This window comes from Manis javanica, chromosome 8 (genome assembly GCF_040802235.1).
Source record: "Manis javanica isolate MJ-LG chromosome 8, MJ_LKY, whole genome shotgun sequence".
NCBI lineage: Eukaryota > Metazoa > Chordata > Mammalia > Pholidota > Manidae > Manis > Manis javanica.
Window position 1 is genome coordinate 117,487,252 of NC_133163.1, and position 53,134 is coordinate 117,540,385.

The following is a 53,134-nucleotide window of genomic DNA, read 5'->3' on the forward strand; positions in this document are numbered from 1 at the left end:
AGGAAACATATTTTTGAGTTGGTGTTTCCGTGGCAACTGGGGCTTGATAGCTGGAGATCATCTCACCAATCATGAGGTATGTGCCTCAGAACTGTCCTCCACATCAGGAGAAGAGTGGTAGAGCCTTTTAAGGCCCATTCCTGCCCCACGCATGGAGGGTAGCTTCTTTGCAATTCCTCTACATTTCCTGCCAGCTGAGCCCATCCCCCTGGCTTACGACAAAGCCCCAAGGCAGAAAAGTGGTGAGAATAAGAGAGGTATTCAAAAAGGGAGGCTGAAATCATAGATGCGCTGAGAGAATGCAGCATGAGAGCACCTTCTGTTCTGCACTGCATCACACCGGCGATAATCTGAGTACTCACGATGTCACCATATGCCATAGATTACCTGACTTGCCATCTTTCCCAGCAAGGAGCATATCCTTGTGCTCCTCAAATATGTGAGCAGACCCATTTTGGAATCCCATTTTGAGGGGCTGTTTCTTGTCACCATATTACATACCCCTCGGGGAAACAGATGGCACTCTCAAACTAGGTAATTTGAGGAGTTAATAAGGAAACTTTTTACAATGGTATGGGCAGGGATACCTCAAAGAAGAGGCAGTGTCCCAGGGCAAGTAACAGCAAGGAAGCCATTATTCCCTTAAGCCTAGGAGGAGAGAGGACGCTTATCAGAACACTGAGGCAGGGAGTGCTGTGTGGAAAGGGCACCTAATAGGAGCAGTGAGATCAGATAATAATAAAACCAAGCAAAAGGTGGTGAGCCTTCCTTATCACTACACATATGGGATTCTAAACCATGTCAGTGATAAAATGCACTGTGCTCTGTCTCAACAGCAATGGTATCCTGGCATGTATCCACATGCACTGTGTAGGCAAAGGCTTGAATAGTTTTGTGATCCTCCAGGAACATAGGAGAATGAGAAGCATGGTGGAGCTTCCTGGAAGCATCTCCTAGTCTCTGTCTCCCCTGGAAGGCTGCATGAGACAGTTTCTTATCACCTTTGGGATTCTGATGTGGTGAGGGGCTTTCTACCCTGCTCCCAACAGAAGAGACCTGCAGAATATAAAACCTCTTACTGGCAGTCTAGAACTGGCTCCTCAATTCATGGTCCAGTCTTCTGTCCCCTTTCGTTTAGAGCCGTCCTTTTTGACGTGTAGGACAAGGATCATGGGGCAGCTGGCACATTTAGTTACCTTTTCTTTCACTGTCTGTGAAAGTGATCAACTCTCTGAATCTAAAAGTGGCTCTGTATTTTGACTTGTCGAATCACTTGAGCCTTGTCCTTGTCCTGGCCTTGTCCTGTGTTTGCGTGACATGAATTACTCCTCCGCCCTGAGGTAGGGCAAGGACATGGGACAAGCATCATGATTAATTTTCCTAAAAATGCTTCAATATAAATAGTATAGTAAGAACAGGAGGGACTCCATCTTAAGGTTAAGATTCTGCTTTAAAAAGTAGGAAGTTAGGAGGTAAGATTCCTAACACATTTTATGGTAATCAGACAATAACCACCCAATCTTAAGGCAGGGCAAGTAGTCCTAAATGATAAGTTCCCCCTACTTGAAAGTAACCAGTATCTTAGAGAAGAACAAGATCAAGAAATTCCTTGTGTTAAGTTTATCTTACAGAATATCTAGAGGACAGACTACAGATAATGACATAATATCTTTCACCAGAGAGAAACATCATGAACCCACATGTCAAGCCTATGCAGCCCCCACCCTTTGCCCCATTCTTGAAAGCCTTAAAAGACAGAATCCTAAGCCCTGAAGTGCTGCTTCTCGCTGAGGCTGCCCGCACTCCCCTTTCTTCAAGTGTGTACTTTGCCTTAAATAAAGGTTTCTCTCTGCTCAACCTTTTGTATTTGTCTCTGAGCTCTTCCCACGGTAAGCATCTTTGTTACTTTGCTATTTCGTTCAATTTTTTAGACAGAAGCACAAGTCTTACTCTCTCTCTGTTCAACTTCAGACAAGTAGGGAAGGGCTACTGAAGGCTCTGATTTCAGCTTGCAAGTTCCCGTCGCCTGGGTGACCCAGACAAAACTGCAGCTGTATGATCACGCTCTTTTTTTTAGCTTGCCTGAAAATCTCCTTTCGTTGACTTTGGTAAGTTCTCAGAACATAATCTACTCCATCTAGTGCTCTGTGGCTTCCCCAAATCCTGGGGTGGTAGGGACTTAGTTCCCACATTGTGCATATCCAAGTTGACACTGGATGGCAGGTGACCCTGGCTTTAGGAGGTGGCAAGGGATTTGCCTTACGCTGAGCAGGAGTTCAGTGAGTTTCCCATTCCTCCCTCTGCTCTTCCTTGCTCTCTGCTTCCTGCAAGGCAGCTGCCATTCCTTGCTACTCTTGCTTATAGAATTCCTTCTTTACCTACACTCAACCGATCTGCTTGAGAATTCTTTCTTGTTCAGAGTCAAGAACCTTCCCCCCATCAAGTTGAGTTTTCACCTACTGTACAGGGAGAGACCTCCCCAGATGCAGCTGCCCGACAACACCCCCACTGGCAACATCTTCTCCAAGTCCAAGTTCTAAGCTATCGCTGTAGTTCTTTTGAGTTTTAATGTTATCTATGTAAGTTCCAATTCATCACTTCTGTATTGCTTATCTTTTAATATATAGTATATGCTACATGGAATTTAATTTGGAAAGGTTCCAGTAATACGTGGACTCTGATAAAAGTATACTCAGCTACACACATTTGTATTGAGAGTAAGTTCTTAACAGTAAATAATTCTTAATAGTTCTTAACAAATTAACAAATTCCAAGATGACACAGTCCTGAAATTCACTTGCCATTCCTCACCAAGAGGAGTTGCTTGCTCACCATTCTCCTCTTTGGACCCAGCTTGCCACCAATTTCTTGGCCTCCACATTTTTTCCACAACTCTTCCTTCTCTAGCTGCCTGACTTCAATCCAAAGTTCCAGCACCGTCTGCATCAAGCTCTGGGTCCATCTTCACAGCTCAAAATCCATAAAGAGACTCCTAAATAGTCTCCACATTTAGCAGCACAAAGAACTGGGAATAGTTTTGACTAATAGATTTCACTGTGCTTTTTTAATATACAGTTTTTTAGGCAGCTCTTTTTGGATTCCCAGGCCAGTTCCAACGTGTGTGTGTGCAGTAGGGGATTCTTCCCATGTATGACACAAAGCAATTCTCAAACACCATCAGGGTGTCTGAAAATTCAACTCAGTTATAACACTATCTGCCCAGAGAAAGCACCGGATTCCCTAGGTTAAGGGCTCATTCCTACAAGACAGCCCTCCCACCACAACTCCAGATGCCAGTCACAAGCCCCAGGCTGTGACCTGTGCATCTGACCTATTGTCTACTGATTGGAGGTTCCAATGACCTTAGGTTGGATTAATTTGCTAGAGCATCTCACAGAACTCAGGAAAACACTTATATTTACCACTTAATAAAGGATACTGTAAAGGATATAAGTTAGTAACCTGATGAAGAGAGACACAGGGCAAGGTCCCAAATAAAGGAGCTTCTGTCCTTGTGGAGCTTGGGGCCTGGCTCAGTGGGACATGGAAGTGTTCTGGTTCCCTAAGCTGAGAAGGTCTCCCAGATAAGGAAGTAGGGTGCAAGGAGAGAGGGGGGGGGAGAGGGGAAAGGGGAAAGGGGGTTGAGGGAGGGAGGGGGAGAGAGAGAGGGAGGGGTGGAGGGGCGTGGAGGGAGGGAGGGAGAGGGAGAGAGCTACCAAGAGAGCAAAAGGCTCTTCTCACGGGTTTCAGGAGGGCTTCTGTGCCCAGTTACAAGTGACTGAGTCATTGGTCCTTGGCTGGTTCCACCTCCAGCTCCTCCTCCCCTCCTCTAGGGGTTGGGGGTTGGGCCCTGAGAGTTCCCACCCCTCTACTCTGGTTAGTCCCCCCTGGCAACTAGCCCCTACACCCGAGTGCATCAGACTCTCCATTTACATAATAAGATACCTATTTGACCTTTTTAGACGAAGCGTTTCAGGAATTGTGGATGAAGATGGAATATATCTGAGAAACATATATTTGATTATCTGAATGACCAAATATACATTTCTTATAACTCATTATATCACAGCAGGGGACCTTTCCCACTAAGGAAAGAGAATTGTCCTTTTCTGTGGAGTCTGTCCCGGGAGTCATGGGGCTGCTTTCCTGGCTGCATCACTAGCTGTGGCAGAGGTGAGAGACTTCACTGTGTCAACGTTGGCTGGAAAACGAATACTAAATTAGCCCGCTCAGGAGCTAGAGCAGAGTTTATTGCCAAGTCGCCCGCCTGCTGTGGACATCCCTGTGTTCTTGGGGCTCCTTCAATCCTTACCCAGCTCTGCAGGAGTCAGCTAAGCAGGCAACCAAGCCTGGGTGGCCATTCCCACTGACTGGGATCCCTCAGTCCTGAATATTTGGTCCCTGTGTAGGTGGCAGGAGGTGGGGAGAGGGTCAGACTTCTTGCATTAATTTTTCTTTCACCTCTCAGAGGCTATGCTGACATTTCTTGAAGGGGGTGAGGAAGGCCATCAGATGAGCTTTCTGATCGGGGTCACCAAGGTAGGCTCAGGAGGAGGTGTCCACCTTTGGGCTTCACTTTCAATCCCCAAATGCCCTCCCCCGCCCAGGCTCCATACATCTCTGCCCGTGTGATGTTGAAAACCAACATGTTCTTCAGAAAGCCTCACATGTGACAACTTGGGAACATGGGAGGATGCCCCAACCCACAGCACACGAGGGAATTAGAAGGAACACCAGTGAGAAATCTCATAGAATCTCGGTGCACTAAAACTGGGGGAGATCTGTGAGCGGGGCTGATCTGCACCCCTCATTTTACTGATAACAGGACTGAGGTCCAGACAGGAGGGGCCCTTGCTCTGAGTCACCCTGCATGCTACAGTCCCAACCAGTACAAGCCCCAAGTGCACCCTCTGCCCTCAACACCACTTTTGGGATGAAGGTCGACACATCCTCCTTTTCTTGTTCGTGCTGCCCCTAAGAGATCTTCTGAATTTTGTGCCTGTGTTTCTCACCTTGTCCTACTACCACTGCCTTACTAGAGCCCCTTCTTCTCTTCACGTTGCTGATGTCAGTATTAATAAGAGCAGCAGCCCGCACCGAGTGAGCCCTTCTTGTTCATCAGGCCCTATTCTGAACTTTACAGATATGAACACTTCAGAATCTAACAGCACTTTGAAGGGGGTACCAGTTTTATGGATGAAGAAACTGAGGCACAGAGAAGTTAAGCACAAGGTCATAGCGCTGGTAAGTAGTGGAGCCAGATTTGACTTTGGAGTTCATGCTCCCAACCATTTTATTAAATGCCTATAGTGTATATTAGCAGAATGGATAACATTATTATTCCCTTTTACAGATCAAGAAACTGAGTCTTGGTAAGATTAAGCAAGACAACAAGGCTAGTAAGGAGCAGAGCTGGTTCTCAAACCAAAGCCCATGCTCTGAAACCTAGCTACACCTCTATTTTGTCGTAATAACCTCCCCACATCAAACTGACTGAATCTAAATCTCCAACAGGAGATTCTGAATCCCTTTCAGACGCACCTTTCTTAATCCTTGTCCCCTTTCTTGCAAATTATTAGCTAAGTTTTTAGCTTTTCTGTAGAAACTGGAGTCTTGCTGGTATTCCAATCTCATTCTAGCAATGCTCCTTATCTGCGGGTAAGTCTTATCTGGCCATCCTGGGACAGGCTGTCTGATAATCTCACTAGCTATCTGGGGGTGAGGTGCTATTTCTGTCTTCTTTGTAAAAAATATGCAAGCCTTCCTGCCTCCTGGGGCATCCTGTCACATTTCTTGTCTCGAGCCAAGATCTCGCCCTTCAGAAGAACTTCATTCAATTTGATTTCCTCTCTGACCTCATGTCACCCCGTCAGCGGGATCTTCTGGTCCCTTGGCGGCCCTCTAAGTCTCTGTAGCTGGTGGCATCTAACTCAAACTGCGGAGGAATTGAACCTGTTGTCAGTGCCAAGACTTAATACTCAGGGATTCGTGAGTGGGGTTTGTGCCTGGGACACATCAGCAAAGTCCCTGGCAGGTCCCACAGGAGGGCTCTGCTCACTGTCTGTCACCCTCAGGAGCCCTGGGAAAGGCTTGAGGATCAGGGACCGCTGAGTAGGGGGACCATCTGGCATAGTTTGCCTGCGACCAGAGTTTTGCAGGACGTAGGACTTTCAGTGCTCAACTGAGAAAGTCCTGGTCACCCTGCGTCTGAAACAGCTCAGCCTCGAGGCCAGTGAGAGTCCTTTGCCTTCCTACTTGGCATCAAGGCCCCTCCATTGGTTTCGCTCAGCGTGTGAGGGTGTAAGCAGCAGTTTCGTCTGAGCCCGGGCGCTCTGTCCCTGTCCAGGTGAAGGCGACGAGACATGCGCCCAGGCAAGCCGACACTGGCCCTCAGCAGCCTGCCTGATGGCGTGGGGAAGGGAGACTCACACACAGCGAGGACAGAGAAATGGCCATGGCTGGTTTAGCTAAGGTGACGAGGTGCCATTAAAGTCAGAGAGACCCCAGGAAATGATTATACAGCCCGTTATTAGGTGATACTGACTATTGACTGTTCACCAATGACACCCATGCGTGGGGTCCTAAAGAATGTACAAAACTCCAGGTAGGGGAAGAATTTGGAAATACGTCCTAGACAATTAAGTGCATCTGGCCACTCACCCGCCAGCATTCAGACCACGTGGCCTCTGGCCTCCGCTCCTGCAAGCCAGGACCCTTCCTGTTCCCTTGTCCCCGACCACGGCCCCCACTGGGCTTCCAGATCCGCGAAGGGGAGCTGAGAGTCTTGGGCTCCGGCTTCAGTCCTAACAGGGTCCCTGGTCTCAGAGATGGCCTGGTGCTGCCCTCTGGGGACTGCAGGATCGCCGCGTCTCCCCCTGAGGGGAGGGGCCTGGGGCGGAGGTGTGGTCAGCAGGGTGCAGGCTGAGGACCGGCTCAGACAGGGCTTAAAGCCACTTGAAATAGTGAGGCCGACAGGCAACTGAGGACAAAGCCACTCTGCTGTGTTGGTGGAAAGGGGCCCAGCGAGTGCCCACCCAGGCCATGGGCCCACGCGAGGACCTATGTGCCGTACAGCACACAGCTCGGGGATCAAACAGGTTCCAGTCCTGGCTCTGCTTCTTAGCGATCTGTAGCCCTGGGTAAGTTGCTTGATCTCTCTGACCCTCAGTTTCTTCATCTGGGTAAAGGGGTGATCAAAACAAGTTCTCAGAGCTGTTGTAGGAAGATAATGCTAAGGCCTTACAGCACATGGTCTAGCCAGTGGGATAAAGATGTATTGGGCATGCGTCAGTGTCCTAACCATGTCTTATTTTCTGTATTTTGCACTTTCACACAAGGGTCCTTGCTAGCCCTGAAGGAACTGCTCTTCCCAGGGGACCTGATCCCTAGAGCTAGCCAGTAACTCGTGAGTGCATTTTCATATGCAAACCACCCAGTCCTGGGCCCATATCCCCAACCACCTCCTTTATAGGGCTTTTACACTCTGGGATACTGTCCCCTTGCCCTCGTCACCCCAGGGCCAGGTACCAGGATGAATGAGGGACAGCCTCTGTGCCCCAGAGACTGCTGGAATCATTCAGACTAGCCATTCCTAAGCCTGCTTACCCTGCTCACTCATCCTCCCCATGGAAACCACGACAAAGGCCCTTGCCCATGGCTTCCTGTGCCCCCTCTGCCTCCTGACTAACCCTCGTGCTTTCTCATGTGGCCCTGCAAGGCCTGGTGTGCCCCTGTTTCTAGGGATCTGTGAATATGACAAACTTCTTCCTTCTCAACAGTTATTTCCAGGTCTGCATGTCTTGGCCTATCTCATAAAAACAAACCCCAGGTACTTTCACAACAGCCAGGTGCAGACCTATGTACTCACTCTCCGTGGATCATCCCATTGAATCTCAACACAATCTGTGAGGCAGGTGCTATTATATTTGGGGGATGAAGAAATGGAGGCCCGAGTACATGCAATCAAAAGTGACAGGGCCAGGATTCAGAATTCAAGCATGCCCGTCTGAGAGCCTGTGCTCCCAACCTCCAGTCTGACCTGCCTCAATTATAATTGAGTAGTCATCTCATTATTATTATTACACTAGCAGGCAGGGTGGGGCAGTATGGGGTCCCATGTGAAGGCAGACATCAGGTGGGAGAGCTGGGCCATGTTTCTGGTCCTGGTCCTGAGCAGCCTGTGTTGAGAGTTATGAAAGACCCATTGAATTGCTGAATGCTAGGAGGGGGGCAACTGACTAGAGCACACTGTCTTGATGGATTTGGAGGTCCCTGGGGCAGCCCCTCCTAGAACTCTCTCTCCAGGGACCTATTTCCAATCATCCCCTGCCTCCACCCTCTATCAGTGGAGGTTTTAGGTTATGAGCAACAGACACCAGATCTGGGTAACTTCAGCAACACTGCTTAGAAGATTACTAGGGTGTTCACAGAATTGGTGGAGAACTTGGCAAGCCAGGGTCAGAGTCTTCACATAACCAAGGGAAACTGTTAGCTAGAAACACAGCAAAGTTGCCTTCAGGAATGGTGTGATCAGGGCAACACCTAGCACTCTTATCCCTGGGTTCTCACTATTGCTACCCTTGCATTACTGTTTTTTTTTCCTGACACTGACTCAAGATTCTAAGTCAGTGAGCACTTTTGGGGGTGATGGGCATGTTCACTGTCTGCATTGTGGTTATGGTTTCATGGACATATACATATGTCACAACATAGCAAATTTCACATTTGAAATATTTGTAGTTACTGTGTATAATCTTACCTCAGTAGTGCTGGTTACATAATACCGTCTGGAGAGAGCTCCTGCACCTAGAGCTGGGGCCAGTAGGGAGGGAAGTGGAGGATAAAACAAGAGAATTAGGGGCAGAGGTAGACAGGCCAGCTTCATGGTTGGTAAAGGCTGCACTGGGCAGGGGAGGCAAACCACAGTTCCTCTTCCTGGCTCCCCCTGAAGGTTCTAGATCCCTGCTGGCTTGTGGTTTGTCAACAGCAAGTTCAATATGTAGCTGATATTAGGGTTTGACAGAGTCACTGTTTTCTCTTCGTCTCCAGCTGGTCCCTGCTCTCAGCTCCTTTATAACCACCTTCCCCAAGTGACCCCTGAGGGGGACCCCACCAAGTCTCAGTCTGGGAGGGGGGACCTTCCGTGATGACATCCACCCTAACTTTAGGAGTGGCATGGAGAGAAATCACAATGGCTAGAACTTGTTTGGAAATAGCATTGTTCAAAGGGATTCTCCAGAAGCAGATGCTGAGATTTAACTTGTTTGAACTTTCTATCTTGAAATAATTATAGAGTCACAGGAAGGTGCCAATACAGTATAGAAAGGTCCCCTATATCCTTTCCCCTTTGCTCTCACTGGTAACATCTTAAATAAAACCAGGAATAGTGTAATAGTAAAACCAGGAAATTGACATGGGTGCACCACCACAGACCCTGTTTGGATCTCACCTATGTTTATGTTATTCATTTGTGTGTGTACGTGTGTATATGGGTATGTGTGTGAGCCTGTATGTTATCACATGTGTAGGTCTGTATGTCTATCACCACGATCCAGATACAGAGCTTTTCTGGCACCGCAAAAGAGCTCCCTATGTGTCCTCTTTACATATAGTTGTCCCCTTGCCCCACTCTTAACCCTTGGCCACTGCTAAACCGCTTTCCATCTCCGGCATTGTTTCCAGGGGCTCTCATCCTAGGAAGGAGGGAAATGCAGACACAGATCTTGGTGTACATGGAATATTACATATAAATTATGTAAATACAAATGGCTACATAAATACAGGAATGAGATTACACCATGACACTTGGGGTGCAGTGGCTGTGACACTCCTGAGGAGGTCTAAATCAAATTAAAACAATCGGAAGGGACCAGAAATGGGATGCTTTCAGCCATTAAAAAAAATGAGGTGGTGCTGTGTGAGCTGACATAAAATGATCTCCAAGGCAGATGGTGAAAGTCAAAAGACAGGACATGTGCTCCAGCACATGCCTGTGAGTGTACAGGCAGCTCTGTAACCACACATCATGTGTAAGTGCACAAACACCACTAAGGGTATCACCCCCGGAAAGCGAGACCAAGGCTGAGGAGGGAGGGAGACTCTCTTTGCTTGTCTGCTCCTTTGTATTGTTTATTTTCACTACGTGCATGGATTGCTTTTATTGAAAGGGAAAATTAAATCCTGTTTGGACCCTCCTTAAGCGAGGTTGAATAAAAATTTTGTCTTGTCATCTGTGCTTTCTCCTCTCCCCTGGGTTTGCAAAATGTCCCCTTGGGACTTAGCAGTCTGGAAAGCGGGATGTGCATACTCTAATTTCCATGGCAGCCGTTGATCCTGGTGACCCAGATGCAGGCCTGACCTTCCCAGCCCTGTGTGCAGGGTGCTTGGACTCCCCTCCCCAGGACAAGGGCATCCCCACACCAGCCTGGGTCCCGAATGTGCAAAAGATACCTCTAACAGCACCGGTGTGAGTGAGCGAGACAGCAGTGTTAGGCAGACACTGTGTCCAGTACTCTGTGCAGCACTCTCTAAACACAAGTGTCCCTTACCTCAAGGCATCTTTACCCTCTGCCTGGGACTACCAAGTTCCCATTCTCCTGTGTTCGGGGGTTGTCTGCTTAGCTGCCTCCACCGATTTCTAAACACACAGTCCTGTGTGGAGGCTGTCTTCAGGGCAGCCCGTTCTCACATCAGGCCCCCTCCTGGCCCCCTCAGCTTCCTCTCTCAGACCCACCAACAGGAAGAATTGTTGAGCTCCTGATGGGGCTGGAGAACCCTTATTGACTGCAGAAGAAAATCAGGTTACCTTCCAAAAGTGGGCTCCAAAGAGGTTTATGTTCTTTCCTGGGGAGTCAATGAGAGCAATAAATGACATAAATTAATTTCTCAGTAAATTATTGTGATACACAAAATTCTTGGTAAGTTCTTCTCCTTCAATTCATGTATGTCTTGACCTACAGACCTTGTCTTGCCTTGGGACTGGCCCACATGAGAACCAGTTGAGCCTGTGGGCAGAGGAATATGTGGGTGGCAGCAAAGGGTTTTGGGTGATCCCCTGCTGCCTCAGTGGTCCCGACATGACTACCACCCAAAGAGCTCTTGAAAGGCCACATGATTGGAGATGCTTCTACCAACGTGCTTTAAAACAAAGCAAGACGAAATAATGATTTTCCTCACTTAGCAAATGAGGTGAGATAACCCAGTTCACCAGCAGGAGGCCCGAACCTGCAGCAGCTGTCCAGGGCTGTTAGCCTGAGCAGACTCATCTTTGGTCAGGCTAGACAAAAGGTAAACAACATTTCAAATTTTTGTTGCAGGATGGCCTTATCTAAGCAACTATATAATTTCTCTCAGATTTTTAACAAGCAGAACCTACAGATCTCCATTCTTCCTCAGGTCCCTGAAACTGGAACCTGTAGGTAGGACCATTCCAATATATTTTTACACATTATGTTGGGACTCAGTTTAGCTCCCTGTGTAGTTAAAGGCACAATTTCTAGAGTCAGCCCGACATGGGTTGTATTCTGCCAAGCCACCTGGACATGTTGCATCCCATGTTACTCTGAGCCTCACTTTCCTCATATTTAGAAGGATGGTAATGCCCACAAGAGAGGGTTGTGCTCCTGTTTAAACTGAGCAATAAGTGTAAATCCTTACAACAGTAAGGGCTTCAAGATTTTTTTGGTCATTAGTATTACTGGGATTGATAAAGTCTCATTAGGCACTAAGCAGAACCTGCCTCAACTTGTTGGTGATTTATTGTATATTGCATTTCTAGGTTTCTTATCTGCCATATTTTCCTCAGGGGAAGGAAAGTGGAAAATACTGGGCTAGATGGAAGATAGCCAGCACTTTTCCCAGAAGACTGGCCCTGCCCCTGCACCAGGCTTCCTCGCTGGAATTCATCTGGACCCAATGGGCCACCAGCCAGCTCATGGCTCACTGAGGGGCTGTGGGTGTGAGCAGCTCTTCGGTAAAGCCGGGAGGAGGAGGTGGTGAGGGGAGGTGAATTGCGGGCTTCACAGCTCAGGCCGCTAGACCAATGGCAGCCTCTGCGGGACCTGTGGCCCAGGAGAGAGGATGGGCGCCAGAAGACCCAGCCCAGCCAGACCCTGAAAGTGGCAGAAGGTGAGTGACCGTGCCAGCAACAAGGGAAAGGCAGGGGTTCTTGGCCTTTGGGGCCTCCACAAAGGGTGACTATGTCTGCCTGGACAGCAGTCGGGAGACCTGAGCTCTGCTCTTGCCTGGTTACTAGCAAGCTGTGCAAACCTGGGCAAGTCCACAGCTTCTCTGGGCCTGTTTCCTCATCTGTAAAATAAGGAATTGTCCAAGTCAGACTGATGACAATACCAAGCATTTGTGCAGTGCCTGCCTGTTGCACGTTCCCAAATGGCATCTCGTTTGGTCCTTGTAGCCGCCCTTTGTTGGAGGGATGCTGCCACATTTTACAGCTGAAGAGACTTGCACAGCAGGGCCAGTTATTCAGTTGGTGTAAAGCAAGGCTGGACCTATAATCCTGGTGTCCTGAGGAAAATTCTGGCCTCTGGTGAACATACCCTTCCCCTGGTGCTCTGACATCTGAAGATTCCCAGTTCCTTGTGCGGACTTGTGTCTCTTGCGGGGGCCCCCCTTTTCTCACCTGTGCCCTCACCCCCGCCCTCCGCCTGGCGGTTCTCATGTTTTCTCCACCCCCTTCCCAGAGTTACCTTACTTATTCGGCAGGCTGGACACACTGATATTTCTGAGAAGAGGGAGATGAACACCAGACATGCCCTCTCCACTCTCCCTGGGTTAGCGCTTGCATTCAGCCTATTTCGTAATTCTCTGTGCCTTGTGGAATGCCTCCCTGTGGGGTCCTAAGAGGTGAAGTTAAGTGAGGTTTGTTGAACCACAGGCCAGCATATCTCCAGATGTGAGCCTGGACCATCCACCATCACGGGTACTGAGGGTGCTGGGTAAATGGGCAGATTCCCCTGCCCCACCACAAAATTGGTGACAGAGAACATGTGTTTCAACAAGCTCCCCCTGTTTCGTATGGGCCTGTACCCCAGTTTGGGAAACACCACCCTTTAGGAGACTGCGCTTTGGGCTACAGAGGCTGCTGATGTATTTCTTAATGTGAAACTGTCCTTGCATTACTGGACTGAGTTCTTCCTAATAAAGGCAGTTTATTATTTGTTAAAGTAAATCCAGGATTTAACTTGGTTATATTTCACTTAGAGTTTTATGTCTTTATAAGTTACATTTGCTAGAATTTTCCTTTCTTGTGGGCTATCTTCACTGGAATTGGGTAATGCTACTTTGTAAAATAAATTGTAGTCTTACCATTATTTTCTATAATCTGAGCTAGTTTGACATCAGACTTGTTCTTGAAGATTAGATAAATTTAGCTATAAAAACAGCCTGACCTGGGCCTGACATTACTTCAAATGGTTAACATTTTATCACCGTTCTAATTTCTTAACTGATTATTGGTCTGCTCATATTGTTACTTGTTGAAACTAATTCATTTCTCTAGTTCACCAGACATCTGCACGTGCCACTCATATTTCTATAGCCCCTCCCTTTCCAGAGTTGTGTTAACTTTCTCATATTAATGTTGCATTTTTTTCCACTTTTCTTTTTATCATGCTTTTCTGCTTAGTCATTTCAGTGACCCAACTTGCTTTTTCACAATATTGAGGCATAATGGACATACAATAAATGGCAAATTTAAAATGACCAATGTGATGAGTTTCAACATTTGGATACATTTATGTAACCATCATTATCATCAAAATACATTTATCATTTTGACCTTTTCTGGTTTTCTAGTTGCTTAACTTTGGATTTTATATTGAGTAGTCTATCCTTCTATTTGTGTACATTTTATTCTTTTTCTAGTTCGTTAAGTAGACATTACCTCATCTCTTTTTACTCTCTCTTTATGAATACATGTGATGCTCATTATTTATGGCAGGTATGTTCTGTAAAGACACTGCACACACTGACTTAACAAATTCTGAGCCATTACTCCAAGGGAATATGCGTAGTTTCCTGCTAACACCTGCGCACACATTTTTCATCAATCAATCAATACATAACCTTGTTCTATGTGTGTTTCTGTTTAAATACTCCTCTAAAAATACAGCTCGTCGATGCATTAACAAAGAACTCATGGTCAATAGCATTGAACTCACATCTGAACAATGCTCACCTAACAGGTGTGTTTTCTCAAGAAGGGGCGTTACAGCCTTGGGCTTAGGAGCGCAGCCAGCACTTCAGCACCACTCTTGAGGGCCACTTTAAACAGTGAAATCACCAACAAAAAACAATAAAAATGTGAAACACAGAGCATTACATAGACCATGGAAAACACACTTGTTCACAGTGTAACAGCTGAAACAAGAGTGTGGAGTCTGCCTTGGTTGACCTCAGCTGCGAATGTGTGCCTCGGGGACTCTAATTTATCACTGCTTTGCTCATTCCACAATGACTGCAAAAATACTTTGAGTATTGATTTTTGGGTTACAGATAAATTTTAGCAAGTAGGTGAATTCACAGATACAGAGTCTGCGATAATGAGTATCGGTTAAAGTTGTATTAAACTCATGAGACACAAACAAAGCCATTCTCTCAGAGGAAAACTTACAGCAATGAGATGTGATAAATCCTCACTTGCTGTCTCAGTTTTGGTTTGCTGGGCCCTGATGCCACATCACTTCGTCACTAACCTCTGGTCAAATCACTGTGTAACTAGGTCATCTGTGAGGGTTTTCGATGGCTGATACCCCTGAGACATCATAGAATGTCCCGTTTCCCTGGACCAGCTGAGGTCAAAGTCCTGGCATGGCTTCTACTAGAGGTGTTCAAGCAAAGGGTGGAGGCTGTGGGGCATGGTGGAAAAACCACCTTGGATTTGAGCTCTGTCTCTCTGTCTCTAACATACTGAATAAATTTCACTAAATTATGTACTCAACTTCTCTGAGTCTATTCCCTTCCTATAAAATGCTATGGCCCACAGATTATGACAGAGACCAAATGACCTAGGGGGTGGGAAGTATTTGGGAAACAGTAAAGAGCTGTGTAAATGTGAGGGGGGAAGTCACTGTCATCCTGTCAATAGCACTCCTAGTGGTGTGTGCCACTCTCTGACGTTATGGCCACATTTTGGATCCGTCTCACTGGGACTCTGTCATTCCAGAACCTAAAGAGGCACAAGCCTGGGCTAGATGATGCTAGATGGATGGGGGAGCTGGGACGAATCCTCTCTGGGAGTCATAGGCCCTCTGCCCACCCCCTTAACAGCCTGCGTGCCTGACAAACAGTGGAGACTTTGGCAGGGAGGCAGGCGGTATGAGCCTGCAAAGGCCAACCTCTCCCCAGTTGTCCTGCGGGCTGGCATCTGGTGGTGGCCTGTATCCTGGACAGGGCACAGGCAATGAGCATTGGAGTGTTCCTCCCTGAATGGGAAGGCCCACACTTGCGGGTGGCAGGGACACTGCTAAGAACTCCAAATGCCATGCCTTGTTCCACAGTAAACATGAGGAAGGACACCAGACCTTCTGCCTAATACTACATTCCTATCATAGCCAGAGGCTGTGGAATATCCTGAAATAAAGACCATTTAGGATGGTAAACAGTGGTAGGAGCATTACCCAAAGGAACCCAGGCAAAAAGAAGAAAGCTAAGGCGGCGTTGACAGTCCACAGCAGGCTACTGCCCTGACTTCGTGCTTGTGAATGCCTTAGAGTTTCTTCAGGTCAAACACAAAAACCCCGTAGGTCCCTCTCCCTGTCATGACGGGAGCATCCAGGGCACCGCATATCTGAGACACCGGCTAATCTGTCTTCTGAATTTCTGTGTTTCCAGTGCCTGACACCAGGCAAGCAGGGGCTGTGCCAGACACAGTTGTTGAATGAATGGATGCATGGAGGGAGCGAGCCAGCACTTATTAGAAGCCTTAAGTGCAGGTGTAGGCTAACAACAGGTTAAGGAAGACACATAGGTATTCAAGTGGCATCTATTCCATAAGCCCTTTCCGGGTTCCCTTAGCAGATGGACTCACTCCAGGGGGGATGAGGAATGACCTGGGAGGAGGCTTCAGGGGACCCTCTGTCAGACCTTTGTCTCATGTTGAGTAGGGGGCCACCAGAGGTCTGGTCTGCAAGGCTGATGAGGGCAATGGCATGTAGAGGACAAGACGGCCTGTACAAATTACCAGTCCCAGGGTCCAGAAGCGGGTGTGTGGCTCAGACACAAGTCCGTCCTTTCTGCAGGGATCTGAGCAGTTCTTCCACTGGGGCACAGACTTGCTCTCAGCAGGCCACATGGGCCATGGACACTGTCCCCTGGCCCAATGGCCTTGAGGGCAGATCATGCCCTGTGTTCAGGCACCAGGCTCCTGCTCGAATCCCACTGCTCCAAAGTACAAATACTCACACGCATGCACGCGTGCACAGAATAAACTCAAAGAACAGGCCCTGCAGCTACACCAGAGCCTGTTTTCCGTCCTTATTTGGCCGCAGCCCTTCTTTGCTGAGAGATCTTCACCGTGTTTGACTCTGATGGAAACAGCACTGTCACCCGCCAGGAGCCACAGGAGGCGCTGACCCTGCTCACCGATAGCATCCCTGGACAAACTCAAATTCCTCTTCCGGGTGTACAGTGTCGGTTACTGTAAGGAGGAAGGGCCCTCGGGGGCCGGGGCGGACTCGGTGGGAGGGGCAAAGGGACACGGCCCGTCTGGGTGACATGGGTGACGTGCCCAGCATAGGATCGTTTTCTCCAGGTGAGGCTGACGGCTCTCTCCCTCTGTGTGTCCCCCAATTCTCTGCCTGAGCCCTGAATCCTTTATGTGGGATTGGAGCAGGGGTGGCATGTATACAGCTCAGGAGCTAAATACCCTAGATTCAATTCATCAGAAGCAAGAACTTACATTCTTTGCAATGTTTGAAAAAAGAAATCACTTTGTTGCCTTTTCCTTATTACAATAAAAGCCCACTGTGAACATTTTAGACAATACAGCATGGTTTAAAGAAGAAAGCAAAAATCACCTACACCGTTTATCTATTCTGCCTTCTAACTGATCACACACACATGCACTTACATACACAGACACATTTTTTAAAAAACAAAATGGGATGATACTGCCTTTTTTCACTAAGCAATATAAACATTTTTTTCATGTAAGACTATGAAGCTTTCTAACATCATTTTTATTGTAGTAAAATATACGTAACATCCAATTTACCACTTTAACCATTTTAAGTGTACAACTCAGCAGCATAAGTACATTCACATTGTGAGGTGACCATCACCAAGCTCTCTCTCCAGAACTCTTTCATCTTCTAAACGGGCACTCTGTACACAGTAAATAGCAACTCTCATTACTCCCTCCACTAGTCCCTGGAAACTACCTTTCTACTTTCTGTCACCATGAACGTGACTACTCTAGGTACCTCTTATAAGTGAAATCATGTAATACTTGTATCCTTCTGTGACTGGCTTATTCACTTAGCGTAATGTCCTCAAGGTTCATCTGTGTTGCAGCATGTGACAGAACTTAATTATTTTTTAAGACTGAGCCATACATTCTAAGTGTATGCCACATTTTGTTTATTCATCCATCAGTGGACACTTGGATTGCTTCCACCTCTTGCTACTGTGAATAGTGCTGCTAAGAACATGGTTTTGAGACCCTGTTTTCAATTCTTTTGGACAAATACCCAGAAAAGGAATTCCTGGATTGTATGGTAATTCTAGTTTGAATTTGTTGTGGAAATGCCATACTTTTTTCCACAGTGGTTGCACTATTTTACATTCCCACCAGCAATGCACAAGGGTCCCAATTTCTCCACTCCTTGCCAACTCTTATTTTCTGTTGTTTTGATAATAGCCATCCTGGTAGGTGTGAAGTGGTAACTCGATATAGTTACAGCATCACTTTTAGTGAGTGTATCATATTCCACCATATGTACGTGATCCTGCGTTCCACGCAACACAGCCTACTAGTTAGGATCTGACTCTGAGGCCACGTTGCCTAAATTCAAATCTCAGCTGCAGCACTTATTAATCATACAACCTTGGCAATTAATTTCTCTGTGCTTCGATTTCTTCACCTCTCACATGAGAATAATGATCATAATAATAGTACATATCATGAGGTGGTTATGAGGACTAAATCAGTTAACTTATGGAAACTCAGAACTATGCCTAGCACAGGATACACTCTGTATATGTGTCTGCTGTTATTTATTACTATTTGCTCAAATCCCATTTCCAAGATGGGAAAATTCCACCCCTCCCCACTTCTGCATAAATGACACTGCAGTGAATGTCTTGGTTTTTACATCCTTGACAACTTTGTGGCTTAAAGGGTCTCTGAAGGCCTGGAATCATGATGGAAAGGGTGGCTAAAGAGGGAAAGAGGCACCTGATGAGACTGGAATGGTGGGTGAGGGCCGACAATAGGGAGCCATTGAAGAGCATAGAGCAGGGGAGTCATCAGGCTGGAACTGCATACTGAAATGCTCAACCTAGCTGTAGACACTCTGGCCTGTGGGGATTTGCTCACTGCCATTCCCACCTGACTCAATCTAGGCAGGATTCCTGGAACCCACTTCCCAAGTAGACCCCCTTTCCCACTACATGGGCAGCCGACCATACCTTCTTCCTGACTCCAACCCAGACTCCAAGGGACCCTCTTCACTGGCTGCATTCTGACCACCAAGCTTTGCTCACACCTGGGATTTATGAACAACCTCAGATGGAGAGCTTGGCTTGGGACAGGAGAAAGCAGCACATTCACCCCCTCCTCGTGGACAGAAGTGGGGAGGAAGACAGAGCAGGGCAGGTGGGAGGAGCTGTGTGGTTTTATGGCAGGGATTAGAGGGCATCCCTTCCCGTGGCTTCAGTTTTCTCCGAGAGCCGGGCAGGGAGTGGATGCACTTGGAGGTGAGAGTGGTCCTTGCAGAGGCAGGATAGGGACCTTACTAGAGAAGCATGAGAGGGTTGCCTGGCAAGTTGAAGGCCTTGCTGTGGCTGGGGAGGCAACGCTTTCGCTTTCTTAGGTGTTGTTCTTCAGCAATGGGTCAATTCACTGCCCTGGTGCAGGAAGGAAGAAAACAGGCGGTTGGCTTTACCCAGGGACGGGATGTTTTTAGGGTCAGGGGAATAGAAGGACAGAGGGACAAGGAAGAAGAATACACATGAGAATAATTATGAAGGAGGACGCTGGGTTTGATACGGTGTAAGGAGAGAATAAAGCTGGGTGTGAAGGGGGCCAGGGAGGGACTGGTGCCCCGGATGTGGTCAGAAACCTGTTATGTTGTGGCTCTTGACTAGGGAAGCTGAAGGACAGGTGTGCCTGAAGAGTGGCATGTTAGACTCTGCTTTGTAATGTGACTATGGACTTTGGCTTGGGCCTGAATGATGATCACGATGCCAATAAGACTGTCCATTTATATGCAACTACCTTCTTCCAGATACTGCATTGAGGGCTTTGTAATGAATTGTCTAGTATCCTTGAGCCAATTCTGAAAGGGAGGGATTATTATCCCCATTTTATAGATGAGCAAAGTAAGGCTCACTACTCTAAAGGACTTACAGCCCACCATCACACAATTAGTAAGACGCAGAAAAATGATGCTGCCTCAAATGTGTCTATGTCCAAAGCAGGCCAAGAAGTCATTAATTATGGCTCCTGCTGCTTGTGAAGAACGAAGATATACAGAAAAATAAAAAGCCCAAATCTCATCTCGGTTGGTATTTTGGCTTCCTTTTCCTGTCACAAGGTTAGCCATCCATGTTCACATAGGCCACATGGCTTGACGTGAGTGGCCCACTGTGGTCTCTCAGGACAACAGAGTCGTTACAAGTTAGGAGACACCAGGGAACCCCCCCTTCACCACCACCCACATACAATTTGCCTCTGGATAATGAGAGTCCAGGCTCATAGCTCCTTATGGATTCAGCAAGCAGGTGTATCTTCTGGGCAGATGGGCTTGGAAGTTCAGGTTCTTAGAGAGGAGACTGCAGGCTCTGGGGAAAGGCAGGCACTGAGCCAAGATCCTCCCTGCCTAGGGGCAGTGTTCTCTCTGTTGGGCTACAGCAGGTAGCCATGGAAGGCTTCTGAACTGAGGGTGACATATGTCCTTGACTGCCTGGTCCATACCCCGGAAAGGGAGTTGGTTGGCAGAAGCTGGAGGTGGGTGGAGAGGAAAAAGTTCAGCCCTGGATGGTACAGTTGGGCAGGGCATGGGGCGTTAGTAGGTGCGGAGTGAGGCAGGCCCCTGCTCCGCCTCCTGCCCACCTGGGACACGCAGCGGCACGAATGACGGGGATGAGCTGCTCCCCGTGGGTGGTGGTGCCTGTGTGCCAGCGCCATCCCGCTGCCCTGCGACAAGCTGGACCGGCTCACGCTGGCGCGCTTTCAGTCGGCCAGCGAGGATGCGCCTTCGCCTTCGACGGGCTCCGGGACGAGCTGCAGCACTTCCACGGGGTCACGGAGAACCTAACCAGCAGGTACGGCCCTGCGCCTGGCCTGGACACTGCCTGTGCCAGGGTTAGACTCTGGGGGCGAAGAGCAGCCTGACCGCCCCGGGGTCCTCGGCCCCACCCGGCCCACACACCAGCTTTCTCCTGGGGACAAAGGGCTGCCACGCAGAGCAGCTATTGTTGTGCCTCAGTTTTCCACAAGGACTCTTCAGAACCAGGTCACGGTGTTAAGCACCCACTGTGTGCTAGGCATTTTTACAAATGCCAGGTCATTTAATAGCAATGCCTATTTTACAAAGGGAAATTAAAGTTGCTTCACCTTAAGAAACTCACCAAAGACCACACAAATAATCAGCCAAGGTGGTCGTTTATTCAGCTTGGTTGAGCAGCTACCATGTACCGGGCGCTGTGCTGAATCGTGGCCGTGTCCTGGTGGTGAATGAGGTCCCTGCTCTGGGGGCTTCATTCCAGACGGAGAGAAGTGTAATTTATACTAACAAACAAACATATACACTAGAGAAGTACAAAATTGATAAGAACTGTGGGGAAGAGAAAATAAATAGGGTGTAACAACAGATCCAAGTCTGACTTCAGGCTCTGAATAGTGAAGGTTTTGTCGTTCATTCTTTTTATGCATTCACTTTCTTGTGGGTTATTTACCACAACACGTCTCAGATTCTGTGGTCCTTTCCGATTGCTTTCTCTTTTTTCAAACGGGAGGGGAGGCAATAAAATCAGCTGTGGATGTGGCATCAGACAGACCAGTTCCATCTCTGCTCCACCTACTGTGTGACTGAGCAAGTGCCTTGACCTCTCTGCTTCCTCCTGTAAAAGGAGGCCGGCCTGCTTGCCACGAGGCTGCAGAGAGTTGGAGGGTGACAGCGGGGGTTCCAACTCCGGTGGTCCGGGCCCCGCGGACTCCTGCCCTCCCGCGAGCCCGGCCGCGGGTGCTCTGAGCGGAGCCCCTCTCTCGCAGCGCTGGGTACCGGCTGGCGCCCCCTGCCGCCCGACCGCGCTCGCGCCGTGCTCGCCCTCTGACCGCAGCCTATCCGCACAACCACCGCAGGCAGCTGCTCTGCCGGGCCACCTACGCCGGCCTCCACGTGCTGCTCTTGGCGCTTGACAGCCAGCGCGCACCAGAGACCGCGGCCCCAGCGTCATGGTGGCCAGGGGCTGCGGCCAATGCCTCAGTTTTGGCCGCAGCTTCATCGCAAGTGCATGCAGGGAAGCGGGCAGGGGGGGCTACTCGAAGAGAAGAGACACCACGTGGACACCTGGAGTGCCAGGGCAGGACGGCACCTTAGAAATCAGCTGGGCCAAGACTCAGTGGGGGAAACTGAGGCCCAGAGAGGGACAACGATTTGTCCATATTCACACAGCACATATGTAACATAGCAGGCCTTTTTTGTGCGCTTATTGTGTAGCAGTGTCAGTGTTAACTAAGCACTTTCCATGTGATCATCACAACCCTATGGTGGAGGAGAAGGTGGCGCTGGCTCCTGTGCAGGGCTCCCACCACAGAAAAAACACTTCTAGAGGCCCTGAATGCCAGACTAAGGACTCAGACTGTGGTCTTCTGAACCAGAGAGTAAGGTCTCCAACTGTTTTTGACCACACACTCCCACCGTTAAAACACAATAAAGCAAAGCAACATGAACAGAAAACAAAAAACCCTTCTGTGGATAAAGTTAAGGTTCCTGTGGTCAGGATTCTCACATGGCTCTGGTTAGCTCACTACACATGTGTGAGCAATGATGCCTCGCTATTGACGCTATATAAAGATCTCCGCCCAGTACTCTGGGCGACACAGTGGCACACGGCTGCACAGCTGCAGGGCTGCAGAGACTGGAATGGTGGCAGTGCCTAGGACAGAGACTGAGATGGCTGCAGGGGGGCAGAGAGGCCCAGAGGCAGAGACCAGCATGCTGCATGCAGAATTGCTCTGAGTGGATGGGATTCTAGTGATTGACCTGCCACCGTGGGAATAAAGTTGGGTATAAACCCTTTCACCCCAAGAATGTTTCGTTGTCATTCCTTGGTTTCATTGAATCTATAGTGAACTTGCCTGGGGCTGAAACCCATTGGCAGGGCACCTTCTGATAACCCAATGTGTGCTCCTTTACTTATATTCATGTCCTATTATCATTAGCCATTAAGCATGGCACGATACAGCTTTGAGGCAAGATTCATCCTTAGCAATCAGGAGCATACACCTCTAGTTCAAATACTTGTCTTGGTAGTATCAGCTTCTTATTACAGTTGGTTTTTATTTATTTTTAATTTATTTTTATTTTTATTTTTTTATTCATTTTATTATCATTAATCTATAATTACATGAAGAACAGGTTTTATTTTTAACCTCGTAACTGGCTAAGAAGAGTTCATACCAGGAGTGGGAGACACATAACTCATTTTCTCTGTCACTGCCTCTTTCATTATTAATACTACTTGTGCTCGGCACTTTCTTTGTGAGGAATCTGAAGCTACTTGTCCTTTCTGTGAGAGCTAGTTAGCTTCGTTAAGTTAAAACCAGGTAATGTATTCTGCAAGTCCGCATGCATGGGTGCACATAAATGCATTGAAAGCAAATGGGTAAGAAGGGAGTCTTTGTCGAACGTTCCTTGGAAAGCCCCATCGTCCCCTAGGACATGTGGGGAACATGCCACAGATTCCCATCTTACATACAGACTAAATGAGGGCACCAGGTCAACACAAACACTAAATATTATTAAAAGCTTATGTATTTAGGTAAAAGTGATACCTAAAAAGTAGACATTTTCTCATCATCCCCAATTCTTGTTTTGGGTACCCCAGTTCCATGTCCTAGGGGTGTGGCAAAAGCTCGGGGGCAGGGCTGATGGTGATGGGCCCATTCAGGAAGCACAGCCAGCTCCGGGGTGGGGGGCAGGGACACAATTGCTGGGGAAGGAGGATGGGGCAGAGAGAGCCAGGAAGGGCCCTCTGCTGCTTTGTGGCACCAGGTGCGGATGCTCAGGTCCTGCCTCATGTGGCTGTGGGCCATGTGGCTGGCTCAGGTGCTGCTGCTCCACCAGAACATCCAGTTCCACCAGTTCATGGGCTGCACGGTGGTCAGGCCCTCCCTTGCACAGGGTGGCCCATGTTGTGAACTTTGGTGAGTGGCCTAGGGCTGGAGGGGTGGAGGGTGGAGGTGTGACCTGGGTGGGCCTTTCACAAACCAGTCAGTTATCCAGCCCACGGCACAGGACATGGGGTATAGTCCCTCTGAGCCTGCCTGCCCAGCGTGTGAAGAGGTGTCCTGTAGGCTGGTCGTCTGGACCCAAGTCCCTGCCTGCACAGGTGTCTGATGGGTAGAGGTGGGGTCCCCAAGGGAGGGTGGAGAGGGAAGAGCTTGTCTTGCACTTGTTTCCAGCATTCCCGGCTCAGTCCGAGGCCAGCCCCTCCATGTCTGGGATCTGCTGCTCACCACCAGGCCTGGCACTGGCTAGGCCCACGGCTCTGCCTCCCCAACCTGTGTGGCGCTGCTACTCCTCACGTCTGTCTGCTCCAGCTCCTGCATCCACAGGAGAGGCCACTTTGAGGTGCCTGGCCATCGCCCCTTTGCCTCTCCCAGGCTGGGCTCCCACTTTCATCTCATGTGGGGCACCCTCTAGTTTACTCCAGAGCCCAGGAAGGTCCCAGGCTGGTCTGCATACTTTATGCATGAGGTTTGGGTTGTGCTTTTGGGTTTGTCTGCCAAGTCAAAATGCTTTGCTCTGAAAGATTCTGCCATTTTGCTGGCTTATCCCCTTGCCTTCATTGGATTAAATTGGGCTCAAGATGGCATAGGGAGGGGTAGGAACAAGGCTCACCAGGGTTCAAATCCCTACTCCGCTACTTACAGGTCCCTCAGCTTTCTCATCTGTGAAACGACACTACAATTCTCTACCTAGGAAGTTGTTTTAGGAATTAAGTGAGATGATGTATGTGAAGCCACCAACCAGATACCTGGCTTGTAGGTGCTGCAAAAATATTAGTCCCATTGTCAACCTTTTGGTGAACAGCCTTCCAGAGCTCTCTCTCCCTATTTACATGGATATATAGATGAGAGATGATTTTGCATACATAGAATCACACTGTTCACACTGTTTTTCAGCCCACTTTTTCCTGGTGAACAGTATGTCATGAAAATCTTGGCATGTTAGTTCTTTAAAAAAAGAACTTTTCTTTCTCCTGGCTGCATAGTATTCCATTGTATCAATAATAATATGATCATAATGACTATGTATGTTATATGGATGTGTCATTTGAGCAATTATTGAAGGGGTTTCTTCAGGGTCTCAGCTTGGAATCTGCCTATCTTTTGGGCCCCAAGTCTCCAGCAGTGAGTTGAGTGAATCTACATGGAGACTGGAAAACAACTTTGTTTGCAGCTCTGGTTTACAGAAATCAGGAGGGAGACACAGGTTGGCAGTGGTGGCTGATTGAATTCTACCTACAGTTGGGGAGGCCTCCTACGTGACTGACTGACTGAGGCACTTTAGAGGTCACATGTATAGACAAGGCATAGCCCAACCCTCCTGGCACTTGAACCCTGATGGGGGAGGAAGCCTCAGAGAGACACACAGGATCAGGAAGGAGGAGTCTAAGGACCTGAACTCTGGTCCCGACTTCAATTTACTCTTTAATTCACAAATCTGGACCTCTGTAAGTACAGGGTTGAACCAATTCATTCATGAACTTGGATGGGAGAAAAAATGCCATCTCTATTTTGCTAACCTCTAACTGAAACTGAGCATTATTTTTCAATTGTGAATGTAGACAACAAACACCATAGCATGAACAATACTGTGACTATTTCAAAATAAAACCCAGGGAATCTGTTACATTATAGCGCCGTTTTGATGCTTTGGAATATCACTTATATTCATCACTACAGATTCCCTGTGGCCATAAGCTCCTGCTGGATCCTACTGTTCCATGTGTTAACAAAGAAGCAGATGTATTCTTAAGTCACAAATTTGTTTTTTTAATATTTTGACAACTGTCTCATTATAATTGGCTTCATGTATGATTTTTTGTGTATGTTACTTTGTTTTTAAAAACCTTTCTCTGAGGAGTCTATCCAGTGCCTTCACATGACTGCCAAGAGTTCATGCTTTAAAACCAAAATAAATTAATTTAATTTAATTTAATTTAAAAATAAAAAAAGAAAGGTAAGAATGCCAGGCTAGGAGCTCTCTCAGGGGCTTCCTTGCTGTAATGCTGTGGATTGCTTCTGGTACCCTTCAGCAGAGGGTAGCCACCCCACACCACCTTTTCACGTCATCATCCATTCAGCAAAGAAGCTTAATAAGCACCCACTACATCCCAGGTGCCAGGCACAATGAAAGCTCTTGGTCCCACTGCAGAACCAGCACCTCCAGCCACTGGCAGGAGGGAGATGGTCCCTACCTTGGTGAGATCTGGCCCGATGGAGGGGGCAGGACCCCCCAACCAGGGAGCTCCTAGTGTGCTCAGGGCCACTCTGACCCCTGTCTTGGCAGAGGGACTGAATCCTTACTGTGTAGGGTTAGGTTGACTTCATCAAGGAAGAGTTCAAGGCCCGTACTGGAGAGATTGGCTCTCTAAGTCTTGACGCTGTGGCTGGGGTCGGGGGTCTGAGGAAGGACAGCCAGACAGGAAGTTGAGTGGCTGACACCCAGTCCCTGTCCCTGAGGTGAGACAGGCCTGCTCACTGCTGATGGCCAGCATGGACCCCATTTCTCCCCCACCCTGTCTTTTGCTGAGATACCATCTGGCTGCACATTTGGTCCCAAGGCCAGTGGACAACAGGCTGTATGAGTCCTTGAAGGCATCAGACCCTGTGGTTCTGGCTCCAAGAGGCGGTTGAGGAGCTTGAAGATGGGAAGAAGCCAGAGGAGGACCCAGGTAGGTGGCTCCAGGGATGGAAGGGTTCACTATGGGGGTGAATCCATAGGTACCGAGTCGCCTTCCTGTCCCGTGGGCACCTGTCCTGGAGCAGCTCTTGTGCACACTGGCTGGACGGCAGCATGGGGTTGAGGCAGCTTCAGACTGTGTGGTCCAAGAGTCTCCTCGAAGCCTGACTTCCCCAGGTCCTCCGCAGTCCCAGGTCCTCCATTAGAAGGAAGGGGGGCAATAGAGAGGGGAAATTGAGATCAGACAAATCCACCTGTGCATCTCTGTTCCAACACCTTCTACGTGTATGACCTTGGGCACATCCTGTAGCCTTGCTGAGCCTCCGGTGGTTCATCTGTGAACTGGTGGTGGTTCCCATCCTCTGCTTCCCTTTCACACATGATTCTTTTAAGGACCAATGGAACGAATGCACGTAAAGCATTGAGCTAACTGGATGACGTAGTCTGGTGGGCCATTCGTCATCACCATCATCGCCGTCAGCAGTATTGGTCACTTCTGAGCCTGGATGAAACTCACAAAGCAGACAAGCTGCAAACGGCTAGAGTGGATACAGGCTCTGGGCAGCTTGGGAGGACCACAGAGCAGAGTAAGGATAGATGAAGGAGGCTGAGGGTGACTGAGCACAAATTTAGTAGGCTGAACCCTCAGCTGGGAGGCAGGTTAATAGATGGAAACCATGCTGAGGGTCGAAGGAGGAGAGACCCCCAGACCTGGCTCAGCCCATTCAACCCTACCTTCCCTTGCAGAATTTAAGTCCAGGGGAGAAAACCAGCTGGAATCCTGCCAGGCCAGACCAGAGCACCCTTCTAGAATGTGCCAAGAGCAGAGCTTGGGAAATGAAGGGATAGGTAGAAACAAGCAGAAAATTCTCTGCTGTTAATCAGGAGGAACTTTCTGAAGGAGGAAGCTGACTATGAAATTCAGGGGGGTCATGGCACACCAGGAATCAGTGGGTAGATAGGTTAAAAGCTGTGTTTCTTGGAGACCTTAAGCACCACTGCCAAGGAACAAACTGGCTCAGGCTTTCTGTTGGGCAGCCTGGCCGTATGTGTCAGCATTTTCAGTGTGTATACCCAGTGGCCCAGCAATTCCATTTTTAGGGATTTACCCTACAAAAAAGCTAATTGGACAGGTGTGTGGATAAAATGAGAGTTCCTGTGGCTAGGATCCTCACCTGACCCTGGTTGACTAGCTTACTGCACACCTGTGGGCAGTACATGGCTGTTGACTCTATAGAAAGAGCTCGGCCCAGTGCTCTGGGCACGACACGGTGGCAGGGCTGAAAGGTTGCGGGAGAGCAGAGCAGAGGCTGGAGTGGTGGCAGCATCGAGGACAGAGGCCTGGAGGACGGCTGTGTGGGAGGACTGTGCAGAGAGGCCCGAAGGACAGCTGTGTGGATCCAGAGGCAGAAACCAGCTTGCTGCATGCAGACTCGCTTTGAGTGAACGGGATTCTAGTGACTGACCTGCCACCTGGAAGTAAAGTTAGGTATGACCTTTCACCCCAAGAACGTTTTGCTGTCATTTTCTTTGGTCACACTGAATCCATAGTGAACTTGCCTGGGGCTGAAACCCATTGGCAAGACAGGTGCATGAGATGTTAATCACCTTGTTCATTCATTCACTTAGCAAATATTTATTGAGCGCAGCACCTATGTGTCCCAAGTACTGGCCTAGGTGCTGGAGATATATAATAAGCAAAACAGACACTGTGGATAAAATGGAAGTTCCTGTGGCCAGGATTCTCACCTGGCCCTTGTTGGCTGGCTCACTGCACAGGTGTGGGCAATACATTGTTATTGACTCTATATGAATTGCTGTGCCCAGTGCTCTGGGTGACATGGTGGCATGGCTGCAAGGCTGCAGGAGAGCAGAGGACAGAGGCCCAGAGGACGGCTGTGGGGGCAGAGAGGCCCAGAGGCAGAGACCAGCTTGCTGCGTGCAGACTTGCTCTGAGTGGACGAGTCTAGTGACTGACCTGCCACCGTGGAAATAAAGTTGGGTATAAACCTTTCACCCCAAGAACGTTCTACTGTCATTTCTTTGGTCACATTAAATCCGCAGTGAACTTGCCCTGGGCTGAAACCCACTGGTAAGACAGACACCGTTACTGTCTTCCTTCTGGAGGGGACAACAAACAAAGACGGTACATGCTATGCCAAGTGATCATAAATGCTATAAAGAAAAACAAATCAGGGTAAAAGGATAAAGGTGGGAAAGGTGCTATTTTTATATGGTGGTTGTTAACCATATTATAACCATATAATAATAAGAAAATGAGAATAATCAAAATGCCCAACAATAGTAGCTTAATAGGAAGTAGCTAAATAAATTACTGATTATCCTTATAATGCAATAGTAAGTCCTTAAAAAAAGATTATGTAGGTGTATATGCATTAGCGTGGAAAGCTAGTCAAGATGTAATAAGCAGAAAAAGCAGATAATAAAACAGTGTATTCCATTATGTGGAAGAATATGTGTGTGTGTGTCAAAGTCTGGAAGGACAGAGAAAATCTTTAGAGAAGTTATGTTGTCTGATTCAGGGTACTTTTTTACATTATTCTTTTAAGTTCTGTAACATCTGAATCTTTAAAAACTAACATGTACTGATTTTGTGATTTAGATAATAGAGCAATTTCCATTTTGAAACCAAGTAGGGTTTCCGCCGCCTCAGTCCCTCTGCTCTGGGGCCACACAGGGAGCAGTGACCTCCAGCAAGGACCCCTACAGAACGGGAGGCTCTCCAGGGCGGGGGGCCCGAGGTCCAGCACACGCAGGGACAGAGGAGGGGACTCGGGCACAGTGGGGAGCCGCAGCCTAGGACCAGGGCCTGGGAAGGCAGAGGAGGCTGGGACTGGAGGCTGGAGAGCCAGTGACATGCCCCCCTGGGAGGGGGTCCTTGGAACTCATAGGAGTGGGCCTGTGAGCACCGCCTTCAGGAAACATCACCCTCTTCGTGGTGTTTCTGCAGCCCGTCACCTGCGTGCCACCTTTCTACCTTTTGGCATCTTCATTTTCCACCATCTTCACCTTACACCAGTAATAATTCCTACTTAATGTTTCTCTTCACATCCTAACAATACTTTAAAATTAATTGCATTTAATAAGGACTTGTTAGCTTGCTATCTTTAGTGGGAAACTAGAATCATGCATTATATATAGAAGATAACCCTGAAAGTAAAATCGATAAAAACCAGTGTTGGTAAACTCTTGCCAAATATTTCTGCCTGAAGGCTCTGAGCCTGAAGCTGTACTCCACTTCGATTCTGTTTCTCTGTCTCTCTTTCGCTCTTTTTCTTTTACTTTGTTAAAAGAAAAAAAAAAAGGAGGGATTTGTAAGTGTTCAAGAGATGTTAAAGATCTCTTAACTGCAATGTAAGGCTTTCTCCTTGCAATTGGGAGGATGAAAGAAAATTGAAGGGGAGCAGCTGTCTTGCAGGGTACGTCCTACAGTCACCACACATAGTTCAAGTCCAACACTGCTCCAGACAGAGAAGCAGTGTGGGGTGATGTGATGAGCACTGGGTGGGCTGCCGAAGACCCAGGCTCTACCCTGAGCTCTGTGGGAACTTGGGCAAGTCATTGCCACAGTCAGAGAGGGCTGCCCTTCTGCAGAGAGGGATTGACCTGGACGATCGGGAAGACCACTCCCACCTCTGCCTTGTAGCACCAGAAAGGGAAGTCACAGGCCCCGGTGGCCTGTCTGGGGGAGGTCTGCCTCCTTCACCTTCTAGAAGGAAGTGCATTGAACTCAACAAATCTGGTTTGTCTGCCAAGTGTGTGCAGGCCTGTTCCCCGGGCTCAGGTGACTCCCCATCGGCCAGCCCAGAGCAGGGGCCCAGTGGTGGGGTGGAGCTGTGAGCCAGGCTAGCCACTAGCTTTTCTGCCTGGTGCAGTTGGGCAAAGCTTCAGGGAGGAGCAGCCACTTCAAATGAGCTGGACTTTGAAGGATGCACAGCTGAGAAAGAGGGAGCAGCATTCTGGGCCGAGGGAGAAAAATGTTCAAGACCAGGGGTTGTGTCTAGAGACATGCAAATTACTGGGAGTGCCTGGAGGTGGGGCCCATGCAGCTGGGGCTGAGTGTTCCCCAGCCACACCTGGAAGTTGATTTGTATCGGATCACTAGAGCCAATTGCTATATTCTCAGGAATTTTGAGAGCCAGGTGTCAACACAGTCATTATGGGGGAAGTCATGATGGCAGTGCTGACACCGCAGAAATCAACAGACACTAACCGTCAGATTTTTGTTGTTGTTTTCCAAGGAGTTCATTTATCAGCACCCCACCGAAATTCTCTCCCATCAGGGCTTCATGCTCCCTGGAATGGCTGGGGCAGAAAAGGCAATTCCCTTTCTGTAAAGCTGTACACGCTGGCAAGGCCTAGGAGGCCCCTGAGATGCGCCTGCTGCATCCGCTCCCAGAGGCCCCCGGCTCTCCTGTCCAGTCCACGCTGGTCTTTGAGATGTCCTCTGAGAACCACCAAATCAGCAACATCAGGGCCAGGGGCTCCAGGTGGACGCGATGGAGAACCCCTGCCCAACCCAGAGGGAGGGACGGCTCTGCCTGTGGGAGGCTTGCTGTGACCCTTAGAACCCATTCCTCAGCTCCCCAGGGCCTGACTTCCAGGTATCCGGATAGTGGGACCAAAGCGCCCCCCTGGCAGGCTGGCTGGGTCCTGCATTCTAACATTCAGGGCTCAGAGCACTGGAGTCAGAGCCACTTAGACCTGGGTTGTGAGCCCAGAAGATGACAGCCTGCCTATGATGGGGGTCCTGTAGTCCAGCTGTTCCCCCACCCACCCAGCCCTCTCTTTCCTCTAACCCCTCCAGCGTGCAGTGCCGCATCGATGGCCCGCATGGAACCCTCACCCACAGGATCTTTGCCTCGGAGCATGCCGTGTGCACTGGGGCAGGCTTCAGCGTCACCCCCTTGATTCCATCCTGCGGAGCATCAGGTGGGGGCGGGCAGCCTGCCGGGGCAGAGTTCGCCCTGCCCTCTCCGCTCCTCCTTTCTCCCTCCCTCCTTTCCTTTCACTGGGCTCCCTCTTCCCTATTCTCTCCTCCCTCACCTTCTCCTCCTCCTCCTTCCCTCTTTTTTTCATCTCTCATCCCTCCCCTTCCTCATAGGTGGGTCCTGTCAGCCCATCCTTCCTCCCTGTCCCCGCACAGTTCTCTGGGGACCTGAGAAGTCTCATACTCCCTCCCAGTTCAAACCCCTCATCCTGTGTCCCCTCAGGCACCAGAAGACAAAGCACATTTGCCCCAGATGCCAGCACAGCCGGGTGGAGGGTGTCCAGGACAAAGACATGAAGCGCCACCAGGTGAGATCACCTCTTGCAGGCAGGCCTCCGGCCCTGTCCCTGGGACACCTCCAGGAATAGGAGCCAGGCGCTGCTGTGCAGAGGCAGTGGAGGGGCAGACGACCTCCCTGCTGCTCCGATCCCTAGTCCCTCTGCTTCCCCCAGGGCCTGTGTTCTTCTGGTGCCACCCAGTGGCCAGACCTCCCCCATCACCTCTGAGAGACGTCTGGGCCCTGAAGATGCATCTCACTGAAAACCTCAGCGCCTCAAAGCCAGGCAGCCGGGATTCACTTAGAGCCACGATGCTTCCTAGTCATCACGTGGTAGTGGTGTTGAAAATGAAAACATGTTTGTTTTTTAAAAATTCGTCATTCTGTATAGGCCACTTGACAGAGCGTCTAAAAAAATAATTAATGTTTTTCTGGCTGTCCTAAGTTTAAGAGCTCAGAACACTGCTGGCTGTAATGTAGATCACTAGAGAAAATTCTGGCCCGGCAGTTAGGAACCTGGGTTCCGGTCGCTGCTGCTCTGTGACCTGGGCAAGGTTCCTCACTTCTGTGAGCCTCGGTTTCCCCCGTGTTAAATGGGGGTGATGATGTGTGTCCTGCTAACATCACAGGGTGGCCATACGGGCCCTTGCGATCGTAGATATGAATGAGCATACTGTGGATGAGGTAGGTCCTGCCTCTGAACCGAAGGGTCCCTTCTTCTTAGGTGGACTTCATCTGGATCAACTGAGACTTGCAGTCTTTCTAGTAGTTTCTGAGCCTCCTGACCGAACTGGAGGTGGAGCAGGCCGAGGAGACCCAGGGGATAGGATGGGGCCGGGGGAGGATGGGAGTGGGGCAGGGCGTTCAGGGTCTTTTTAAAGAGGAGTTTAGATTGTTCCATTTCTCTCAGAAATGTAGGGAAGAGGGAGTCACTTCCTCCCACTCCCCCACTAAACTGTTTTGTGAAACTTGAAAAGTAGAGAAGAAAAAAAATCATTCATAATCCCACCCGGTTATCCAGATTATTCCAGACGTTTTGAAGGATTTCCTTCTGGCATTTTTTTTCTTATTTGTGTTTTATAAAAATGTCTCTCCTTCTTTTCTCTAATTTCTCTTTTTTATAATATTTCTTTTAGTTCAGACTCAGAACTTGTTAAAAATTTAGTTTCCCAGGCCTCATCCCCAGACCTTCCAGATTTTAACTTCTCAGGAGATTCTTTGTCTCACTTTTTTTTCCAGGTTTTTTTTTTGAGGGATAATTTCCACAATAAAATTCACCAATTTAAGTGTACAATAAGTACAGTGACATTTTGGCTTTGTCTTCTTAATCTGTGCTTCATTTCAGATGGTTTCTACTGCTGTGTTTTCAAGTCTACTGATCTTCTCTTCTGCATTGATGAACAATGGGGTGTGGCGGGGACTTGATAATATGGGTGAATGTTGAAACCACAGTTTGCTCATGTGAAATCTTCATAAGATTGTATATCAATGATACCTTAATTTAAAAAACAAAAACAAAAAGCAGTGCTTTGAATGTGCTCCTCCAGCCATGGCAGTCCCCCCTCCCCTACAAAGCCCATCCTACACTTAGGAAGCCAATGCTTAATACGTGTGTAAGATGTTTTTCTGGGTTACATCAAAGTCCTAGTGGGACATCTTTGTGGAATACTGTGTTTTAAAGTTAATCTGTTGGAATCATTGTTTTGTTTTACTTAAGAAATAATTTATACAAGGGGGAATATATTTAGATATGTTTCTAATTTAAAGAGAATTGGTATGTTTTTTTGTACTGGTTGGGTTCATTGGAACTAGAGCTTTTTTGGCTATTTAATTTTAACAAGGTTGCCATGAGATTTGCCTTACCCAAGGTCAGGAGTATTTTCCATTATGCTTCAAAAATTCAAATTCCTATGATAAACAGTTTCTAAGTTCAAGTAATCAAACACAGTTTTCTGCAAGAAACAGTCAAACAGAAGTAGTTTACTATAACAAACATTCAAAGCCATAAAGCACAAGTCAACAGTCTTTGGAAGAGAATTTGTAAACCTTAGAATGTTGCAGTAAAGCTCTTTGACCTTTCTTTTAAATAACAGTTGGGGCAAATATTTATATAGCATTGGCTTTGTTCTAAGTGCTTTTACATAGATTAATTCATTAGGAACTTGATTTTATGATGAGCTAGGGGACAAATTTAGGTTTAATTTAAATTTCTAGTTACTGGTTTATAAACATTTGCTATTTGCTTCTTCCTAATCTGTGTCAACAAAGGGTTAACAGCTCATCCAGCGCTTTACATTCTCAAAGCCACTTGAGTCAACAGCTTTATTACTTCAAATTTCATCCAAGGTTTCACATTAACTGCAGCTGAAACGTGTGGCCTCTGATTTCAACTTTAGTTATATACCAAGGTCCGAGTTCAAGAATTTGTGGTTTGATTTCCATTGTTTAAGCTTTAATCATTCTGTTTGAGTTTGAATCTTTACTCTATCCCATAACAGCTGCAGAACCTTGGGCACATTACTCAACTGCTTTGCTTCAATTTCCTCGTCTGAAAAATATGGATACATCTGGTACCTACTTCACAGGGCTGTGGTGAAGATTCAGTGAGGTATCACTGCAGCACTTAGAAAGGTGACTGCCCAGTAGGTTTGCTTGGATCTACAAATATACAATGTATATACAAGTATAAAATGGATACATAGGAGTAAGAGTAATATTCACTGGTCAATAAATTCAATAGTAGTAGCAGTGGAAGTAGTAGTAGTAGTATTTAGTGGCTGCATAATGAATGATTCACAGAATGGTTTGCCATAAATTATTTAACTAAGCCCCCACTACAGGATGTGTAGTTTATTCCTAATTCTCCACTATCTTAAATAAAGCTGCAATTAATATGTATGTGCACATAGTTTTTTTCCTTCCTTTGGGCGATTTCCTTAAGAGAATGTCCCAGAAATAGGATGCTTGTCTCCAATGCAACATTTTTGGAGGGGGGAGGAAAACCATGTGGGATCATTCCCGCAGCTCCACTGTCTTCTCCCTCCCACCATGGCGTCTCCTCCTGTCTTCTCTTACCCCTCCTGGGGTATGGCGACTGAGAGGAGGAGGATGTGCCAGGGCTCTCTCAGGCGGGCATTCCTTATAGTACATCTTCCTCCCTCCTAAACCACTCAGCATTACTCAACTCAAATGATACGTAAAGGCAAGTCTGGTATCCCTCCTAGGGCCATTTGCACGTCCGCAGTGGCTGAGACTTTCAGCCAAAGGATAAGTGGGCTAATGGGTGGCGTATGAAACCATAGAGGGCAAGTCCTTTAGGATAGGGAGAGAAGAAGGCTAAGGGGACCACCAGTTCATGAATCCAGCATCCTAGCTGAGGCCCCGCCACCTCTGGCTTGGCCTGATGCTCAGGTGTAAGGCAGCACTTGCCAGTCTTTCCCGAGCATGGCACCCATGGAAAATGATAACAACTGTATGCCATGTCTGGGAAGATGGAGGAGGCTGCTTGAGCACAGAGGAGACCCCCTGGGACTTCAGTTGCCTTGAGATCCAAAGGAATCTGCATCTCAGCAAACATGTCCCACTGTCCCTTTGCAGAAACAGAACTGTGGATGCTGGCCAGTAGCCTGGTGAGCCCAGGATGCTGTGCCTGCAGCCAGGCACATGCAGGCTGGTCTCTGCCCTGTCCCTGCAGTCCTCTGGCAGATGAGAGTCTGCTCAGCATAGGACTTCACATCCACATCCACACACGCATGCACACGCACACACACATGCACATTGCTCATTACCCACCTGCTGTTTTCATCTTGTCAGGCCCTGCCCCCATTTCCTTGCTGGTCACTCACCACCCTTCGCAGTCCAGGCCCATCTCCTCGTGCTCCCGCTCAAGGACCCTCTGCTCCAGCCACGCAGTCACATCAAGCCCACAAACACCACATTTGTTGCAGCCTCTTGTCCTGGGCTCACGCTCTTCTGCCTTCTCAGGAGGTCTCCCTTTCGCCTCCCCTCTTCCAAGCCCTAGTCCAGTGCCCCCTCCCAGGAACAGCACCTCCTACTCCAGCCCTTCCCTGTATAACGGTGGCATTTGCCATCTGATCCACTCGCTGAAACCATGACCCTGTGGTCTAAGCTACCTTCTGACGTGTACATGGCTTATGTCCCCAACCAGACTGAGCAGAAACCTTGAGGCAAGGCGGGCACAAGCCTTAGAGCTAGGCAGTGCTGGGATTCATTTCCTCCTCTGTACATGCAAGGTCTAACTCCTGGGCACTTGCAAGGCTCACGTTAGACGGTGGATACATAGTAACTCTTGAACACAGTGCGGGGAGTGGCCCAGCCCAAGCAGTAGGCCGTCTTTCCTCTCCACAGCCCTGCACATGGAGGTCCTGGGAAAACACCGTGGGCTGAAGGTGTGAATTCTGTAAGATAAATTCTAGCCGGAATAAGCAGGCAAAGAGAGGCAACAAAGGGCCAGGTAATTTATTTAAATACCCCCGGGTGAGGTTCTGTGGCCTTCTTGTCACAGGCCAGAGAAGTCACGCCCGTTAGGGAGGTGGGGGGCTTATAAGGGATTAGAAGGGGGAGGAGTGGGCAAACTATCTTAGGGGGGTGTGGAGAGGTATGATTGGCTAAAGGGGACATAATAGTCAACTAGAAACTTTTTTCTTTCCTAGAGGGAGGAGGCTGACATCCGGGTCCCAGTTGGCACATCAGGATGGAATTCAGGGAGAGCTGCCCCCTTTCTATATATGGCACGGACTTTGGGGTCTGGTCTGTTCTCCCCCTATGGCATCTCTCTGTTCTGTTTGCATGTCCTTGTTTTTCCTTCCTCCAGCCTAACACCATCCAAGCTCCAGGGCTCTGTCCCCATCACAGGTGCCAGCCCCTCAGTGCCACCCTCTCCTCTCACCACACAGGTGGCTTCCTGGAGCTACATATGTACATGACCTCCGCACTGGGCAGGAATGACATGAAGGCCAACCTCCTGGCCAGGAAGGAAAGGAAGGACTCCATCCCAGGCCTCCAGACACACACCCAGCCTGGGCGGCCTGACGGGAGCCTGCAGGGGCCAGTGGAGCTGACACCCTGGGGCAGTGGCCAGGGAGGTTAGGGCCAAACAGCTGGGGCAAAGCATGAGGCCGGCATCCAGAGTATAGCCAGGATCTCAGGGCTGGAATGGGCGGCAGGAGACCCATGTTCCAGCTCCATCACTAGCTCACTTGGTTCCATGATTAGCCCGTTTCCCTAGCTGTTCAGAGGGGAAAGTGAGTCCACATGACCTCCAAGACCTCTCCCAGCCCTGACTGCTCTGAACCAGGGTCAGAAGGCCTGAGTGGACGGAGTCCTGGGGAAGCATCAAGTCTTGTCCCATCCGCGTACAAATGGAGAAACCGAGGCTCAGTGACATGAAAGAGTTTGCAGTCTATTTTATCTACCAGATTGGTTTTATTACTATTTTTTCTTCCCTGAGCACCTACCAGTCAGGGTGTAGAGCTTGCATGGCATGACCAGAGGCCCTGCTTTTCAAATTGCTGTAGATGATCTACATGGAGGCAGAGCTGAGGGGACGGGATGCTGGCGGTGCTCGGGCACCGAAGAGGACTGTCAGCAGAGGCAATTCTTAGGCAGAATTTGGAGTGGAAAAGAGTCCTCAGTGAGGGCAAGACGCCTGACTTCAGGAAAGAGGTATTTCAGTGGAGGACCAGCATGAGGTTTGGGCAGCCGGGGTTCAGCACAGCAGACAGGCCTCCGTCGTGCCCTCCAGCACTGCAGCCGGTTCAGTACGTGCCTCCCCACAGATGCAGCCCCTTGAGCAGAGGGGCTGAGTCAGGTCAGGGGGTGAGCAAATGGCCCCTGTTGGACTCTCTACCCTGAAGCCAAACAGCTGTGCCTTGGAGTTTGTCATGGGGACAGACGGACAGCCATTGCTGCCCACGCATTATGTTGTCAGCTCCAGGGGCTGTGTCACTGGGCAGGTCCACAGTCCCCCCTCTCCCTCTGCTCTCCCCCAACACTGTGGACCCCAGGCATTCCAGGAAGTGACCACAGAGAAGAAGGGCAAGGCACAGGTTTTCTTCTGTGGCTCCCCAGCTCTGGCCAAGGTGCTCAAGGGCCATTGTGAGCACTTCAGCTTCAAAATTTTTCAAGAGAACTTCTGTCCCCACCTCTCCAAGCTCTTCCCAGACCCATATCGCCAGCCAGCTTGAATGCATTGCTACCAGTGCACCCCAGGGACCAGCCTCAGATGACCACCCAGGCCTGCTGCACACACACAGCAGCAGGTCCTGGTGCAGGTGGGCTCTGCCAGACCCAGGTGCCGCTCTGCATTCTGGGCTTGCTGTGGGGCTGGTCATGACCCAGCTGGCTGGTGGGGAAGGGGGTGCAGGGGGGGCCTCCAGGGCACCCCCCCTTCCAAAAGTCCTCTGAAGGAGCCTTCTGTGCACAGTAGTGGTCCCAGACCTGCCTGGTCATTACAATCATTCAGGAACGCCCCCCAACCCCCACCCCATCAACATTTTATTATGAAAAATTTCCAATATACAGAAAGTTAAAAGAATGGCCAGTGAACAGTGTCAGCCACTTTCTAGGTTCCTCAGTTAACATTTTGCTGTATTTGCTTTATTGCGTATTATCAATCTATCCCTCCCTCTATCCGCCCATCAATGGCTTATTTTTTTGAGGCATTTCAAAGCACACTTTGCACTCAGAGGAATTTTGTTTAAATGCAGATTCCTGGGTCTCATTCCCAGAAATTCTGATTCTGAAGATCTGGGGATGAGAAATGGAATGTGTATTTTATCCCCAATCCATTCCTATAGGGAGAGATACTTAGCACACTTTCCCCCTTCTCTCCATGCCATCGTCTTCCCCTCTCTTTATCTGTGTTCCTCTGCCTTGCTCTCTCTCTCACATGATCTCTCTCCCTTGCATGCTGGTCTCTCCCTTCTCTCTAGGCACCAAGGATGGAGGCAGCTCCCTCTGTGGGGTCACACAAAGGCTGCGTGCCTGGGAATCAGGCAGGTTATTACATGGAGCTCAGTTCAGCCATGCCCCAGCCGTGTGACCCCGGTAACCTCTGTGAATCTATTTTTACACCTGAAAAATGGGAGTGATGACATTCCCCGGTCACAGCTGTCATGAGAGTGCAATGCGACATCACGATCCATGCCCAGGACGTGTGTGGTCCCTCTCTGTGAGGCTCTTTACTACTGAAGACGTCTGTGTCTCTGCATCCCCTCTCTATGTCATGGCTCTCTCTGTCTCTGTGGTCTAGCCTCTATTTGCATCTGTCCCTGTCTGGGTGCGAGTAGATAGATGGCAGAGACAGCAAACGAAGAAGCTCTCCTAGGAGACTCTTTGGGGAGAGAGGCCCTGGGCTGGGGGCAGGGGTGGGGTGCTGGCCTCACCTTCCTTGGATCTGAGCTGGGTGTTTTCCATGTGCCCCACACTGCAAGCACCTGTGAGCCCCACTGTTTCTGGGCATTCTCCACCTTGCGGTGCCCTTGCTAGGTTCTCTCTTCTCTGTGACAATGGAAATCACCCCTCCGCAAGGCTGCCTTCAGGGGGTTGGAATCAGGTGCTTTTCACTGGGGTTGTAGATAACCTTTCTCTTCTGTGGGCAAAGAAGCTGGGTTGATGACACCCCTTGTAAAGTGTTGGGCATTTCTAAGTGGGGAGCTGGGGTGCAGTAGATGAGGGCGGTGAGCGTAGAGTGAAGGGGGTGGATGGAAGCACCCTGTGGTTGGTGGGGAACAAAATGGGTGGGAAAATTTCTCTGCAAAAAGCAACCAGCGGAGTAAGTGCTGGTGGGTAAAGTTGAAGTGCTCTGTGCAGGAGGTGGCAGACTACATCCAGAGGGCAGGAGCAGGGGGAGTGGGCCCCAGCTGTCAGCCCACAGGAAGGAAGGATGGAGGGCGTTCGGTGGGGGGGCGGGGGGCAAAGGGAGGGAAGCTGGGCCGCACGGAGCCTCCCCCGGGCTGGGAGCCAGCATATCTGGGAGACCTTGCGCTGGGACCTTCTGCCCTTGACTGTGTTTACTTTCCAGAGAGCCTGGGGTAGGCATGCAACTCCCATGGAGAAGCTCAGACCTAGAGAAGTTACCAGCCCGAGGGCACAGTCCGGGAATCCTGCTGATTCTGTTTTCCCCCCTTCCTCAGACGCGGGAAGGCTTAGAAAGAAAACCGTCACTACCTGGAATGTAGAAGGAAGCGCAGAGGGGTCCTGACTTACTGCTGGGGTGTGGAAACAGAATGTACCAAGATCATTTGGAAAGTTGGCAGGTAAGAGTCTACTCAGCATAGGACTGAGCACAAGCACACGCTCACATGCACACGCGCACGTGCACATGCACACATGCACGCTCACACATGCACATCAGTCACCATTTTACATTGCGTCCCAGTGTCCAAACTGCCCTAAAACACCAGAGCCCCCGTCCTCAATCCTTTGCTGTCTCCTAACAGATTCCCACCAGTCTCCTGCTCCTACATACAAACAGCCAACTGTTCATTGAGAACTTTATATTACGCAGGGGCTAGAATACAGATTATAAAATCCACTAAGGGCTTGCACGTTAGATTTACTACCACGTGTGTCCTAAGGCTTTCTCTCCAGACATATTCCAGTTACCCACTGGAGGGCGCTGCAGAATTAGGGATCTTGGGAGGTTTTGTTTGGTGGGAAGGAGACTGGTTCTTGAGTGGCAGTGAATCAAGGACTGTGGAGACCGCACCCACTCCACAGCTCCTGGCTCCAGGCAACACCTCCAGACCCAGGCTGGGACAGGACTGTGAAGTCAAGAGAGCTTGTTTTCAAGATCAGAGTTTCTCTAGCTACCAGCCGGTGACCCCAACACACAAATGACCCCACAGAACACCCCCCACACCACAACTTTCCCTTCCCAGTACCCAATGTCCAGGCTCTGGGCTTCCCTCTTTTCTACCTGTAAGGTCAGGTTCTATAATCCTGAGACACCATATTGTCGTATGCGGAAGGATCAAATCTGTGGGTATAAAGAACACTTGGTCTGTCCATCTGGATGTTTCCTGGATATCCAGATGTTGGGTGAGGTTGGGGGGGAGCAGTCACCCTGCCATCAGTGAGAAATAAATGCATCCGTACAGCTGGCTGACTTTTCTCCCTGACCCAGATACTGGCAATGCTGCAGACACATGTGGGCCCAAGGTTGCTAAGTCTGACACACAGAGAAAAGAGAGGAACACAGGCTAACTGCAGATAAAGATTTTATCTGCACTGGGATTTTATGGGGTGTGTGCTGGCCTCTGTCAAGCTCCTCTGAGCTCAGCCTGTGGCCCCAGAATCTGGAACAGAGGGAGGGGTAATAGGCCTAACCTGGAGGTCAGTTCCCATCAGGTCAAAGAGCTACTTGGATGGAATTCTCCTGGGGAAGGGTTTTCTGCATATAACTCACTTGGAATCTGGTTAACAGAAGTGCAAACACAAGCCCACTGAATGCCTAGCTTTGCCACCCTGCTCCGACAGATTCAGCAGGCATTTAGGGAAACAAGTGATTAAATGGGCCGGCCCCTGAGCCCCCCAAGTGCAGTCTATTAAAATGCTGAGAGCAACGGGCATGTGTGGGAGGGGAGGGTGACAAGGGCAATATCAAAAAGTGTCACCAGCCTTGCAGACAAGGTCAAGGTTACCCATGCCAGTTGAGACTGGCTCCAGGCAAACACTTTGGAGCTGGGTGGGGGAGGAAAGGCCTCTGACCCTGAGGTCAGGGCTCTGCACGTGCCTCCGCCCCAGGCAGCGGCCTGACCTTGGATGCGCCCCTAGCCCCTGGGGCCTCTGTGAGCTCTTGCGTCCTCATCTGTAAAATGAACAGTTTAAGGCTGTATGTGTTTAAATGCTAATCTATGCATAATCATCTCCTAAAAGATGCACACAGATATATTTTTTTATCCATTTGCTCTAGGGAGTGGGAATGAGGGACCGGGAGAAAAGGATTTTGTTTTTTGTTCCTTGGGGTATTTTTACTTTTTATTTTATATTACTTTATAACGTTTGAAGTTTTTATGATAAACACATTGGTTTTAGAGTTTTATTTAAAGAAAAAAAAACCAACAAACACAACCCCCCCTCCAAATAGAATGTAACGTAAAAGAAAAAAAAAACCCAAGTACCAAGTTTTGATATGATTCTACTCCTGTGACCAAAAATAAACAGTGTATGTGGAAGGGGCAGGGGCCAAATAGGTAGAAATGCACTAGAAAAGTTAGAAGGTGACTCTCCGAACAGTTCACAGAGTCAACTTGGGAGGAGGGAGGACTCCAAAATTTTTCTCTTTTCTGGCTCAGGTATTTATGTATTACGTATGTAATGTTTCACAGTATATAATTTTTATACCATGTGCTTCATGTATTACTTGTGTGATGTTTTGCTTTTTTATCTGTGTGTTTATATTATGGTCTGTGTGATTTTTTTTTTTTTTAAGAACAAACGAAATGGAGAGATTGTCTGAGGTGTCACCTAGGAGCCCTGATAAGGATTTGTTTTCCAATGAGTGTTTGGGACACGGCTGGGATGGTGGGGCCGGCCTGCCCAGCTGGAGCCACTCCCTGGCCTCTTCTGAAAAGTGAGGCGGCCAAGGTGCCCATAGTCAACATGCAAAGCTATATGCCCGAAGTGATCTACGTAGTAAAACAAAAGCCCCTTCCAGACTTGAAGGTGGTTCAGGAAGACTGCAGAGGCCACGGGCGTTCGGGTGAAACTGCGTGCACACACCAGGTCGGAGGTCCAGTCCAGACGCCTTGGGGCACGTTGTCTCTGCTACACAAAAACTCGCATGAACCAGTCTTCCTGACAGATTGATGCATCTTTATACAATCTGTCTTTACACTATTAAGACTCTCTCCTTTTAAAAATAAGATTAATTCAGACAAGGCATTTATTTTATGGGGAAATCCATCCCCGGGGGCAAAATACTCAAACTGAATGGCTGGGGATGTTTAGAAGGAGACTTGACTCTCCATTCCAGCCTGCAGACCTTAGCCGCAGTGGTCCCCAACGGGCTGCCCTGATCCTGTCCGCGGATGAACGGAGCTATCCTGAATCACCCCACTTGCGTGAGGACAGCCTGCTGGGAAAAACAAAATGAGGAAAAGTAGTAGTGAGTTTTGGCATGGCAGGGGAGAAGAGGGTGCATCTTTTGGGGAAAGAAAGAAGTTCTGAGAGTCACCCAGATTTGGCTGGATGTAAGTTTATATATGCAGACGAAGCTTGTCTTTAAATCATCCTTAAGAACATTCAAGGGAAATGAGTTATTTGTCCCTGTGTCTCTGTGACTGAAGTGGTGCTACCACCTGGTAGGTGCTTGGCAGTGTGTCCGGATGTGCCTGCCACCATGACCCCAGGAGGTCCCTCGACACCTCCTTCTCCCCCATGCTCTTCCCTCAGCCCGTCACCAAGTCCTGTCAACATGACATTCTACATGCTTCTCAAACCCGTTCTCTCCTTGGGTCATTGGCCCTGCCTTGGGTCAGTCCCTACGTCACCTTTTGTCTGGATTACTGCCGTAGCCTCCTCACTGGTCCTCCTTCCTCCAGCCTCTCCAAGCTCTAATCCATCCTCACACTGTGTGGGTCCAAACACACACCTTCCTGGGCAAAAACTGTCCCATTGCAGTCATCAGACCCCTCAGACTGGCACACAGGCCTCTCCAGCACAAGCACGTGATTAAAACCTACAACCACTGTTATCACGGGCTCTTCCCTACCTCTCGTGTCTCGCCCATGTGTGATTCACTCTTCGAGTTCTAAAAATACCACGTGATTTAGGGTTCCCCCAGAACACCATGCGGTTTCGCACCTTCAGGCCTTTGCCTCTGTGGTGCCTGATATGTGGAGCACCTTTCCCACCTTCAGATTTGGGGTTTCAGGACATTTTATCATTGGCCCATCTGTGAAGACTTCCTGGCCGATGCCTCTTGCGGCAGAACAAACAGCCTCCATGTGGTTGCACGGGACCTATTTCTACCAGAACATCTATCCCAGGTACTTTATTTACCTATGTACTTGTCTCTGAACTTCTTGAGGGCAGGAACAGTGTCTGTTTGTCCTTGTCACCCAGCACCTGGCAGGGGGAGATGATCCACAGAGTACTGGCGAGCTGACAGTGACGCACTTGAACCCCCGGCTCTTCCTCCTTTCCCTACCCTCTCTGCTGCTCCCCTGCAAGGGAGAGAAAACGCACATCCCTGCAGGCAGCCCCGAGCAGCCCTACCTGTGGATGGAGAAGGCAGCTGCCTTCACAGAGTGACTTCAGGGGCCCTAGAAAGACAGCTGCCTCCCGCACCTCCCATGTGCCCCACGCTCGCTTTCTTCTATGAGCAGAGGTCGGGTTCAATACAGAACCCCTACTGGCGGAGGCGCGCCCCGCCTCCAACTCCCTGTGTAAGGTGAGGAGGCGGGGCTCGTGGATCCTGTGTCTCTGTGACACCTCCACCTCCTCTCTTCCTCTAACTCAAAAGAGATGAATGATTTAGGAAGAGCAAGTGAATCAGAAACAGGGAGAGTACAAACAGAGTCATTTTGCCAAGTTATTATTCAAAGGAGCTCTCAGGATCCGGAGCGGGAACAGCGCCATCCATCACCAGCAGAGCTCCGGGAAGGGCCGGGGTCGCTGGCGCGCTGTGGCTGGCCCTGTGCATGAGTGAGCAGCCGGGCCAGGAGCAGGGGCCCTCTGCCAGCCCCCCTAGAGGGCCAGAGGGAGGCCAGAGGGACCCTGAAAGGGGAAAGTCAGCCTGGAGGCCTGGGACAAGGCTCACTGACCTGCTTTTCTTGATAGGCCAGAGCCCCGGAGGCCTCACGCGGGGCGTGCCAGCTCTGAGGAATGCACCCCACCAAGCAGAGGACAGGGAGTGGGGGGCAGGCCTCAGGCCTCCAGCCGCCTCTCCTCAGCTACTCTCCTCAAACCTTGGCTACCCTGAGGGAGGCAGCCACTGCCTCATCCCACCAGAAGGGCGTCTAAGTCACTCTCACCCTCGCATCCCAGGGCAGAGCCCCGAGAGCCCCTGGGTAAGTGAATGAATGACAGCACACTGCTTGCTTCTCTCGGGGCTCCGAGTACCTTACATTTTGTTTACAGATAGGTTATCCCTGTTTAGTAAATTGTAATTATCATCTACTTGAGGGCAGAAACCAAGTCTGATTCCTCCCCGTGCTCAAGTTCTGCATGTAGGTGGCCTTGAAAAATAAGTGTGGAAGAAAAGAGGGCAGGAGGGAGGGGCAGAGCATCCCGAAGGGACACGTTGCCATTGCCTGGGAGATGGCTGGCTCCCAGGCTTCACATGAGAACTGAGGCTGGTGCTAAGTAGGCAGGTTTATTGAATTCCTACCATCCTGGATGCTGGAGTCCAACAGTGGACAGAAGAGCCAAGGTCTCTGCTCTCAGATTCCTGCAGCTATCAGTGCCCCCCACCACATTCTCTGTAGTGTCATCTATGGTCATCTCCCTTTCCCTGAAAGTCCAGCTCAAAACTCCTTCCTCTAGGAAGTGTTCCCTGCCTCACCTCCACCACCCCATCACAGTCTGTGCGTCATGTTGCTAAGCACCTCCATGTGGATTAGCAAGTGTCTCGAATCTTTATGCTTGTCCAGGTGCAACCTCCTCACCCAAACTAAGCTCCTGAAGGTAGTTCCCCTGTAAAATGGGGACAAAAATAATAATAGTATGTACCTATTGGATTGGGTAGGGATAAGGATTAGATGAATTTAATATGCATGAGGTGCTTTAAACAGTGCTTGGTATGTAGTAAGTTTTGATAAATGTTGATTATTTCTGTCTTAGTCTGTTTGAGCTGCTATATCAAAGTATCATAGATGGGGTGGCTTATAAACTACAGAATTCATTTCTCACAGTTCTGGAGACTGGAGTCCAAGATCAGGGTGCCAGCTTGGTTGAGTTCTGGTGAGAACCCTCTTTTGGGTTGCCCCACAGCCTTTAGGTGGCGTCTGCAGCCCTTTGTTCTCAGGTCTTTCTATGACCAGCCACATTTGGGGGCTTAATAAACACCCTCCCTCCCAGCGAGGACCACCGGGCTCCCAAGGTTAGCAAACATTGCCCCTTTCCCCTCCCTGTCCCCCGGCTGGGGAAGTCCTGGCCAGCCGTGTGGACGCTGCTGCGGCAGCCAGCATTCCTCCCGAGTGCTTTTCCAAGCCCACTAATCCTGGGCTGCAGGAGGCAGGAGATGGAATCACAGCTCCTCCAGCTCATGACACTGCATTGTGAATTCCAGGAATAATGTATGTTCTTTTCTCCCCTGATTGCTTCTGAAATCTCCGGCCTGTTTATCAAATCTAAGCCACAGTTCCCCATCCTCTGCTCTCTGGCTCTGCGCTCCTCCTCAGCGGAAGAGGAAAACAGCGAAATGCTCTGGGGGGATTTCCGTTCAATGTTGAGGAGAAGGCCGACTTCAATAAGCCTGTCCCCAGGTGCCCAGGGGAGCAGGGAGATGGGTTGAGCTTTAGGGGAAGGAGGCAGGAAGACTTCAAAAAGTAACCTGACCTCCCTCCCACCGAGTCTGGTCTCCCCTGAAGGAAAGCCCCCTCCTCATGCCCCACTTTGATAGGGCAAAACCCTAACAAATAAGCTGAGGCCCATTGTTTCACTCATTCATTCATTCACCCCACAAGCATTTGTTGAATGCCTGCCTTGTGCCAGGTATATTGCCACGTGACAAGGACACCAAGTGTGGTGCCAATACAGTGAGGCAGACACTGGGGCAGGGCCCCTTGACGTGCTGTGATGGCCAGAGGAGCAGGGACTCAAGGGCGGGGTGGGGGTGGGAGGGTCACAGACCTGTCTTGAAGGGGGAGTGGGAAGCAGCTGGGAAGAAGGGCACGTCTGCACACACAGGCCCGGTCTGCCCCTGGTGCAGAGGTGTGGCTGCTGGCCTCGGGTTGGCTGGAGGGCAGGCCAGGAGACTAGCCAGGAGAGGGGCACAGCACCAGAGATGGGCCTCGGGCCGAGCTGTGAGCAGCCGCTCAGTGATTTAAAGCAAGGGTGTGACAGGGCCATTTAGAAAGAGCCCTGTCCACAGTGTGCGAGAAGCAGGGTGGGAGGGCAAGTGCGGAGACTAGTGGGAAAGGGGGCCTGGGCTGGGCATGGACTGGGAATGGGTGAGAGATGCTGAAAGGTGAGGGGTGAGGGTGAAGGCTTTCCACCAATACCACCCAAGCTGGGGCACAAAACCCATTCAAACCAGCCCTGGTCAAAGGAAAACCGCTGGTCAGGATCGAGAACAGGCAACCGGCAACCACAGGACAGGGCAAACCCAAGCCAGGAGAGAGGCTGCCCTTCCCTCCAGAGGACCTGGGTGGCCTCATGTCTCTGCTCCTCTGCTTGCAGGTCCCCGCATGTGGCCCCATCTGGTTTCAGGACCTCTCACAGTGTGTCTCCTACTTCAGATCCTCAAGAGAGTGTCTGGAGGCTCAGCTTGCTTCCTGGCTGCCAGCCGGTGGACGGCTGCCTTGGGCTCAGGGTCCATGTACGGTCCCAGCAGCCGTGGCTGGGTGGGGAGGGGCCTGAAGGAGCTGTGAGCAGGACATGTTCTCTAGAAGGGGGTGGCAGGGCGGGCCCAGACAGAACCCACACTGTGACTCCCTTGGCTCGTGCCTCCGTTGGACACCTGTGCTCTGAGCTCCTGCCAAAGCCTTCATTCTTGCATGGTCCCAGGTGGGTCCATGTGCGTGTGTCACCCTGAGGCAGGATCTTCCCAGCCTCCTCCAATTGTCCTATAAAGCCCTTAGATGAGAGTTGAGCCAACAGACCTTTTGCCTGATCTTGGATTGTACCTAAAGTCATTTTAAATATTTTCACTATACTTAAGATTTACAAGGGCCCACGCGCCCACGGAGCATTGGCCTTTGTCAGTGTCTGCCTCTCCCCAGGAACAGGGAGGGAGCGAGACCACCTGGCCCCACAGTCCTTCCCCTTTTTCCTTTGCAAACTGAAGCCTGACTTTGTTCTGGGCAACCCCAGTGATAAATAATGACCAGATTAACTAGTTATGAAAATGTTGAGGTAGCCATGTGCCTGTGTTCCCCAGCAAGAGATAAGTGAGAATCTGCTAGGGGTTCTGGGAGAGCTTTTGTCCTCCTGAGAAAAGGAACAGGTGAGGCTGGTGCCACCTGTGTCTCCTACTTCCTGTCTTGACCGAGATTCCCGGACATGTTGAGGGATCCTGTGACTGTGAGGCAGGAAGCCAATACTCAAGCTGAGCATACAGGGGGGAAAGAGTGAGAGCCCTGGGCATTGAAGGCAGGGTCAAGCCCCTGCCCTCACCTGGGCTGCCTGTTGTTCCGGGACAGGAAGCTCACGTCCTCTGCTGTACTCCAGCTCCTGGAATAGTGCCTGGCATGTGGGCACCTCGTGATAGCTCTTTGTGGACTGAGGGAATGTTTTTCTTGCTCAAGCCACTGTTTGTTGGGAGATGGGTCATTTACAACTGAACGTTATTTCTAACTGATTCACTCGGTAACTATTTGAAGGGATGCTGCAGTGAGCCACCTGGCCCCCTGACCCTTGGCCTTTTTCTGCCCAGAGTGGGACCACTTGCTCCTCTCCCCACTCCAACCTGCACTTGCAACCCTCCTTGATCCTCAAGGAGGGGGCCGAACCTCTCATTTTCTTATGAGTTGAAGCTTCCTGGTGCTAGCCTGGCCCTGACTCCCAGAGCTGAGGGAGGAGGCAAACATGACCCATGTCTTCCCGGGCAGGAGAGCGCCAAGGCCCCACCAAACACCTGAGGGGTAGGACACACAGGGCAGAGGCTTCAAAGGCATTTCCTGCTCCCTGGCTCCAGCCTTGCATTATTCCTGACCTGAGCCATTAACCTACTTATTATCAACCAGTTCGTTCTAGTTGTGGCTGCTGCTTCTAGACTTTTAAGTCTTGGGTGCCTCCTCCACTAAACGGAGCCACCCACCCCCACTTTCTTCCCCTCCACAAGCTGTCCTTGGGGGAGACCTAGGAGGGCTCTCTGCAAACAGGTCCTGCCCTGCCCAGGGAGGCCCTCTGTGGGTGTCAAGGAGGGACGTCCCCCAAGAGACTCCACGGTCCTGAGCGCAGATGATTCAGCAGCGAAGGGATCCTGACATCCGTAAGTTATATTTTTACCAAATGGGATGGAGAAAGGAAAGATCACGAAATAACTAGCTTTTCTGAGGTCCCCGCTGCAGGTCTAAAACCTGGCTGGGCCAAATCCCCTTTTAGTCCCATCATTTTTATATCCAGCTAATACCACACTTTAAGTTTCTCATCTTCTTTTCCCCACGCACTGAATTGTCTTGCCCTGCAGCTATCAGTGCCCCCCGCCCCATTCTCTGTAGTGTCATCTATGGTCATCTCCCTTTCCCTGAAAGTCCAGCTCAAAACTCCTTCCTCTAGGAAGTGTTCCCTGCCTCACCTCCACCACCCCATCACAGTCTGTGCGTCATGTTGCTAAGCACCTCCATGTGGATTAGCAAGTGTCTCGAATCTTTATGCTTGTCCAGGTGCAACCTCCTCACCCAAACTAAGCTCCTGAAGGTAGTTCCCCTGTATCTCTCGTAATGAGCATTCGTGGTTTGGAACAGAGTGAAAGCTTGAATATATTGGTGTTTCAATGATCTCTGGGTGTATAATGTATAATATGCCCTAGAAAAATAAATGGCTTAAGCTAACAATTTTATTATCTCTCATGGGCCTGTAGATTGATGGGGATCAGCTGGGCGGTTCTTCCGCTGTGCACCGTGTTGCCTGGGACCACAGCCATGTGGGGCCTGGGCTGGGCTGGCGCATCCAGGACTTGTCAGTGTCACTAACACGGCTGGTGCCTTGGAGGGTGGCTAGAAGGTGGGGCTCCACTGAGATCCTGGGACAGCTGGTCTCGCTCTCTTTCTCCAGTATTCTCAGGGTCTCTCCTCCACGTGTTCTCTCTTTATTGTGTTTCTAGCACAAAGATACCAAATTTCTTATATATTGGCTCAAGGCCTCCCCACCCCTCCAAAAAAACCCCACAAAGGTATAGCTTTGCAGGGCTTCTTAAGGTTTCAGCCCACAACTCTCCCAGTGTCACTTCTGCCACATTTTATTGGTTAAAGCAAGTCACAGACCAGCCCAGATCCAATGTGAAAGACCCCACGGGGCATGAGTGGTTTACTGGGGGGCATCTTCTACGTTCACAGCCTGCTGACCGAATACCCTAAAGCATTTGATGGAGTCTGGGGTCTGGTTTTCTGATGTACCAAGATTTCTACAAAAGACTCAGCTGTCTCTCCCTCAGACTGTTTTGATCAAGAATAAGAGAAACACGCACACACACACACACACACACACACATCCTTCCTGGAACACTGCCACCGCAATCTGCAAAAATTACAAAATCTCTAACAGAGTGAAGTTTTGTGGCTGTTCTAAAGGAGAGCTTAAACACCATCATTTTTTAGCTGCCTATGTAGACAGTATCCTAAATACATGATGCATTCAATCCGTAATCTCCATTCCCATTTTATAGATGAAGAAACTGAGGTTCAGAGACACTAAGGAATCTGCCCACCATGCTGGAGCTAGGTCAGTTCATCACAGGACTTTTCCATCATATCAGAAAGAATTATTAGAGAATGAGGTAGTGTTCCTACTCTCAAGAAATGAGACCCTGAGAGGCAAAATTGCCCCAGCTACCCTCAGCCAGGATCCTGCTCCTCTGTTAGAAGAGACAGATGCAAAAGAAAACCCAGGGCCCAGCACATAGTAGGTGTTCAGTAAACACAAACTCACGCCTCCTCCCTAAGCCTTATTTCTTCCACAGCTCACTGTCACCGGTCCCAAGGTGGCAGCAGGATGCTGTGTGATTGCCATAGTGGCAAGCATGACTGATTCCCTTTGTGATTGGATGGGACGCACCGAGGGCAGCTGGAAGGGCTCTGCCCTCTTCATTCCATCCCTTTCCCTGCTTGCATTTCACCCAAGAGTCATTTGCTCTTTGAGCAATCTGTTCCTGGAAAGCAGAGGAAAGTAACAGATTGATGCATCAACTGTGTGGAGTCAAGTGATTTATTTTTAATGTGACCAAACAAGACGCACACCTGCCTATGGAAACCTAGTCACATTGAATCATCAGGGACTCGCTTGGGCAAGGAAAAGACAGAGAGGAAACAGAGGAGAAGAGAAGAGAGGGGAGCAAAGACCTAACAGAGCAGAATGGGGCCAGCTCCCTAAAAATGATGACTTCAACAGCATCAGTGAAGTAGCTCCAAGGGTGCCAAGTGCCCCAATTTAGTTTTGTTGATGCCTGAAATTTTACGAACAGACTTTCATTGCTGTGTCTAATTAAACAGAGTATGTCCCACACTAAAGTGTAAATGTAACAGGAGAAGTAGTGCATAAAACTACACCAGTCATTTTCACTTCTGGAGAAAGAATCCGTAAGATCTTTTCTGAGAGCAGGTTTTTTCCCCCGGGGGTAATGAGCATTAAAACAAAGTTTCCAGGGGTCACCAGTGAGGGGACAAAAGGGCACAGAAGGGAAATCCAGGGGTTCTGGAGGCTTTCTGTCCTTCGTGATTTTTCTTAATTATAACAGCTGCCTCCACTGAAGTTTTGCCAGGTGCTGTGGGCACAATTCAATACGTGTATATATAATTTCATTCAGTCTTCGCAATAGCCCTGGGAGTTCATGCTGACAATTGTCCCCTCTCTTCAGGGGAGGGAACTGCAGGCCAGCCTGGCACGTTGTCTGGCTCAGCCCTCTGAAGTTAAGCCCAGGATTCAGCAGATCCTTTCAGGGTTCCCAGCACTGCAAACAGTGCCTGGCTCATTGGAGGCACTCAGTAAATATGTGTCAACACGATAAAGTGGCAGAGATGGGATAGGAGTGCAGGCAGTCTAACTCCAGAGCCCATATGCTTAGCCAGTCACCATCACTTTCTCCCAAGTGCTTATTCTCTCCTCCCTACATCTTGCCAGGCTAGCCTAAGAAATTCAAGAACCACATGGCCTTTGAGAGGCTAAATGTCCTTCCCTGAGATCCCTGGTCAGCACCATTAACAGGACAGCCAGACCTTCCACTTTGCACCACTAGTTGTCTGTTTCCAGATGTTTCCTCTCCCCAGTTAGGCTGTCATGTCTTTGAGGACAGGTACAGCATCTCTGCAGAGCGTTTTTGGTGATGGGTATGTACTTTCTGAGTTGTAGGAGTATCTTTTTCAAAAGCAGACCTTTGTGTTTTCTATTAATCTACTGTGGTAGGTTGTATTTTTTTTAAATCAGTATCTTTTGTCCTGCCCCTAGAAGCACATAAGGGAGATCATAAAATCATAAATGAAGGCGGAGCCCATCAGCTTGGTAAATTTTTATAGACTGACAATATCTGGTGTGGGCAAGATGGGGAAAATTGATACTCGTACATTTTTGGTGCAGCCTTTTGAGAAGGCAAATCGTTGGTAAATAACAGCGGCTTAAACAAGACAGAAGTTTTATTTTTCTCGCACACAGAAGTCTAAGCTGATAGGAAGTCCTGGGAGAAGGGTGGCCTGGCTCTGTGAGTTTATCCAAGGACCTGGGTTCTTTCTATGTGTTACCCACCCCCATCCCCAGAGGCGCTGTCTCCTCACTTGGTGGAGGCTGCCTCCCTGCCTCCCCCACCACATCTGTTCTCCAAACAGATCTCTGTGGGGAAGAAGCAGCAGGCCAGCAGCTTCTTTTAAGGGCTTGACCCAGAGTTTCACACACTTCCTGTTGGCCAGAGCTTAGTTACATGTTGCAAGTAGCAGCAAGGGAGATGGAAATACATTCTCAAGCTGTTCCCAGCGAAAACTCAGGAGATCCTTTATTAAAAGGAAGGAGAGAGACAATGGAGAATGGGGTACAATTAAGTAGCTGATATATATATATATATATATATATATATATATATATATATAGGAACTGCCAAAATCAAAAGAGGATGTATCATCTGGCCCAGCAATGCCAGTTGTAGAAATGTATTCTAAAGATATATTCTCAACAGTACATAAAGATTATGTAAAGGTTTTAAAATACATTCACAAATTCTTTGGTACCCCTTCCTTCTAGACTCACTTCTGGTGACCAGAACTTGGCAGGAGTGACACTGCATGACTTCAGAGCCTGGGTCTCACAGGCATCGCTGCTTTGCTTGCCCTTGAATAACACTCTGGGGAAGCAGGCCACCCCACTGCGAGGACACTCAGCAATGTGGCATTGTGCAGAGGCCCATATGCTGGGAGCCCGAGGCTGCCCACCGTCTGCCAACAGCCCCTTGCCGCCCTGTGAGCGAGTGGACCCGCCAGCCTAGTCAAACCCGGTGACTGTAGCTCCAGCCAGTATTCTGACTACAACCTCATGAAATGTGCTGGGTCACCCCACCAAGCAGCTCCCCAATTCCTGACTGGCAAAATCTGGGAGGGAACATGAATATTTATTCTGGTTTTAGGCCATCGAATTTTGGGGTAA

General features: G+C 49.3%; 1 protein-coding gene across 1 annotated transcript; it reads left to right on the plus strand.

Moving 5' to 3' along the window:
* Nucleotides 1–5,145: 5,145 nt before the first annotated feature.
* NOX5 (NADPH oxidase 5) lies at nt 5,146–37,866 on the plus strand. The gene is given in 23 exon segments (XM_073241716.1): nt 5,146–5,244; nt 6,668–6,900; nt 11,978–12,126; nt 16,521–16,611; nt 16,613–16,694; nt 20,251–20,335; nt 20,338–20,427; nt 20,430–20,502; nt 21,452–21,602; nt 21,605–21,691; nt 23,457–23,578; nt 23,580–23,608; nt 23,867–23,893; nt 23,896–24,048; nt 26,224–26,259; nt 26,262–26,297; nt 26,300–26,364; nt 30,756–30,869; nt 31,208–31,325; nt 31,498–31,691; nt 32,385–32,493; nt 36,577–36,731; nt 37,687–37,866. Coding segments are annotated over 23 exon segments (2,478 nt in total).
* The last annotated feature ends 15,268 nt before the right edge of the window (nt 37,867–53,134 follow it).